Source organism: Maylandia zebra, linkage group LG4, assembly GCF_041146795.1.
Source record: "Maylandia zebra isolate NMK-2024a linkage group LG4, Mzebra_GT3a, whole genome shotgun sequence".
In the NCBI taxonomy this organism is placed as follows: domain Eukaryota; kingdom Metazoa; phylum Chordata; class Actinopteri; order Cichliformes; family Cichlidae; genus Maylandia; species Maylandia zebra.
This window is the reverse complement of record NC_135170.1, coordinates 9610127-9677532: the sequence shown is the minus strand read 5'-3', so window position 1 is coordinate 9677532 and position 67406 is coordinate 9610127. Positions and strand designations below refer to the sequence as shown.

Here is a 67406-nt window from a genome sequence, read left to right as displayed (position 1 = left end):
TCAGAGTGTGAGTGTGTATCTTCTGCTATAAAAAACTGCTATATTCATTCATTCTTTCATACATACAGTTTAAAGCACTTTAGGCCATCGGGAAGTCTAGAAAGGCATTAGTGGCTGTAAATGCAATCTTATTTGTATCACTGCTCCATTATTAAGATACAGGATTAGAAAAGGGTGTTCCATTAAACTAATGTTTTGCTTCAATGTATTCTCATGGTATTCAAATAGGTTTTAGCCTTCTTTCAGCTGCTGTCCCAATGTTGTTTACACAAGTAAACACCCTTAAATAAATAAAACAAAAAAACAAACAGAATTTAGACTGTTAAACAGGCTGACTTGCTTATTTTAGAAGCAGCAAAGAAAGGTCCCTGTATTGAGAAGACAGAGGGTTTAGGTGCTGGCTAATAACTCAAATCCCTCATGTGACCTTGCAGGAATGATTATGTCATTTAACGGTGAACTGATTGGTCAGTAGGTAATTGTTATGTGCATGTTGATGTCTTATCTCATGCACAACCTTTTTGGGAACAGGTTAGGTTTGCCACAGAAGTTACCACAGCGATTTAAGCAGATAAGATGAGAACTGCATTTGTAACACTCAAAATCCAGAGGTAAACCTCAATTCACCTTACCTAGCAAGGCCCCAAAACCTAATTTATAACACCAGTGTCTTTCCTGAGGAGGGTCAGCATGTCATCATCAGCATCCGGCCCCATTTGTTTGCAAGTTTTATTCAAAGAAATGCAACCCTGCAGCTAAAGGATGCTGTTGCTGTTAAGAATCAATAGAGGTGATGAAAAGAGAGGTCCATCAACTGTTTTTGTCATCCACCTGTATCCCAGCATTCCTTTCTTTTCTATGGTTTTGGTAAATTTGTGCATTTTTCTTTCTCCAAACTTCATTCAAATGTGTTTTATTGTTGCAGTTAAAATGCTTTATTCCTTAGATTTCCCTTAAGGGTCTGCATGCACAACACTAAATGCAAATATCTGAATGAAGAGTCAAACTATCGATAGAGCAAGCAAGTAGAAAGCTAATCAGATTCATATAAGATGTCAGTGTTACCAACATTATCATTCATTCATTATAAGAGACCTGGAGTTGAGTTTGTTTGCCTCCTGGTTGTCACAGGTTGAATAAACGTCCTTGAGAATCATCAACCAATGAATTATATTTCTTTCTTTTGATCTTACTGGAATTAATATTTAAATCAAAAATTGACATTGAATGGGACTTCCAGTATCCATCTCATCAGGTGGAAATGAAAAGCGCTTTCATACATCATAGTTTCACCACTGTGCTGCTATCCGTTTCCCCATTCTTGAACGTCAAAACTTTTAAAACCTGCTTCCCTGAATCTAAACCGTAACTGGTTGAAACACAGCCAGCTAGTTCGTGATTTATCTGTAGATCTAAGTTGTTGATAACTCTGGAATGACTTAATGAAGGGTTGCAGACTAAGACTAACAAAAAGTCTAAGATCCACTGAAAGTCAGACCCTTCTATTCCCATGCTGTCATTTGTCACCACAGCTCCAGATCAGCTGCTGGTGAACATAACTCATAGCCCAAGCACCACCACACTTCCCCCACTTAAGTCTGTGTGATTTTTGGCCATCTGAGACGAAAGTTGTCAGAGTTAAAAAGCGGAACAGTCAATGATTTAGAAGAGCGGCAGTCAAGGGTATGCAGCTGTCACAGAGATAAATGATACAGAGTACAGTACAGACGCTACAGGTAATTCTATACTTTGATGTGCCAGTGAGGATGTTCTGCTGAGCAAAGACAAACTCTGAGAGAGTTAGGTTTTTTCTCGAAGTTGCGTTCAGTAAGAATATAGAGAGTTTATTTAAGTTTCCTTTGCGCTTTTCTTTGAACCACATATAAGCTCAAGGTTCATTCTGATTACTACGTATCTGTAGCCCCATGGAAAAAGCCTAGCAAACTGCTAAGTGCATCTGGTGCTCTTAAATGACTTCTACTTGCCACTTAACAGCATATCATTTGGCTTTGAGTGTCTTTTGTATAATGCCTGTTGAGTTGGCGCTATTGTAGTACTTCCTGTTTAACATTCTACGTATCTTTCTGGGCCAAATTCCAGTCAGTCAACCATTCATGAAGAGACAACGTGAATATACTGTAGATCTGATTAATCAAAGTTGAGTCACACGGATGAGATTACCAAGAAGTATGTGGATTTTCAGGCTCCCTGACAATCACATTATCAGGCATGATGGGCATTAGCCAACCTGATGTTTGCACGTTGCATTTCTGTCAGAGTGTGATGAACACTTTCCAACAAAACAGGCCGAGGCCATGTTTGTTACATTCATACACGTATACTCATGGAAACAATAATGTTGGGGAAATGTTAGATTAGTAAAACGACAATGTTTTTTTTTTTTTTTTTGTCTTTTCAAATAAATACAAATGTTTGAGCAGTAGGCAGCACGGTGGCACGGTGGTTAGCACTGTTGCCGCACAGCAAGAAGGTCCTGAGTTCAATTCCTCCATCAGGCCGTAGTCTTTCTGTGTGGAGTTTGCATGTTCTCCCCGTGTTTGCGTGGGTTCCCTCCGGGTACTCCGGCTTCCTCCCACCGTCCAAAGACATGCAGCTTGTGGGGATAGGTTAATTGATTAATCTAAATTGTCACTAGGTGTGAATGTGCGAGTGAATGTGAGTGTGAATGGTTGTCTGTCCCTATGTGTTAGCCCTGCGACAGACTGGCGACCTGTCCAGGGTGTACCCCGCCTCTCGCCCTATGACAGCTGGGATAGGCTCCAGCGCCCCCCGCGACCCTGAAAAGGATAAGCGGAAGCGAATGGATGGATGGATGTTTGAGCAGTTAAGTCTTAAACTCAAACAAATACTCTTCTTTGACCTGACTGTTCATTTTGGACTGACATCAATGTGTCTGTGTGTTTCTATCACATACATTTCATTAGATATTAAAATGGTATGGTAAAAAGAAAATCTTACATGTAACTTGGTTATATCTCCAGATGTTCAATGCACTTAGTTAAAGTACTTATTTTAAAGTGAGGCAGTCGAAGCTTGGAGATAAAGAATACATTTTGAAAGCAGTGAGCCCAGGGTCATGTTGTTGGTGTGGGTACAGTGTATAGTAGAGCATGTGCGCTGTGCTGCGAGCTCCTGTTACACAAGCAGTCAGCCAGTCATTTGCTATGCGATACTTGTGGCTGATACAAGGATCGGATCTCTATTGAAGCAGACATACCTCCATTGTTATTTTAAACCGATGTTATTTGCAAGGACACTTTAATGGTAAGAGCAGCAGGTCACAGGTTTATGGCCCGAACTACTGATTGCTGATTAAACAGAAACGCTGTCAAACGGGAGGAGAGGAACACGGAGTGCCAGCATTGTGGATATCTTTTCTGCAGAGCTATCTGTCATGTTATGGATTCACCACAAGCATTGCTCTTGTCAAGACAGTTGCCTTTATACCGCACACAACAGTATCACAGCAAATTCATCAAGGTTAGACAGTCGAACTTAAATGACCTTTCAGTTTTAATCTGCTAAGAAATGCAAGAGGTGCAGTATTGCAGACTGTCGATCAGGGAAGCAAGACAACGTAACATATTTAACTCATAAACTGAAGCTTCTTCTTCCTGTTTTTTTTTTTCTTACTTTCTTTTTTTAAAATCAGGATCAGAAACTTTATTAATCCCTAAGGAAATTATGTGGTTACTGTTTCTCCAAGACACTGTAACAGACTGAGCTACATTTTAATAATACAATATATTACAAAGTTACAAAATATTAAAATGTCTCTAATATACAAGTAGTTTAATTATAAGTTATTTTGACTATACAGGATGTGCAAAACGGTGCAACTATTGCACTGTGTGCTGTGCATTAGGTGGAGGAGTTGTACAGGCAGATATCCACAGCCAGCAATGATTTCGTGTGTTGTTCAGTGGTGCATTTGGGTAATCTCAGTAATCTCAGTCTCTCACTGATTGAGCATTATGGCTTTGTGCCTTTACACTGTATCCTTTGCTTTTCCACAGGGGTGACCCCAGTCTCGTCAAACTAAATGTAGCCATAACCTGTGGTTACCTCCTATATGGTGAGGTTTAATTTTTTCTTCTGTCTTTGTTTCGTTTTTTTGCATATGTGGCTGCCATTACCCTTCGTGTGTGTGTGTGCAAGTAGAGCTTTGTATTGTAATCAAGTTACTGTAGAGTCGGATAGTTTTAATTAAATGTATATTACATGCTATGAAGGATACCTGTGATACGTGAATGCATAGGAGCATCGAAAAAGGACAAAATATTTGACATGTCCGACTTGGAAGAAAGTCATTATTTTGTCTTATCATGTGTCCTTGAATTGGAATTTAAAACACTTCTAATGTTTCCTTCAGAATTCAAACCAAAGGAAGACACACCTACACTTTCTTTTAATAAAAAACAAAAACCCTGTACATTAAATGAAAGAATAGTCAGGAGTCCTTCATTCCCTGGTTGGTGCACTCCAGGTCATTTGTGAACTTGCAACGTTAGTTTTTGTTCTCCTCTGCAGCCTTGGAGAGCTCAGCATTGACATTTTGTAGGTTCTTTACTTTACAATATAAAGTGCCTCGAGGCGATTGTTGTGATTTAGCGCTATATAAATAAAAATTCTAACTTGCATAGAATCTGCAGAACAGGACAAAAACTATTATGAAGTTAATAATAATAATAATGGTAACTTTATTTTTATAGCACTTTTTTAAATGCTTCAGTTTAAATAAAATAACACAAAAGATAAGCGCATGTCTAAAACATACAAGCGCATACTTCCATACATTCAAAGAACAAAGAACATGGGCTGAAGAAGAAGAAAAACTTTTCCTAAAGAAGGTTTAGGAGTTTTTGCCTCTGGTTTTAAAATAGATGTGGAAGTGTGAAACAGTTAGGAGACATTGATCAGTGATTGCAGGCTGAGTGCTCGATTAAGGTCTTAGCAGGTCTGCTAGAAAGGCAGAACCCGGCCATGTAGGGCTTTATATGTCATTAATAAAAAATGAAGAATGAATTTGAGAATATGAGATTACAAATTCAAATATTGGTAAAATACGGTTCTTAACAGGTGACTTGATATTGCTGGATAGCTGGACAATGTAATGACTGATCTTAGAGAAGCTGTAAGAGCCAAACACAAGAACCTCCGTTTTGCCAGTATTGAGATGGCAGAAATTTAAAGACATCCAACAAATAACAGCAGTGAAGCATTCCCCGAGATAGGAGAGGCTCTTCAGGTTGTTTGACTTAACAGAAAAATGTATCATCAGCATAACAGCGGTCGGAAATCCCTGTTAGAAGCTATTTAATAGATAACCCAGGGGTAACATATATACAGAAAACAGAACTGGACCCAGGATTGAGCTCTGTGGAACCCCTCATATGAGGGGCTCTGATAAGGACATACAGTTAATATGAATTCTGGAGTATCTGTCAGATAAGTATGATGAGACCATTTAGGAGCTAGGCCTGAGATACCAAACCAGTTCTGTAATAAGAATGGGATTATCAGTGGTGTCAAAGGCTACTATTACATACAATTCCACATTTTAGGAAACATAACGAAGATCTGTCGTGGAAAAAACTTAGATAACAGAACTCCATGACACAACTGAGCAGGTTGATAGCAACTAGGGTTTAATTGTGACCTGATATAATTGATCTTAACAGACAACAGAAGAGGAAAAAAAATGTTTTTCACATTCAGCCGAGGGCTGGGCAGGAAAACCAGACTGAGCAGGATTAAGGAGTCTGTTCGTGGTGTTAAACAAGAACCTTGGACTGTTTTTCATGCTAATTAAGCCAAAGAAGTAGACTGGTTAGTAACTGGTTCCGTCATGAAAAGGCAGTGATTTGTATTTTTCTATCTCAGCTTTATTACAAATATAATTGACACTTGGTAAGAGAGTTAAAAATGTAGCCACTGTGTTCTCATTAAAGATCCTAGGCTTTATGATTCTCCTCTTTGAAAACGATACTGGCTGCAAAACTGTGGCAAAAATATTACACTTATGGTGAAACAGTAAATATGACATACAGAGAGAGTCTAAAGATGAGCCAAGAGTAAAACAACCAACCAGGATGTGCCCACCATTGTGTGCGACCATTAACATGTTACACTAAATGAAATGCCTTGTGTAAAATTCAGTTAGAGGAATCAATGCGCAAGTTAAAGTCGCATACCAAAATGAGCTTGTCAAATTTAACAATAGATGAAGGTCGATTGGGGAACTCATTTAGGGAAGTTGGTAGCAGATTTAGGAGGTCAGTAGATAATAATATAGCAAACTAGATTTTCACAGTCAATTTTGAACAATAGTAATTTGAATGAATGAAAAGAAGTGGGAGGAAATGGAACACAATTCAAATTACCCTTGTAAACCGCAGCGATTACCCCACCACAGCCCGAGCGCCTCAGGGCATTCAAGAATTTGTAGTTTAGTCAGCAAAATTCCACAAGGGGGCAGTAGTCCTCTAGTTTGAGCCAAGTCTCAGTGGTACAGAAGATGGTAATAAACCATTAATAATAAATGATTCATTAGTAAAAGTTCAGTCGTTTCAAAAGAGCAATAACTGCTGACTTGGGAGGCTGGGCTTTGTCAGGCACGGTAATTAGACTGTTAGGCCTGGTTGCAGAAATTTGTGATGACTAATAAATGGTTTCCATCTGCGCCTTTATAATTACAGGGATTGATAAAACTGTGGCATCAGTCGAATATGAGATTGGGTAATTAGCAGGGGAATCTGTGGAATCTGCAGCCAAATAATGGCCACATGAGTGGGTTGGTCATCGTGATGGTAGGGAAATGTCCAGAGCAAGCTCATTATCAGCGACTGAACTTTTGAAAATACTAGGAAAGGAAATTGTCCACTAGTATACCAATTTGATTGTTCTCTCAAAAGAATAAGAAATAAAAACATATTTCATGGACTTTTTGCTTAAGTCCATGAAAATGCTGCATGAGTGCTGTTGAAAATGGAGGACCATAGATGTCTCCTTCAGTTTCTTCTGCAAATTTGTGTTCTTTGTTCTTTTGTTCTTGCTCTCCTTATCTTCAGTTGCTGTTTTATGACTTGATTCTAGTTTTGAATGTATTGTCAGCTCTCCAAGTTTTGTAACAAGTTTTAATTCATCTGTTGATGAATTGATTATGTCAAAGTCATTTTTAGAGTCAAAGTCCTGAGTATTCTGTGTTCGTGTTAGACTCAGTTCAGCCTGGGCTCTGTTCTTTTCTTCTAAAGTCAGCTGTGTAATGTTTTGCTAGCTTAATGACCAATGTCTCCACCTGCTCTCCAGACCTGGTGCTGCTAGCATGTAATTGGAGCACTATGGGGGACAGCTTTTTCGTTTGCCACCACTTGGCGGCGCTCTATGCTTACGGATATGTTTTGGTGAGTGGCTCATTTTTCTGAAACCCGATTCTTGTTGTTTTTGTGTCCTTCTGCTTCCTAAATTCCTCATCATCTGTGTTGTTTGCTCTTCGCAGACCCGTGGTGTCCTTCCCTACTTTGCCAATTTCCGTCTCATTTCTGAGCTATCCACACCATTTGTGAACCAAAGGTGAGTCATCCTCACTTGTGAATATGTACTTGTCAGGATCCCCTTCACACCATATGGCAGACATATCTTGTTCCCTGACATTTCCTAATGGCTCTTTCTCCTCCAGGTGGTTCTTCGAGTCATTAAAGTACCCACGCTCACACCGGTTGGTGGTATTAAATGGGGTTGCTATGGCTGTGGTGTTCTTCCTGGTGCGCATTGCAGTCATGCCATCCTACTGGGCCAGTGTATTCGCCACTTTTGGCACTCCGGAGTTTGAGCGGCTGGGCTTGGGTGCCCAGGTGGCATGGATCACCTCCTGCATTGCCCTGGATGTCTTGAACATTATTTGGATGTACAAAATCACTCGGGGCTGCTACAAGGTCCTGACTGGGAGAGGAGGGCGAAAGGTCAAGGTAGAAGCAGAGGCGTCATCTTCCTTAGATAAGAAGCACACAAACAACCATACAGACTGAGGAGGTGTAGAGCACAGCATTTGTAGACACAGACAATAAGCATGGAGGGAGGCTGGACAACCAGGAACCTTGCTCTTTTAATAAAGCCTCAGCTTCCCTCTCACCCTCAATCTCAGCCCCTGATCTTCTTGAAGTCAGCTAGTGGCCTGGGCTAAGAGTCCTCAGGTTCTCACCCTGGCACAGGACAAGCACCAGCGTTTGCAACCTTTTTCACTGACAGATTAGTATCCTGCTGGGTGATAGCTTTCAGACGACAAGGTAGAGCTCAAAAGAACACTTTTAACTCTGTCTGTTACTCCTGTCACTACCACCAATCCTCTGTCATCTCCCCCACAGCCTGCTCTCACACTCAACTTCAGCCAAAGCCCAATCCTCTGAAGTGCCTGTGGGAGGGGGCGTGAGGGGAAGGGAAAAAAACAGGAAAGCAATAACAGTAGAGGAGTATATCGCCCATTACATTACTGCTTAGCCCCCTTCAAAAACAACAAAAAAAACAATCGCACTCACTTTTGCTCCTGACAAACTCGAGGCTTCTTCATCATTCCACACTCGTGGCCTGCAGAGTGACTAATTCATCCGTCAGACCCGTACAGTGTTTGTGAATCTATAGGGCTCTTGTCTTAAACTCATCAAACCTCACAAAAAAAGAGACAGGAAAAAAAACACCATGAATGCCTCTTCTACAGTATCACCTGCTGTGGCCTCCTCGTAACAAGTGGCACCTACCTGTATCACCAGCCATGCCCCTCCAGCCTCGTTATCATTTGGAGTTTCTATGTAAAACACAGAATATGCATGCAGGAGAGACAGAGACTCACTCTCTTACACCTTTCGCTCCTAACAGGACAGTTTTGCCTTTTCAGTATTCTTCATGATGGCTTTTTTTTTTTAATTTAACACTTGTCATTAGCAATCAAAGGAATATCATTTTCATTGCAACCCTCTGCCTCACTGGGTAGGGCTCCACAATTGAGCTCCAGCATTTTCGTTCTACCTCTCCCCCTGCCTTACAAAAGAGTCTGTCGAGCCCGTCCTCATGAATTAATCAGCTGTTTATTTTTTTTTCCCTGTTAAAAAAGGAAAAAACTGTTTTTATCTTTCAAGACTTCATCTGTGTCAACATTAATGGCTCAGAGCGACTTCTCCCTCTGTCTTCAGAGCTTATCCCAGCCAGTGCAGTGCAGCAGAGCAGCTTTGCTAAACTGCTTCTAATTGTGTTGTTTATTGTTTGTTTGTTTGTTTGTTTGTTTTTGTAGTTAGATCCCCCCCCCCCCCCCCCCCCCACTTATCCACCCTGTTTTCAGTGACTCTAATAGTGGAAAGCAGACTCACCCACATGTACTTGTTCCACTTGTTTGCACATGCACTGCATAGCGTGCAATCTTACACACTGTATTCAGTGCCCTTTTTTTAAACACCATGGTGGTGCTTGTCCTTTTTGCAGAATCTGAGCAATAGGAATGGTAGCAATATGCCATTTTATTATTTACATTAGTTTTTTCAAAAATTGTCTGGCAGATAAGAACATGAATTTCGATGGACCGGTCTGCGACATCAGAAAGCACCGTGGCAATCTGCATGATTTACTTTACTGTATAAAATGTATCGTCACGATAGAGCATGGTACGATTGACATATTTCTGTGACGCCTTAGTGAATAGGGTAAATAGATGACTAACATCTAAATATTAAATGCATTAATCTAATGCTAAAGGGGTTGGGTGGGGCTGGGCTGGGTATCTTCCAAAATGTGTTGTCCTCTCAGAGCATACTCAAAGCATGTACTACTTGTATTTTTTGATTGTTTCCCCTCAACCTGCATGTCTGTACAGTGTATACGCATACAGTAGGTAAGTTGTGCGTACTGTATGGCTAAGATGTTACCACACTTTCCATAGGCCAGTTGGCATTACTCAGATTTACAGACTTCAGTTCTTACAGATTCATCAGTTCTTCTGTCAGCAAATTCTTAACAGCTGATTTCATGACAGACAGAAACACAGCAGATGTTTCAGGTTTGGGATTTTTTATTTTTTTTTATTTTTGCTATCAAATCTTGAAATAACAGGTTGCAGGTTTGTACTTTCTTCGCTTGAAAGGGTTTTATTTAAACTTGAGCTGCATTCACATCCAAAAATGAATGACAGTAACTACATATCCCTAAAAATCTGCAAGAAAATCTAATTTAATAAATTTTTCCATCCTTGCACAACTTAAACTAAACATTAATTATATAGCATTTAAATAAAACCCTTTCTCTTTTAGCCTCAGCCCCCCCCCCCCCCTCCTCCTCCCAGCAAATGTTACTTGCACAGACACACACACACTTGAAGTGTTAAACTGGTGGATTTCTCCTTCGAGTCTTTGTCTCGTTGGATCAATGTTTAAAATAGTCTGAGAATCTCTGCTGCTGTTTTCACTGTGGAAATATAAAGCACATTCCCCGTGGGGCTGTGACTCTCCTGTATTTCTGTCTGTCACCGCTAAGGAGGGGCTACAGTATCTTGTGCCTTTTTAGACAAACGGTGGATGTGATGCAGTCAGATTTGAATTAGCATGAACTTTCTAATGTAATATCCAGTGATTATTTCCTCTATATTCCTTATGTATACTCTGTGTATATATATTTTTATAACCTGCCTGCACAGTGATTAATCCGGCCAAGTATTATAATCCCAAAGCTGATCCCAGCAGGGGAGCCCGTTTTCTGGGCAGGGTATATATCTGAATGTTGCGAGAGGTTATTTAGTGGCATTGAAATGATCCTGCAGATGTCGAAAATGAAGTTCTTTTTGTTGTGTTTTGTTTTTTTTAAACACAAGTTCTTTAAGCTGTACACGTAGTGGACGGGAAGGCTAGTGTCTCATTTCTCCAGCCTCCTGAAATCAAAGCTGTGAATATTCAGTCTGAACTACCGAGCACGGGAGACTTTACTGAGACTCGGCCGAGCAGTGATGCTGATACGCTTCTTGTTGTAGCGTATTGCTCTTTTTGGATGAGTTTAGACTGAGACTGCTCTCTGGCACATGTCTCATGCACAATGTAAAAAGGACACAGTTGGGATGTTTGTTGTGTAGCTCTTTTGCGAACTGGACAAATAGAGTTTTTGTACCTGTCAGGGTTTTTCTACAGAATATATTTCAAGATCTCTGTCGCACACTTTGAGGCTTTTTGGAAAGAGAGTGAGTGGAATGATATAAGGCTGTGATCTGTATTCTGTACTAATTATTTTTATTTGTTTACAACAGCCAGATTGCCACTATTTGTTATGGCATTTCATAAAGAGAAATTGCTTAGCTATATGTGTATATATATCAAAAAGTTAGCAAAAATCATCCTGTGATCAAACTCTGATATATTTGGAACAAAATTGCAAGTTTGGATTTGAACCTCCACCAGTTTGCCTGGAATGCGGTTAGGTTGTTCTTCCACATGCTCAACAAGCATATGTTGAAATGAAATACGCTTTGGCCTTACAGCTGAGCTTTTCTATTGGGGTCTCAAAATAGACAGACATTTAGACAAAAAGACTGCTGATATTAAATGGGTTGCTTCTGAGCTGGTGGAAGTTGTATGCTATACTTCAGTTTCTCTCACGGGTATTCACGGTACAAGACGAAACATTCTTTCCTTTAGTTTTGTCGTTCTTTGTTTTCTGGTTGTGCAATGAAATGTAATCGGCTGAATCTGGAAGATTTCTATAATGATAAAGTTCAGTGATGATCACGTCTTTTCTTTTTTTTTTTTCCCCTTTTTCTCCTGTGAATGATTTGCCAGTGTGGCTTCTCCTTTTACATCCTCTGTCTGTTTTTGTGTTTTAATGCAATGATCTTGTTATGTTTTCTGGAGATTTTAATGTGAAACAGCCTACACTACACACACACGGAGACGCACGCAGCCTTCGGGGTCCTCGTCCGAGCATTACCTTGTGACTCAGGCTGTTGTTGTCTACAATGACCACTACTAATCATCACATAATTGTAGTGCTGAAAGCTGAGACTTACTTGAAGTGTTTTTTTTCTTCAATAAAGTTGAAAACATAGAAAACCAGTATGTTGGAGTTTTATTTTGACTCTAAATTTCTATTTTCATTATGCAAACTTTTATAATATGGCGGGCGGCTACAGGTGCAACTCCCCTCTAATTCAATGGCGCTTCAGTATAATTTAATTACAATGTAATTATACTGTATATACTTAAACCTGTGTACACTAGAATAAAGTAGTAACAATCAGTTTTTTTTAATTATACTTTACTTAAATTTACTTTAGTTTGTGTTTGAACAGGAAACAAAAGTAAGTTGGACTTACATATATATTAGTAAAATAAAAGGACAATTGAATAATAGAACACCCATCATGCACATCAGTATAATGAAGATTATTCCACTCCATAATAGGACCCGCACCCAACAAATACGGTGCATTTAACATGTAAGATGGAGAAATACGGTTTGTTTTTCTGCAAAATTACCATGAAATTGCACAGTAAAACATACTTATACATTTGTTACCCCATTATTCTAGTCCACCGACTTTTCAGTATTTATAGGTAAATATAATTAGATTGTAATTTCAAATACAACACACTGAAATTCCATTTAGTTACACTTTTAGTGACAGGTTGTATTATAAAGTGTTATCAAAAACACTGACGTCAGCATGACCTGTTGTTTGTGGTGTAACCTGTCCAGTCATTTGTCAGCAGTCAGTAGTATGACAGTTCTACTTAGGCAAGCCAAAACTAACTACTGGTAGCTGGCACCACTGCTCTGTGTTTTCTTTTAAAAAGTGTTTGTGAGGAAAGTGATGGAGATATTCAACAAAAAAGGAAAGGTGAAGCACGGACTGAGACGTTCGCTATGAGATAAAAGGGAGGAGAGCATTGCTCGAAATGGGGATGAAAGAGACCCGTGAAGGAGCACGGAAAGTGAAAAATTTGGAGGAGGGGTCTGAGCCACTGTAGAGGTCTGTGATTGAAACCATCTCCTGTGTGTGTGTGTACCAATCGGTCAAGGGGTTTGGTCAGAGTCCGTGCTTGAGAAGCTTTACCAAAAAAGGTCACATAACAGACTCAATGAACATTTCCTCTTGCTACTACAATGCACATTCACTGTTTAACTTCAGTCATGTATGGGCTGAATCTCATCACCTGTGTGTTTTGTACACAGAGAAACACACCTGCCTGTTACAAAAACACGTTATCCGTCAGCGCTTTTCTTTTTTTTTTTAACGTAGCATACATTTTGTACGGGCTCTCTGGTTTTCACAGCACAGCCGATTTCCCCGAGAAAATCACCGTCTCCTTACGTCGACTGTGTGTTTGTAAGACATTTTAACTTAATGAATTCATGTCTGTAAATGCCAAGTCTCCTCTCTCCCTGTCTTTACAAGGTCCAATATCTGAGCTTGCTCCTAGTATGCAGCACAAGCCAGACACAACATTGAGCAAGTAATAGTTATGTAAAAATAAATAGATTATAGGGATATGTCTATTTCAAGAGGAATTTATTCTGAAGACCTTTCCCAGACACGGAGAAACAAAAACAGACATTTAAAAAGAAAAAAGAAAAACTCAAATAAACATTCCAGACTTTGGAGGAGCTATAAACGGAGTCCACTTTTACAAGGTGCTTAAAAACCCCTGGCCTGGGCATCGTTTTATAACAAACACGCTAACAAGCAGCACCTCACTGACACCAGCAATTTTAGCCAAAGGTGTCACTGGCCTGTTCCAGCATGTGAGTGAGAGCCAAGATCTGGACATAGAGGAAAACAAGCGAAAATAAAGACAGGCTGCAAATGTTCACAACTGGAACTAAGGAGAAACCCAGATATTAGAGTGCTAGTGCAAGTGTATAGATGGAAAGGTGTCAGCTGATGTGAAAAGAATAAGTACTGACAGCAGGTGATCTGGTGCAGGTGATGCTTGGAGATCTGAATGTGCCATTCAGAGTGTAAACACTGAAAAGAGTTGACATGTTAGCTGAAAAGAGAGATGAAAGCAGTGCACATGTAAGTGTAAGAGTAAAAGCTGAATAAAGGTGAGAGTTATAACTGAAAGCTGTTAAGAAGTAAAGGAAATTAAAGGCCAGCTGATGTAAAAAGTCAATAATGTCAGCGTTAAATCTCTATGAAGAGGGAAAGTTAAACATACAGTCAGTTAAATGTGCTCACAAAACATACATTGATTAGTGTGTAAAATTACATGTTCCAAAGAATTAAGCATTCTCATAAAATTAGAAATAATCCATTAAATATTGATAGGAGTGGGCGCTGGTTTGTGGAAGATGTCAAGTTCACTTGACTGCAATCTGCAATCTACTGACATCTAGTGCCTAGGGGTGAGATTTTATACTCTGCATCTTTAAAGGCCTTGGAAGAGTTGAAGGAGTTTTTTTAATCTTTTGTTGAAATGTGAAGTCCTAAAGGCTGAAAAAGTTTGAGGCAACATTGAAAGGTATTCTTACAGTCATTGTAAGAATAAGTTACATCCTCTTATGCATCTACACCAATGACAGCTGGTGCAAAAACACAAAGACTGTAGACAGCCACTGTTCCCCGGATTTGGAATACTTGACTGTGAAGTGCAGACCCGTCTACATACCTCGCGAGTTTACTGTTGTCATGGTAACGGCCGTGTATGTACCACCCGATGCTAATGCTAACTCTGCCATGGAGGAGCTGCACAAGACAATAAGCAACCAGCAGAACTCCCATCCAAACGCAGTGCACATTATAGCTGGGGACTTCAACCATGCTGATTTAAGGTCAGTATTCCCCAGATTTGAACAGCATATTAAATGTGCAACGAGGGGGAAAAACACATTGGATAAAGCCTACAGCAACATCCAAAAAGGCTACAGAGCAACCCCTCTACCACATCTAGGTTTGTCAGACCACATGTCCATGCTGTTGATCCCTGCATACACTCCCATTAGGAGAAGAGCCCCCCCAGTCACAAAAACTGTGAAAACCTGGCCAGAAGGTGCATCACATCAGCTGCAGGACTGTTTTGAAAACACGGACTGGAGCGTGTTCGAACATCAGGACCTTGAAGAGCACACAACATCAGTGCTCTCATATATTAATTTCTGTGTCAACAGTGTCACTGTGGACAAACGTCTCCGGGTGTATTCCAACCAGAAACCCTGGATGACTAAAGAGGTCCAGGTCCTGCTGAAGCAACGTGACGCCGCTTTTAGATCCGGGGATGGTATGCAGTACAGTGCAGCCAGATCTCAGTTGAAAAGAGGCATCAGAGAGGCCAAGGCAGCGTACAAGAGAAGGATCGAAGACCACTTCACCACCAACAACTCACGACAGGTATGGCAGGGAGTTCAGCACTTAACCAACTACAAACCTGGCAATACCACGTTGACTGAGGGTAACGCGGAGCTTGCAGAGGAGCTGAACCACTTCTTCGCACGCTTTGAGGTGAAGGGACCAGAGGCAGCAGCAGCAAAAACATCGGACAGCAGCAGCCCAAGCCTCATAGTGCAGGAATATGAGGTGAGGCGCACACTGAGGGCAGTGAACCCCAGGAAGGCCACCGGACCAGATGGGGTAACCGCAAAGGTCCTAAAAGAGTGTGCAGACCAGCTGGCTGGGGTCTTCACTAAGATCTTCAACACTTCACTGTCCCAGTCCTGCATCCCGCCGTGCCTAAAGTCAGCCACAATTGTCCCACTGCCAAAGCGTACTAACATTAGCAGCCTCAACGACTACCGACCAGTTGCTCTAACACCTGTTATAATGAAGTGCTTTGAGAAACTGGTCCGACGTCACATCATGTCCTGCCTGCCACCCACACTCGACCCGCTCCAGTTTGCATACAGAGCTAACAGATCAACTGAAGATGCCATTGCTACAACGCTCCACACCACCATCTCTCACCTGGAAGTGCAGGGCCGTTACGCCAGGCTGCTCTTTGTTGACTTTAGCTCTGCTTTCAATACGATACTCCCGGACAGACTAATAGATAAACTGCTGGAAATTGGACTTCCTTCCACCACCTGCCGCTGGATCAGAGACTTCCTCTCAGACCGTGTACAGAGAGTTAGAGTGGGGCCTCATCTTTCCTCAGCCCTCAGCCTCAACACCGGCTCTCCACAAGGCTGTGTACTGAGTCCCCATACTGTACACTCTGTACACACATGACTGTGTTAGTTCCCACCCAGACAACACAGTCATCAAGTTTGCAGATGATACCACTGTGGTGGGGCTCATCTCAGGGGGAGATGAGACTGCATACAGAGCTGAAGTTCAGAGGCTGTCAGATTGGTGTGCAGACAACAACCTGGACCTCAATACCACCAAAACAAAAGAACTGGTAGTTGACTTCAGAAGGAGGAAGTCCGAGCTGCAGCCTGTCAGCATCAACGGGGAGTGCGTGGAAAGGGTCTCCAGTTTCAAGTTTCTGGGTGTGCACATAGACACAGACCTCCAATGGAGCTCTAACACCTCTGCGGTCTTAAAGAAGGCCCAACAGCGTCTCCACTTTCTGAGAATCCTCAGAAAAATGGACCTGAAGAAGGAGCTGCTGACCGTCTTCTACCGCTGCTCCATTGAAAGTGTGCTGACATATTGCATCGGTGTGTGGTTCTCCAGCTGCACCACAGCACACAGAAAGGCACTCCAGAGGGTCATCAACATGGCCCAAAAAATCATTGGACATCCTCTTCCCTCCCTGAAGGACCTGTACAGCACTCGCTGTCTCAAGAGGGCACGCAGCATCCTACGGGACTGCACACACCCAGGACACCGGGTGTTTAAGCTGCTGCCGTCTGGCAGGAGGTTCAGGCTGCTGAGGTCCCGAACAAATAGACTCAAGGACAGCTTTTACAACAGGGCAATAGCCCTGATCAATGTAAATAGCTGACCTGACTGGATACCTCCCTGGACTTTTTAGGGGGAGGTAACAATGTTTAAAACGATAACAATAATATTTATATTTATAACAAGGTGCAATAATAATTAATGTGCAATAATAACAGTGTGCAATACACATACACTTATTCTTCTTTTTTATACTAAGTTAATATACTGTGTTGTGTTGTTTGTTACGTTGTGATGTGTCATATCGTGTCGTGTTGTGTTATATGTAGTGCCGACGTAGGACAGTTTTTCCAATTTCATTGTACTACTGTACTATGTATGACTGTGCAATGACAATAAAGAGTTATCTTATCTTATCTTATCTTATCTTATCTTTCGAGGTTCTATATATATTTATATATATACACACACACACACACACACACATACACACACACACACACACACACAATATTAATGTAGTCCATACCAAGTCTTAAAGTATTTATTAAGTATTTATATACAACTTCAGATGAACAAATATTAGGCTGACTCATTATTTATTTAACAAAATCCAAAGTACACCTTATAAGTCAATAGATTGTAGAACCAGTTTTAGCAGCAAAAACTGAAAGTGTTGGATTTCTAGATGACTTTATAAGAGGAATCTTCGCTCGCTCTTCTTTACAACATTGCTTCAGTTCATTGAAGTCTGTGGGCATTTGTTAATGCACAGCTCTCTTAAGGTGTAACCACTAAAAGCAGCAGCAGTAGAACTGAGCACAGTCCAGGTTCTGCACTGTAAGTGTCAGGTACACCAGCATGGAAAAAGTAAAACCAGTGGAGGTGAATTGTGTATGAAATATGGAGATTGAAGACAGTTCCATTGAAAAACTGTTCATCTTTTTAGGTGTCAGTCAGAGCCTAAGTAATGAAAGGAGCAAAAGAATCGAGTACTGTGATGATCACTGCTATACTGGCTCGCTGTTGAAGTGGCAACAACTTTCACTGTCTAGTGCAAACATAAATAGAGTGCTGAAAGTCCCTGAGTCAGGTAAAACATTTTGTTCAACATTTTATTTTTAAAAGTACCAGAGACACATATGCAAGAATATGACCGGACTGATTGAATAGGTCTGAGCTGACGCCTGAGGGCTTGTTGACCAAATCCAGGTATGTTTAGAGCTTCCTCTCCTACTCTAGCAACAGGTTGGAATTATGATGCCATGAACTCAGCCTTCAGAAGTCCTCAGACAGGCTTCTACCATAAATAGCCAGACCCAAGAGGAGTTGGGAGAGGGGTCGGTGGGTGGAGGAACAAACAGCTTCCAGCAGAAATGCCCTTCTGAGTTTCAGAAACTGCACTAATCTCCTCTTTCCCTCCCATTCTGTATTTTTGCATCTTTCTTCCTTAATAGTTTTAAGCCCCTTTAAACTCTCTGTCTGCACCTCGTCAAGTTTTGTGACTCGGGACTTTTTCTCAACCTCGCGCCTTCAGAGCATATCTCTATAATCCACCCAGATCTCTTCAACCATCCAAGACACCCCACCCCCACCCCAAAGAAGTTTGTCCGATGATGTATCCACTGACTTTGAAATAGTTTCTCTGAACTGGGCCATGCATGTACAGTATGTTTCAGTCACCTTGGAAATTGTAAACTAACTCACCGGTCACTTAAAATTGCTCCTTTGTCAAGAGGACTGATTGCTTAAAGTGAAAAAATGTCCAGTCACAAAATATGACTGACTAAAATACTGTAAATACAAAAGCACATTACTGCAATACTTCTCCGCTGAGTTTATGAAATTGTGACACCATTATCCCTAAACCAAGACTCTTTAGTCATCCATCCACATGACACACAATAAATGTGCCCAGAAGTAGCCTATTAGCCTAGGTGTCAGATGAACTGGAGCCAGTATAAACAGTAAAGCCCACCGTACAGTAAATATCTGACTGTATTCTGTTATTTTTAGTGTGAGGGATTCCTCTTTCACGAGACATTACATTTCTATCCCTCTCCCAGTCAGCTCAGGCCCTTCCCTTCTCCCATCATGCCCAAATAAAGCGTCCAAATTCCATGTGTGTGCTTCTTCTTCTCCCTGTGAAATGTTTATAAGACCCTCGCTTAGTTTGTGTGTGCGTGTGCACATGAGGGAATGCGATTGTGCATAAATGAGCACATCTCCTGGCACGCAGAATTAATCCAGATTTCTATATTCTAACAGGCTGTTTATGGTAATCTACTGTGCTTTGATAATGTTTGATTTGCTTTCAGGTTAGGAGTGTCAGCTTTTACTATGTTGTGAGAGTTTAAGGTTGTGCTTTAACCAGTTCATGAGGTCCATTATGATGTTTCTCTACTCTTTTTATTGGACTTTCAGTAATCTCAGCATTAAGCCTGTTACTGATGCGCTGAACTCAACAGGTAGCATTTTCATAAACTACAATATTATTGTTATATGTTCTTCTCATTGTCCCTGTACTTTATTACATTTAGCATTTTACATTTTTACACTTCTACAGCATAATTCTGGTGGATAACAACTTGCATTAAAAGTGTAGAGCTAAAGACATTAATCTAATATTTAATCTAAAGTGTTTCTTTAATCACAGCTTTGGAGCTGATGCTTCACTTCCCGTCACTGTTACCCTACCAACTACATCAGCTGATTGCAATTCACACATTCATTCAAGGTTTCACCTCGATTCATCTTATAATTCAAGTGCTTTTATCTCTTACTCATAAGTGCTGTAAGCAACCAAACTGTCAGGTTAGGACACTCTGAGAGAGCAAGCAGCATCCGCAGTGCCCCATGGCTGCATTTATGTAGTGCTTTTACCCAAAGTGCTTTACAATTTGCCTCTTTTTCACCTGTTCTCTCCATCTCTCACACACACACATACGCTTAAAACAGATGGCAGTGAGCTACAACACTGAGTGCTACTTGTGACCTCTGGGACAAAATTGGGGGTTTAGTGCTTTGCAGAGGAATTCTTCCAGAGGAGGCTGAATAGCCATCCTTGCAACTGGATGCTATATTTTGCCTTTTGGCAGTATCTAATTGCTTTAGCTGGCATTTTAGCAAATTAGCTGACACCTTAACAAACTTTTAACAAATAATTTAAAGCCTTCTCCAAGTTTGTATTTCTTCCACAAATAAGTCTGCTCCAAAAAGACATGCATTCTAAGAAACAAACAAACAAACAAAAGTCTGTCTTAACTTACAACGTGGAAATTGAGTCTTTAACTCACCTACAGGTACTGAAATGTTTGCAGCCTCACTGCGAGCTACATCCTTATTAAATTTCCCTTTACTCTCTCAGTTTGCATTGATTTTGCCACAAAATTCCAAACTTTCTTTTTCAATAGAACATGGCCAAAATGCAACTGTTACACAATTCATTACAGAATATGCTTTATATGGTAAGTATGGGCAGCAGCAGTACTGGGTGACACACCTCTATCGCTGAATTCATTAATGGTATTTGGTTGTTTTTCCAGAGTTGGTTTGAGCCCCTAGTTCCAGCGAAGGGAAATCTTAATGCTTTAGATATTGTGTGAGTTTTTAAGGAAGGCACTTTTCTGTTAATGGCAATGTATTGTTGGATAAGTTTTATTTGTAAGAACTTTATAGGACTACACTGATCTCTGACATCAACCTTATAAAGTACCTTTGGGACAAACTAGAATGAAGACTGTGAGTCAGGCTCTCTCGTCTAACATCAAAGTCTGACCTTACAAATGCTCTTCAGGATGAATATGCAGAAGATTCCCACAGGAACACTCCAAAATCCAGTAGGAAAACTTCCCAAAAGAGTGGAAGCTGTTATAGCCACAAAGAGGAACCAATTCACAATGAATGTCATAAAAGTTCCTGTAGGTGTACTGTGTAGGTTCTCCTTCCGTCCTTATAGTGTATAAAACAAGTGCTATTTGAATTCAATTTCAGTCAACATACCGTTAAGATTCCTCCATCAGCTGACCCAGAGGTCATCCAAATGAGCATGGCTAACCATGCACATGAAGCTAAATGCTTTCAAGCTACTGAGATGTCATTGGAGCAACTTTGAGTTCATGGAACTCAAAACATAATGTCCCAGAGGTTTTCTGTTGGATTTAAGTCAGGCAGGTGTGGGGACTAGTCCATGGTATCAATTCCTTCATCTTACAGCAACTGCCTCTATGCTCTTCCCACAGGAAGCTGAGGATTGTCATGCACTAGTAGGAACCCAGGAACCACTGTACCTGTGTAGTGTTTGACACTGGATCCAAAGAATTTCATCTTGACACAGTTAGGGTGCAGTAGCCTAACCTGTAGAGGTCAGGCTACGGCACCCTATGTGTGTCCCTCCATGGATATGCCTGCCTAGACCATCGCTGACCCATCACCAAACTGGTCACACGAACCGATTTTACAGGTAGTACAAGGTTCTCCTCAACTTCTCGAGACCTTTTCACATCTGTCACATGTGCTCAGGGTGAACCTGCTCACATCTGTGAAAACCAAAGGGCGTCAGAGGTTGACCTGCCAATTCTGGTATTCTACAGCAAGCCAATCAGGCTCCACTGAGCACCGACTGTTTGGACTCCTCCATCAGCTGAATTATGAAAAACAACCACATGGCTCCTTTACCACATTCTTAATGATTCCTTTAAGCTAATGGAATTCAAACCTTGTCCAAGAATAACAGAAACAGTTATGCCTTCCTGTATATAATCATCATTATATGGAGGGAAAATTTTGCCATTAGACCCACTATTTTCCCTTGATCAACACTGGACCATCTGGGTGGATATCAATTGGGTTCTAAACTCCTGAAACTGAGAAGGAACTTTTAGGTCCTGCAATGTTTGCTTTCTGTCTTTGGATTACCATGACAGATTGTAGCTATGGCATGCTAGACTGTGAACATGCCAATCCCATTGTGGTCTCCAAAAGTCTCTCATGCAGACCAGTGCTCTGCACTAATTAATTTCAGCTGGGTCTGTATAAATCTGCCACTGTCTGACTTGAAGCCCTTGCATTGCTACGGTGTAACAGTGTATATCCAATAGTTATTTGCACTCTTTCATTGGGTATCCCAACCACCACAGCCACACATCCTGCTCTCTGTTCCTCTCTTTTTCATCCATCTCTGGCTTTTCCAGAATGTTCCTCTCTGAGTCTGGCATGCCAGCAATAATCTTAACGTTCAAATGCACTCAAAAGAGAGAAGAGGGAATGAATCATGCTACTTGGGAGTCGCTTTCCCTGTCCTCCCTAGCTCCCTGTTACACGGACCCCCCTGAATCTGCTGCATTCCTTTCCATGTCGTCTGCCCGCCTATGGGGGAAAGAAGAGTTAACGCTCTGGAGTAAAACAGGAAAACCACCTCATTGTTCCCAGGGTGACGTCAGGCACACTACAGTAGCTTTTACGCACAGTCAAACACACGTCAAACACACGGAAAAAAAAAGTCCCACAGCAGTGTACAGGGATGAGCACTCTATTCTTTGACATAACAAAGTATTTTGATAACTTCTCATCCATGTTTGGGGTTTGGGGCGACCGTGATTCAGGGGGTTGGGAAGCTCATCTTGTAACCCGAAGGTTGCCGGTTCAATCCCCAGCTCTGTCTGTCCTGGTCATTGGATCCTTGGGCAAGACACTTCACCCTACCGCCTACTGGTGTTGGCCAGAGGGGCCGATGGCCCGATATGGCAGCCTCGCTTCTGTCAGTCTGCCCCAGGGCAGCTGTGGCTACAACTGTAGCTGCCTCCACCAGTGTGTGAATGTGAGAGTGAATGAATAGAGGAATTGTAAAGCGCTTTGAGTGTCTAGAAAGCGCTATATAAATGCAATCCATTATTATTATGTTGGCTTGAAAACTAACATGGAAACACTCATTGGATCCTGTCAAATATTCCAGATCTGTTCTGGAATGTTGTCTTCAAAATCAATAGCAAAACTTTAAATTTCAGCCAGAACCAGTCCTTTAAGTGTTCTGATTACTTCAGTCAGCTGAGGACGATTGAGTCGATTAAGAAACTACAAACCTCATGGTTAGGTCACTTTGCCACATTTAAATTCCCACAACTTGGCGGGATTGTAAACTACATTGAACAAAATACTTAATTCTACAGATGGTAGATTGACTGGTGCTGTTCTACTCTACCTGAACACTCATTAGTACTTTCTGCCATAAGACTCATTCACCGGTTCTGTGACTTGTTTAACATCCACACTCTTCAACCCTGGAGAACCCATGGGGTCAGAGTCGACCCCATTGGTTTTCTAGGGAAACCATGGGGTCAAATTTGACCCCATGGGTTCTCCAGGGTTAAGGACACTTAAACATGCAGACTGGAGGAGTCAGGAATCAAACCACCAGCCATCAGATTGGTAGATATCCCGCTCTATCGCCTGAGCCAAGGCCAATGTCATCTACAGCCTAATAAGTTACTGGCTTTTTAAAAAATATATTATTTTCTTGGCATTTCTTGGATAGCAACAGTGATGATAGACAGGAAAGCTGAGAGAGAGAGAGGGTAAGACACGCATCAAGGACTTCTATATACTCTTTACGTTAATGGAGCTAATTCAATCAAACCTATGATAGCACTAGGTTCATACTGATTTTGGTCTATGGGGGGCGACCATGGCTCAGGGGGTTGGGAATCGCATCTGTAACCGGAAAGTCGCCGGTTCGGTCCCTGGGCTCTCTGTCCTGGTCGTTGTGTCCTTGGGCAAGGCACTTTACCCTACTTGCCTACTGGTGATGACCAGAGGGGCCGATGGCGCGATATGGCAGCCTCGCTTCTGTCAGTCTGCCCCAGGGCAGCTGTGGCTACAACTGTAGCTTGCCTCCACCAGTGTATGAATGTGAGAGTGAATGAATAGTGGTATTGTAAAGCGCTTTGGGGGCCTTGAAAAGCGCTATATAAATCCAATCCATTATTATTATTATGTATCGCCATGTGAAAGAGAAAATACACCTTTTTAACTGTAATAAATATAATAAACATTATCTGATCTTTAACAGGTTCTAAAGTGATTTAAAAACAACCTGACACGAACAACATCACCATGCATTACACACGGTTACAAAAACTGAGACAAAATGCATAAGCCATGTGTGAAAACTACACACAACCCACGATTCATCACCTTGTAGAGACACCTGATTCTTTTCTTTTTTTCAGTTATTCTGTTGTACATTTGCTCTTGTGCTTGGGATCATTGTCCTGTTGCATGACCTAATTTCATCCAAGCTTTAGCTGTCAGACAAATGGCCTTACATTTTACTGTGAAATACTTCGGTATACAGAGGAGCTGATGGCCAACTCAACAACAAACAGTTGGTATGAGGGGTTTGTATTAATATGCTATGTTTAGTTTTCTTCAAACATAGAGCTCCACATTTTGGCCAAATATCTCCACTTAGGTGTTTTTGTCCAAAGGACGTTGTTCCACAAGATTTGTTCAGATGAAACTTTGCAAACCAAAAACGTGCTGCCATTTTCTTTTTAGACTGAATAGGCTTTCTCTTGCCAACTCTTCGAAACAAGCCGTTTTTGTTCAGTCTTTTTCTAACTGAACTTTCACATTTAACATGCTAACAGAAGCCAGTAGAGTCTGAGACGTAGCTCGTTTATTTTCTGTATTGCACAATCTGACTTCGGGCTGAATTTGCTGGGATTTCCACTCCTAGAAAGATTGGCAATGGTGTTGCATGTTTTGAATAATCTTCTTCAGAGTAGATGGACTTCAAATTGTTTGGATTTGGTCTTAAAACCCTTCCTAGACTGACAGACATCAGCAGTTGCTTTTCTAAGATAATTGTCGATGTCTTTCCTCCTAGACATCGTGTAAACACACACCTGAACACTCCAGACCAGTAAGCAAACTGACACACACATGATAAATTTATTAAGTGCTTGATCAGTGCCTGACTGCTGTAGGGGAAGCTACTTGGGAGCACTTTTTCACATACTGTGTCTGCATTTTAGCTTAGCATTTGTTGAATAAAAAAATCAGTGTAATATATAATGTTTTACTGTTCATCTGAGGATCTGATGGGGTCACTGGAGGGTAGTGGTAAAATCCCTTCCCTCCCACACTCACCAACCTCCATTTTGCATTGTGTTGGGTACTAATTAGCAAATGCTAACATGCTAATTTAAGATACAGTACAGAGCAAACAGTGCCTGCAAAACATGTTAGTATTTTCATTGTGAGTATGTTAGTGTGCCGATTGTTAGCATTAATCTCAAAGGTTTGCTTAGCTGTAGGCTCGTACAGCTCTTTATCACCAACTATGGCAGCTGTGACTACTTTTTGACACTAGCACCGGTCATTTCATGACTGAGATGCAGTAAAGAAATGATTAGGGACCTGATCCTTTTCAGTAGAAAACCGCTACTAGCATTGTCGCTTATCATTGCTTGGTATATTACATACACAATATGGCCAAAAGTAGTCGTAGTCGTAGTTTCTTCAAGAACCACTTTTGTGAAGTCAGACACTAACTGATAAGAAGGCCTGGCTCACCGCCTCCACTCTAATTCATCCCAAAGGTGTTCTGTCAGGTTGGGGTCAGGACTCTTTGCAGGCCAAATAAGTTCTTCTACACCAAACTCACTCATCCATGTCTTTATGGGTCTTGCTTTGTGCACTAGTGCACACTTATATTAGAATGTGCACACTTATATTAGGGCCCATCCCCAAACTGTTCCTACTAAGTTGGGGGTATGAAATTGTCCAAAATGTTTTGGTATGCTGACGCATTAAGAGTTCCTTTCGTTGGAACAAAGGGGCCAAGCCGGAATCCTGAAAAACAGCCTCACACCACAATCCCCCTCCACCAAACTTTACACTTGGTACAATGACAATGTTAGACAAGTGCTGTTCTCCTGACAACTGCCAAACCCAAACTCATCTATCGGAATACCAGACTGAGAAGCACACGCACTCATGCTTTACACCACTGCAAACAACACTTAATGTTGTGCTTTGCAATATGCGGCTTGGATGCAGCTGCTCGGCCATGGAAACCAATTCCATGAAGCTCTGTATGCACTGTTCTTGAGTTAATCTGATGGCCAATTTGATTTTCTGATGAAATTTGGAGGTCCATGGAATATTTAATACAGAAGAAATTTCACAACTGGATATATAACACGGGTGGTATCCTATCACAGTTCCACACTGGAATTTAGTTAGCTCCTGAGAGCGACCCATGTTTGAAAAAGCACTCTGCTTGCCTAGGTGCTTGATTTAATACATTTGTGGCCATGAAAGTGATTGGAACACCTGAATTCAATGATGGGTGATTACTCAATTTTGGTAATAATGTGTTTTAGTAGTTCTATTAACATAGTAGACCAGTTTTAGACACATATTAGTATTTTTATATATCTAAGCGTGTATTTTTAAGATGTTTTAAGACTTCCTTTTCTAATATGTTACTGTATGACTTTATTGCAGTTATCTAGGCTATAGATCTCCTTAATATTTAATTATTCATATTACTGAATTAAATGTTACTGCTACGTGAATTTCCTTTTAAGACCTTGAGTAAAAACAGAAATTGATCTGAACATGGCAATGACATAACTCCTTCAAACTGCATATTAACACACGTGTGAATTATCCCGGACCGGTATGAAGGTGGAAAAAGTGACACTGATTAAATCCAATACCCGAGCGGTGACATCACTCCCCTCCGTGATGGGGCTGCGTCCGGATTGGACGGAGTTCGCGGCCAATCAGAGAGCACACACATGGGAAGAGTTTTAAAAAGATTCGGAAAAGTGTTGGAAAGTTGTCCAAAAACCTCCGCCAGCAGGTCCGAGCACGACTGGGGCGAATAATAATATTATTAATAAAAAGAAAAGAAAAGGGGGGTAAAAGATACCCGCGGATTTGTTGGGGACTTTCTCTGCGTGCTTTCCCTGCCTTGTTTGGACAGAGAGCTCTAACCTGCTTCTCCATTTTTAAAGCTCCCCCCTAGCTCCACTGTAAATAGCCAAAAAAGAAAAGAAAAGAAAAGAAAACCCGACAGAATGACAACACATTTCAGGAGCGGCCCAGCCTTCGGACTCTCCGCCGAGGTCAAGAGTAAGGTATGTTTTCTTTCTTTTTTTTAATATTAGTTATCCAGAGTGTGTTTGGATGCTGTAGGTGAAGCATGGGCTCCTCTGGTGGGGGTCAGAGGTCCACAAAGGGTCAGTAACAGGTTGATCTACCCAGTATAATAGCAAAGTAAACAACAAGCTCTCTGTGATTGCTGTAAATACGCAGTTTTTCCAACGAAACTGTGATACAAAGAAACAGAAGAGAGGGTTTGTGGTGGCTGCTTTTATAGTTAAGCATGTTGAAACAACTCGCAGCAAAAGACGTAGAGATACACCTGCTGTTGGCCTGTGGCTCTGCATCAAACAGTTGGAAAGGAACTCCTACATGTATCTTAACGTTACACCGAGAGGGTGGGGGGGGAAGATATCATCGGTGATGTGATCTCATTCCAGTTTAATTTCAGGTTGTGTGCTTGGGAAAACCGCTGCGGTGACACACTTCTGTCTTTTGGTAAGAGATCACACCGTGAAGGAGGTGATTGTTTTTCGAGCAGAAAACAGGCTTTAGTGGCCAAATGATTCGTGCGATTATGCAGGGTCAGGGCTTTATAGTGTGCTGGAGTGAAGCACGTGGTGGAGGGAGTGCTCTGTTATTGTTGTTTGGCTGATCTCCCCTCAGAGAAATCAAAAAGTGACTGAAACATGGAAGAAGGTGATCTTACAAAGGCTGAGCTTGAAGCTGCACTGTGCAGTGAGAAAGGGGATTGAACAGAAATTAGATGAATGGTAAATGGCCTGTATTTATATAGCGCTTTACTAGTCCCTAAGGACCCCAAAGCGCTTTACATATCCAGTCATCCACCCATTCATACACCCATTCACACACTGGTGATGGCAAGCTACATTGTAGCCACAGCCACCCTGGGGCGCACTGACAGAGGCGAGGCTGCCGGACACTGGCGCCACCGGGCCCTCTGACCACCACCAGTAGGCAACGGGTGAAGTGTCTTGCCCAAGGACACAACGACCGAGACTGAATGAAAACTACACACATGCCAACATTAAAAACTTAGTGTATCATTAGTGAGTGTGCACCCCTCACTAATTATACTACATTAAAATTCACATCCTCCACCTTTTATGAACCTTTTCCTAGACGTAAATGGATGTGCATGTGAGAGAGCAAACTGGAAAGCAGTTCCATATAATTACATATGACACAAGTTTAACAGGAAGTATTACATTCAGTAAGCTTTGAAAGATTGTAATGATTAGGTCAGTGAGAGTATTTATTTTGGGATGTGGAATATTGTTGCTAATATACCAAATACAATATAATATATATATCACTTTGAAAAATTAATTTCTCACTATTTTGGCAGGGTGGAACGTATCTGTGTTGTGCCATTGCACATTATATTACTGATTTTTTTTTATTTTTTAAACTGGCCGGATCACCTGACAAGTGTTGACTCACATTCCACCTTTAAATCAGTTTGTACCTGGGTAAGGATAAACATGCACAATCCTGATTTTCAAGCTTTTTTTTTTTTTTTGTGTTGTCACCGTTGTGGGGAAGCTAGGCCGTGTTCACTTTGTGAGTGTGAATAAAATTACTGGGATTTTCTGCCTGTGCGGTGACAGCAGTGACTCTGTATGTTTGGATGAGTCACAGCTGCTAACAGCCAGAATGACAAAGGTCAGCCTGTGACTGTTCCAATACCCAGATCATCATCATTATAATCATCATTGCCCTGGCCTCTTCCCTGAATGGTGCCATCTCTCAGCTGTGCTTTAGTCTCATGCAGAGGTGCAGCACACTCTATGAAGCCCGCATTCCTTTCAGCAGTCAGGCTGCTATTTTACCGACACCACAGTGCCATTTCCAAGCCGATCACGTACACGCAGTGAGTGGAAATTGAGAAGTAGGGTCGTGTGTGTGTGTGTGTGTGTGTGTTGGGGGGGATATAAAATTTTTATTTAAGCCTAAGGGCTTAAATGAGAGTAATGGCGGGATGCTGCGTTCCAGCAGCGTGACATCAGAGAGGGGCAGAGATGCAGCAGAAAGACTGACAGGTACATGATCATCATCTAATGGCCTTTTATGGAGTGACTGGGCTCTGACTTGGAACGTGAGAAAGTGTGCTCACTCTAAACAGTTTACATCCAAGTCAAGAATGACAAAACACTGTCCTGATAGAACACAGGTGGACAGGAGACAGATAGGCGATAGATAGCAAAGACAAGGCCATGCCAGTAGTTCACACAGTGAATCCAAGGAGACTCGATGCAAACAAATAAATGAGGGAGGGGCGGAAATCCACATATCAGGCACTAACAGCTCAACTCGCGTATTTACACCAGCGGTTACAGCAAATAGTCTGTGATAGTGTAGCAAAGCTCTGGAGCCATTCTTGTGAGCCTGTTTAATTTTCTCTGTCACAGTCCACTGCTCGGGTCAGTACACCCAGAGTTTAGCTGCAGCAGCCCTACTTGGTTCGAACTGACCGTTAGCTTATGGTGACAAATGCTGGCAGTTTTTCCTCCTGCAAACTCCTGTGTAGGTGACGTGTGTGGCATGGCTGCTTCAGCTTACTGGCACTTTGTAGCTCTTTCCTATTGTTCCACTGGTTTTTGAACTCACCACTATACAGTGCAGGGCAGTCCACATTTTTCTTTTTTTCTTTTTTTTCTTTTTTTTTTATATGTGTTTTCTTAATAAATCCATGCTGTAGCCGCACAGTATGACTCCTTAAATAAAATTGGCTATAAGCTCTAAGATTATTGAATATATATTTATTTGAAGTACAAAACATCTGAAGAAAACACCAAATTAGCAGAAAATTCACTCATAAAACGAAGTGATAAATCTCAAACATGCAATACATCAATGGAGATGAAGCCAGCAATTGCTAAACCTCTTGGTCTTATTGATCCCTGTGAAAATGTTGGGGTTACTGGGGGCTTTTTCTTATTTTCCCTTTTAAGTTTATTGTTCAAAAATCTAAATTATTATAACTATAAAAGAATTAGAGCTATTGCTTTATTTCTTCTCATTTATTAATCATCCTACAATGTCTTGTTAATCCTTTATTTCGATTTTCAGGAAAGGGCCAACCCATGGTTTTAGAATCAATATACTGTAGTATTTGCCTAACTGTATATAAAGCAGACAAACATGGGCTCCACCTCAGTTATCTGCAAAACTGACTTTATATATTGATTCTGGGTGTCCCCTCAGGGATGATGATTTATTATTAAGAGTTTTTTTTCAGAGTAATTCATTTGACTTTTCACGTGACATCCTGACACACTTTGCTGACAATCTTGTACTGGTTGTACTGGTTTTTTTAGCTTCACATGCCACTATTTAACCCTTTAAAAAGAGCCGACCACCATTAATCAAATAAAAAGTTCTATTCATAAGAAATGAAATGCACCAAACTGGAGTTCAGTGCAGTCAGAAGATTTACTGCCACAGCCTTACTTGGTCTGGTATGATCAGCCACACGTGGAGCTACTTTTAGCTAATGCTGGCTAAGCTAAGACAGCTAGCATAATGTTCTGATAGCTTTTGCTATGATCTTACAGTTACTGATTCTTTTTATTTATTTATTTATTTATTGTAATTACCACTCATGGTGGAATTACAAGTGTTACATGCTCTCGATAACATCCGTCAGTATACAGATCATTTTTTGTTCTGTTTGCCTTTTCTCTCTGTGTGTTTCATGCCTAAAATAGTTTTTATTGTGGCAGTGGAGTTCGGCAATCAAAAGACAAAGCACAATTAAATCAAACAACCCCCCCCCCCCCCCCCCCCCCGACTGGCAGGGGGACCTGTTGACTTGGTGTGCCTTTATCGGACATTGGGTGCCTGAATAGTCAACTCGCTGTAAAAGGGCAGATTCTGGAAAACCCAAAGGGAGAGAAGAAGGAGAGAGATTGTGAGGGAGAAATATGAGCGCAGCCAATCGAATACACAGAGCGAGACAGGCAGAGGGAGAGGGAGGAGTGTTTAGGAAAAGCTGTTTCTCCCAAGTTTGGTGTGATGGACTGGAGTCCACGCTATCCCCTGCTGCTTTGAAATACTTGTTTGTGTTGGCTGCTGATCCCAGACTGTGAAGACTTATCTGCAGAACATTCAGGAATTGTGTGTGTGTGTGTGTGTGTGTGTGTGTGTGTGTGTGTGTGTGTGTGTGTGGTGAAGGGGTGAGGTGGTGGGGGGGGGGGCAGCCTTAAACCCCCATGCCAGAATTCAAAGTATTAGGGCAGTGTGTTTATGCCAATAAGGAAATGCATGGAGAGAGAGGGAGAGGCCTGTGTGTTTCTGCATGCAGAAATGTCCACATTTCATTTTCCTTCCTGTTCTCTTTACACCTCAGCTTAGAGTATTTTTCAGTATATAGTAAGACTTTCAGATATGGAGCGTCATCCTCTGTGAGACTCTGAGGCATGAAAGAAGCTGCTATTCATGTATTTAAGGATTTGAATGTTGTATTTTAGATTACAGAGTCTGCTATTCTCATACCAATTTCTCACATACAGTATCCTTATACTTTCAACTATCAGTAAGAATGATAACACTTTATTATACATATGTGTAAATTATACATAGTTTCCTGATAAATCTTTAGGAAGGCACTCCACCTTGAAATAAAACGGAGAGGCCAGTTTTCAATTAGTGCACTTAAATAATCCATCTCATACAGTAATGTGCAAAACTCTTTAGCCACTCATCATTTCTTTATATTTTACCTCCCAGGAGGCTGACTTTGTTGCCATTTATTTATTTATTTATTTATTTATTTTTATTTTAAAAAAGAGGTCCTGAGGAATAATTTTTAAGTTCTTCAGAGTTTTTCTTTGCTTTGTTTTTTATACTTATTTTCAGTCCCATTCTTGTACCTGACTATTTTCAGAGGAATGTTTTTGTTTAAGTCACTTAACGCTGACCTCTGAATCATCAAGCATTAAAAAGTCTTGTGTCGACACATAACAGACAACTTCCAAAAGAACCAATTTTAAATTGTATCTTTTGGCGTTTTGTTACTAGCAGCCTGTCAAAGAAACATATAATTTGTTCATGTTTCTTTTGATAAATAATAAAATAAAATTTGCCAAATATAAGAGTTTGAGGGGAATAAAATTGTATTTTTGCACTAACAAGGTGATTCACAAAAAGCTATTAGCTGAAAATGTAGCAAGCTCAGCCTGTGTGTCCTTAAAAGGAGGGACAAGTAAACAAAAGAAAGTGCTGGGTCTTAAAAAGAAAAAAAAAAAAAAGTTTATCTGCTGAAGATATTATTATCTAAAAGTCATTAGGAACATCAAGAAACTGGGGAAGAAATCCAGCAAAGATCTAACTCAGAACCTGAGAGATGTATCTGGTCCTTTTGCTCCATCTCATCAGAAAAGGTGTCAGTGGAAGGATGAAGGAAGGAAGTAGCCATTCTTAAAGAACCAAAACGGGAAGAAAAGGCTGGGCTATGTCACATTATACATGAAAATCAGTGGAAGCCAGTCCCATATGGAAAAGAGAGATAGATAGATAGCTATCTATCAAAAAATTATATAATGAAACTTGTATGTTTTGGATACTTACTAAAACAATGTATGAAAGTAATGAGAAAGTGGCCACTTTCATGAGTAATCACATAAGTTTTTACTATTTCTTTTCCATATGGGGTCTGATGAAGCGATAAATCTGCATTTGAAACTTTTGGTTCAGATCATCTCAATATGTATGGAGAAGGTCAGGAGAGGGGTATAACAGTGGGCGGGGTAAGCCATCTGCAAAACATGGTGGAGGTTAGGGCTACATTTCAGCTAGTGGTGTGATCTTGTCAAAAATGATGGAATTATGAATACTGAAAAAATACTGTCAAGTTTGATCCTTTTAGTACCATAGGGCAAGTATCTGATTGGCAACAGCTTCATTTTTCAGCATGACAATGCTCCCAAAGACACTGTGAATGCAGTAAAAGCATACACACACACACACACACACTAGAGAACTTTATCACTTATGCACTCGCCTCCCAAGAGCCGGGATGTCAACATTATTGAAGCAATGTGGGATCAATTTGACAGAGAATGGAACAAAAGGCAGCTAACATCAAAAAAGAGCTTTAAATGTCCTTCAAGAAGCCTAGAGAACTATTCCTGAAGCCTACTTAAAGAAATTATAGAAAGCTGCCTAAGAGAGATCAGGCTATATTGAAGAATGGTGGTCATACCAAAAGTTGACTTTCAAGCTTGTTAGAATTGTACAAACGTTACCATACAATTCTAACATGCAAACATTTTTCTTTATGTTTGCATGCTTCAATAAATTGCAGCAGCCATTTTTCCAGAAAAATATAAAGACATGAGAGGTGACTTGAGATTTTTACACATATTTCTGTCTCTCCACACGTCTACATGGAGACACAAATATATGAATAGTTGAGTGGCACATGCAGTCTGCTGAAGATTTCTCAAATTTAAAGACTAGAAAATATCAAATAAAATGTATTAGAAGAACATCTAGAGTTGAGTGTACATAAAAGACAAACTTGTGCCGCTGTGACGTCAGCACTGGTTGAAGTCTCATCTTAAAGTCTGAGTATTTTGGTTCTGATTGTGCAGTAACTTTTAGCTTCTCAAACACACATCACAGCAACTTGTCAGTCACAAAGCAGGTCTGCCTTTAAGTGTGGCCTGTTTTATCACTCTTTCTGACAATATTTGGACTTCACTATATGTTCCATAAGACTTGGAAACAAGCAATTGGAACCATATTCTCATTGAAAAAGTGTTTATGGAGGTCATAAGTCAAGGAAACCCAGCCACCGTTTTCCCATAGATTTGTAGACATCAAGGCTTCTTTGTGTTAATGGAGGACTCGACCAGTGTCCGTTTTGATTTAGTTTTAGTCTTTTGACTGAACTGTTAAATTCTTTGAGTCATAATTTAGGCTTTTAAATTCTTTTAGTTTTGGTTGACTAAATATCATTAGATGTAGTCTACAATAATCTTAAGTTGAATCAGTTTACAAAACGTAAAAGTTTGTTGTGAATTGTATAACATTTTTCTGAACACTATGCAACAGTTGGCAGTCTCTTGAGGAGAGAAGTTTCCCAGCAGATGAAGTAGAAACCTGATGGGGGGGATAAAACTATGACCCTATGCAGTAACCCCAACGTGACCCCCTGAATGAGGAAATATAATTAAGCCCTTCTAGCACTGCATAATTTGAAATGGTATCACTTGCAAAGTGGCCTTTCTTTATTTTGCTCTGCTTTTTTTGTGTATTTTGTTTGGATGTTTTACAGTTTTGCTCCTGGGTGAGATTGAAACTGGACCTTGTTTTAACTAGGTCCCAAGACTAAACGGAGGCTTCTAATACCCATGTCCTTGCACTATCTCAGCGTGCCTGGAGAACATTGTCTTAGATGAATATTTACAGCTTGTACACAGTTACATTGTTCTGGTCAGAGCAGGCACAGTCTAATACGCACTAAATACAATATAAATGTTTAATGTATATATGATCCACTGGATATTATTTCACTGTAGACACACATTAATGCCTCTTTGTTCTTCTACAGGGCCCATAAAAGGGCAAGCTGTCTTATTTTTATTTATTTAATTATTTAGAATCAGAATCAGAATCAGAAACTTTATTGTCATTGTCATGAGAACAACGAAATTAAGAATGGTCCCCGATCATTGCATCATCCCTAGCAATATCAAAATATAAATAAAACAATAAAATTCAATAAATAAAATAGAATACTTAAAATACTAATAAGATATAACAGTAAAACATTCACATACATTCCCACACACATGCTTCAGACCGTGCATAGATTAACACAAGAGTGGCGTGATGGACATTTTTTGTAGTATTCAGATGTGTTATTGCAGTTGGATAACAGCTGTGTTTGAGTCTATTAGTCCTTGCTCTGATTGCCCTGTACCGTCTGCCTGAGGGCAACAGTTCGAACAGGGAGTGGCCAGGATGTGAGGTGTCTTTTATGATGTTTTGGGCCTTTTTAAAACAGTGGGCGTTGTGTAGAACTTCCAGTGTGGGGAGAGGGCAGCCAGTGATCTTTTGGGCGGTGTTAATGATCCCTTGGAGTGCTTTCCTCTGAGCCCCTGTGCAGCTAGTGTACCAGATGCATATGCAGTAAGTTAGAACACTCTCAATGGTGGCTCTGTAGAAGGACACCAGCAGTCTCTGTGTGATGTTATTCCTCCTGAGAATTCTCAGGAAGTACAGTCTCTGTTGGGCCTTTTTCAGCAGCTCGGAGGTGTTCACACTCCAGGAAAGGTTCTCCTCTATATTGACTCCCAGGAAGCGGAAGCTTGCCACCCTTTCTACACAGTCCCCATTTATGAATAGTGGTTGGATCTCTGCCTTTTTCCTTCTGAAGTCTATTATGAGTTCTTTGGTTTTTGAAGTGTTGAGGAGGAGGTTATTGGCCTTACACCATGACGTCAGCTGCTCCACCTCGTCTCTGTACGTAGACTCGTCTCCCTTGGAAATGAGCCCCACCACTGTGGTGTCATCTGCAAATTTCACAAAGATGTTGCTGTGGTGGCGAGGAGTGCAGTCGTGTGTGTAGAGAGAGTAGAGCAGTGGACTGAGCACACAGCCCTGGGGTGAGCCAGTGCTGAGACTCAGGGCTGAGGATGTGTGATGGCCAACTCTGACTCTCTGTCTACGGCCCGAGAGGAAGCTGTTGATCCACATGCAGGTGCTGTATGGAAGCCCCAGGTCTTGTAGCTTGGCCACCAGTTTGTGTGGAAGGATGGTGTTAAAAGCTGAGCAGTAATCCACGAAGAGCATCCGCACATAGCTACCATGCTCTTCCAGGTGAGTTAATGCAGCATGGAGTGCTGTGGCTACAGCGTCTTCCGTGGATCGGTTTGCTCTGTAGGCAAACTGGTGTGGATCCAGGCTGCGGGGCAGGGCTGCTGTGATGTGTCTGCGGACCAGCTTCTCAAAGCATTTCATTACCACTGGGGTGAGTGCCACCGGCCTGTAGTCATTCAGGCCAGTGATGTGGGGCTTCTTAGGCAAGGGGACTATGGTGGAGGACTTCAGGCAGAGTGGGACAGTCGCCTGTGCGAGGGATTTGTTGAAAATCCTGGTGAAGATCCCAGCCAGCTGTCCTGCACAATCCCTCAATATTCGACCTGGCACACCATCAGGACCCGCCGCCTTCCTCGGGTTAACAGCCTGCAGCATGCGCCTCACCTCGTGCTCTTCCAGGGTGAGGGTGGTGCTGCTATGGGTGGCGTGTTGCTGCTGTGGCTCCAATACCTCCGGTACCCTGGTCTCAAAGCGGGCAAAGAAGATATTCAGCTCCTCTGCCAGCTCCAGGTCACCGTCCGCAGCTCCAAGATTGATCTTATAGTTGGTTAGGTGCTGGATGCCTTGCCACACCTGCCGGCTGGTATTACTCTTCAAATGGTCCTCGATCCTCCTCCTATAGTCCCCCTTTGCCTCTCTGATGCCTCTCTTCAGGTTGGATCGGGCTGTGGTGTAGTAATCCCTGTTGCCAGACCTGAACGCAATGTTCCTCTCCTTCAGCAGCTGCCTGACCTCCCGGGTCATCCAGGGCTTTTGGTTGGGATAAGCCCGGATCCGTTTGACTGCTGTAACAGTGTCTATGCAGTGTTTTATATAGCAGAGGACAACGTCTGTGAACATTTCCAAGTCCTGATGTTCAAAGATATCCCAGTTAGTCCTGTCAAAACAGTCCTGCAGCTGCTGAGAGGCACCCTCTGGCCATATGGTAATATTCTTTGTGATGGTAAGAGCAGTTTTCTTGAGGGGGGCATATGCAGGGATTAGAAACAGTGACAAGTGGTCAGACTGACCCAGATGTGGCAAAGGTCTGGCCCTGTAGCCCATTTTGATGTTGGAATAAACTTTGTCCAGAATCTTGTCACCCCTAGTGGCACACTTGACGTGCTGGTGGAATTTGGGGATTGCTTTTTTTTAAGTCTGCGTGATTGAAGTCCCCTGCTACGATATGTACAGCGTCAGGGTAAGTGCTCTGTTTATTATTGATGTTTGTATGCAGGAGTGCGATCGCAGAGTTAGCATTAGCATCTGGTGGTATGTAAACAGCTGTTATTATGACAACGGTGAACTCCCTAGGTAGGTAGATGGGCCTGCATTTAACAGTCAGATATTCAATGTCCGGTGAACAGTAACGGTCTATTATCACTGTGTTGGTACACCAGCTGTTGTTCACATACATACAGAGCCCCCCTCCTTTGCGCTTACCGGAGTCCACTGTTCGGTCATGTCGCTGTGTGGTATAGCCTGCTAGCTCAATAGCAGAGTCTGGAATGGATTGATGTAGCCAGGATTCAGTGATATCATTAATGTCTTACTGTTTTGAATCAATAAAACCAGAAAAAATCTAAATTCATATCATGTTTGAGCGATCATCTCTGCTCTGTTCTGCTTCTCAGCTTGCAGGAAAATATGACCCACATAAGGAAGAGGAGCTGAGACTATGGATTGAAGATGTGACTGGCAAAAGGACTGGGGACAGCTTCATGGATAGCCTGAAAGATGGAGTACTATTGTGCGAGTGAGTGGATGGACGCCACCTTGTTTTTGTTTTTTTAAAGCAGGAACTTTCTTCAAATCTCTCTCTCGCTCTGTCTTTTTGTAGGCTCATAAATGCTCTCCAGCCGGGCTCTGTGAAAAAGATCAACCACTCCAGTCAAAACTGGCACCAGGTAATGCTCCAGCTCTCAAAACTCCTGTTTTCCACACCGAGTGGAACTCGTCTCCCGCACTGGCACTGACAACAAAGACTTTTATTTAACTTCCATAAAGTAGCTTCCATATCAAATGAGGCTCATCTTAGCACAGCTTTTATTAGCCTAGTATTGGACCAGGAAAAAGCAAACAGAGCTCTTAAGCGTTGATTAAAACGCCTTTCAGAAAGTTCTCGCTGTGATATTGACACTGCCGCACATGCACACAGACCGTCACACAGTCGCACTCTCCAAGGGCATGGGCGCAAATCGAGAGTCAATATTTAGCAAAAGTTATTGAGCTTGAATCTTAATACTTGGCCCTGGTGCCAAGGTAAGCTGACTGCCCACGAGCTGTAGCCTCAGTTCCGACATGAGATCACAAAAAAAGGCGAATAAGATCATTTCTGAAACTGCAGAGCTTCTTGTGTTACAAGATGGCAACCGTCACAGATTTTTTCTGTTGTTATGCAAGGTTTTATTCTAGGAAGAAAAACACAGGATCTACTCAGACATTTGTAAAAGGCATGCATTGCTTATGAAATTCTGGGCCGGTAACATAAGAGTTTAAAATAATAATAATTTGGTTGATATGCTGATAGATATTTTCATTGTTGATTTTGTTTGTATTGTTTGCATCCCATCATTTGTACCAGGGGAAACAAAGAAATCTAGTTTTAAAAAAAATTCAAGGACCTTTCAGATCTTTTATTACATTATTTTTGGACATTCTGAATTTTGCTGAATGTCACTATTTGCCGATAGCAAATGGGCTGACAGCTGTCAGCAGGGCCAGACTGGCCAGTACCATTGTTCTGCCAATATATCCAGGCATGTATAAATGCCCAAAAGATCTTATTCCAGCCTGTATTCTTGCTCTTTCTCTCAGCTGGAAAACATAGGGAATTTCGTCCGTGCCATCACGGAGTACGGCCTGAAGCCACACGACATCTTTGAGGCCAACGATCTGTTTGAGAATGTCAACCACACTCAGGTCCAGTGCACACTCATCGCTCTGGCTGGAATGGTGAGGGCAGCGGTGCACACACATTCACATACGTCGGCATCTCGCTGAAATCACCACTGGCTGCACATTATTATTTGATCTTGATACTTTTTTTTTTTGCTTAGATTTCCATGGCAACAGCATGGATCTAATAAAAGCAATGTGGGTATGAAAAGTGCATTCTTATTACCACCATTTTTCCTTTCTGTCACCACCACTTCTGTCTCTCAGGCCAAGTCCAAAGGTTTCCACTCGAAGTACGATATAGGCGTGAAGTACGCAGAGAAACAGCAGCGGCGCTTCGCTCCCGAGAAGCTCAGGGAGGGACGTAACATCATAGGCCTGCAGGTCAGAGTGGCAAAAGGGCTAAACGTGTAATGTACTGTGTTATGGCCAAGCTGTCATGGTGCAGTGTTGTTCTGCTGGCCAAGCCTGTTCTCAGTGTGTTGTTATTGTGCCCCCTGCTGGATTCTTGCTGAATGAATATTCCCCAAACAGTCTTCTCAACTTTTTAACAACAAACAAGGAACCGGAATGGACCGGTCAATAACCACACCTCATACGTGATCCTAAAGTGTGATGTTTTTGGAGACACTCCAAAGAATAACTGTGGCAACTACATTGCATGTCATGTAAATCCTGTCTTTTTCCTCTGTATTTAGATGGGCACTAACCAGTTTGCCAGTCAAAAGGGCATGACCTCTTACGGGACACGACGCCATTTGTATGATGCCAAAATAGGCATGGACACCCCTGACCAATCTACTATCAGCCTACAGATGGGCACCAACAAGGGAGCCAGCCAGGTGGGAAGAGATGTATAATTTTAGACTAAAGTAACACTTGTTCACTACACAGTTTCTTGGCGATATAGCTCTAGCATGGTTAGTATGTATTATCGTTTTTAAAATGTATCTTGAAATGAACAAAATCCCTTTTATTGTTGCATCAAAGAGATAAAATGTTTTTACACAAAATATATACACTTATTAAAAAGACACATTAGAAACATGTTAGGTGAAACTGCAACTTGAGTTGATCTGACAGGGTTTAGTCTAACCAATAGTTGCTGCACTCCTGCAAGCCACTTTGCAACCCACCTCCATCCTCAGTTCCTACATTTCATACTGTGTCCGATCTAAGTGATTGCACATCTGTTGCCAGTACTGCCCTCCCTCATTTGCCTTTTTGTGCATATACATGGAACTCCAAACAGTCATATCACAGATTTGATGACTGTTCTTTCTTTGACTAATGTGGTTCTGACTGGACTATCTTATTATAAGGACACTTAGTGAATCACATCCTCGTGCTTGTTGACTGTTTTTTAATAGCATTTGGAGGACTAAGACACGTCAGGCTGAGATATAGAGAAATTGATTGCTCAGATCACTTCATTAGTTTTGGTGGATTCTTTGGATTTGTTAACACATCTGTCATGAATGCAACGGTATAGTGTATTTACACCGCTGCGCCCTCCATCTTGCTTTTCTCTGCTACAGTCCGGCATGACGGCTCCAGGAACCAGGAGGCATATTTTTGACAAGAACCTGAAGCTGGAGGACTGTGACACCACCACAATCTCTCTGCAGATGGGCACCAACAAAGGGGCCTCTCAACAGGGCATGACCACTTATGGCCTGCCCCGCCAAGTCTACGACAACAAGTACTGCATCAACCCCACTGAGGCCAACTGCAACAACGGGAGCGAGGTGGAGTTTGATGGCTACAACCAGTACTCTGACTAAGGGGAAAAACCATGGACAGCAGCATCCTCCATCCCACCTCCCTCTCCCTCACCCCAACCCCAGCCCCCACCCCCCCACCTTTTTTTTTTTTTCGCTTTTACTTTAGACAGCCAGCCGCGACTGTCCTTGCGACGATCAGACCTTTCAGATCGATTGACGTCATTGTCTGCTTCATTTCCCGTCTTTTATAAACAAGTTTTTGACTCTTCAGCTTATTGTTTGGCTTTCCGTGAGTAAAAGAGAAGAAATGTGTTTACACTGACCTTCCGTCACAAAAAAAATGTGGTGGCCAAGTTCAGTCACTCTAGTTAATGATGTTATTGTTACAGCTAAAAATAACCACGCTCTGAAGTGGAGACTTTTTGATCTTTGATCTTTTGCAATTTATAGTTTGTTTGTTTTTGTTTTTTTTGTTTTTTTTTTTCCCTAAAGCTTTTTATACTTGCATCGTAATTTAGAAAAAAAAAAATTTTTTTACCCCTGTGTAACCAGTCCAGTTTGAACATAATGAAGCAAAATATGCAAAGTTCCTGGAGGGCAAACAAGTTGGTGCTATTGAACTTCGACCCAGTTGGAACACGTCCACATTAAGAGCTCTGCAGGCTCCAGGATACCACTCCTTTGGATGACACACAAGCTCTGGGTCCACAGACTGATCGCGATGCGCAGCTTTTGTGCGGACATTGCTTTTCTTTTTCTTTTTTTTTCACCGCGAGCACCTGCGCTAACCAATAGTCATGTTAAGTTTGCTAAATTACCCATTGTGCCATTTTTGCAGGGCTCATTTACATGGCTTGTTGTGGAGCATTTCAGAGTTTGTTTACTGAGAAAGTCTTTTTTTTTAAAAAGGTTCTGAGAGACACGGTGCACTGGTTTTTATAAAGGAGTACGTGCAGGTGTGGTGGTATCCAGATTGAAGTTTGGTACGTGGTCACCAGTTGTTTTTGCACTGCAAAAAATAGTCCTGGAATATTTCGACTTTTGGGAACTTTAGCTTTACTGTTGCACTTCTACCTGGCCACACGCCACCAGTGTTGGAATGATGCCCGAACAATTAGTTACACATTCGAGCACCTAAACTTAAATATTTTCCATTTGATGACACTCCTGCTGTACAGTCCAGATAGTGTTTTCCTTTTTACTTCATATATTTATTAGCTATACTTAAAGAATAAAACACAGATACAGTTTACCACACACAGGGGGATATTTTTCATAAGCAGGACCTATAATGAAGTATTATTTATTTTTTTTGTCCACCACTGGCTGTGAAAAGCAACAGCAAAGCAGACCCATGCGCTTGCAGATATATCCTTATGTGAGTCATGACAAATATGCAGAATTTTTAAAGCTTCTGCAACATACTGTCTAACCCACCGAATGTCTTGAATGTAACGTTATTTGTAAAGCTAGAGGTCCCACTGCCTATCACAGGGTTCATGATATGTGCACAGGGTGTCTGCTTGTATAAGCAAGTTAAATTTCTTGCTTACATTTTAAACTTAAAGATTTTTTTTTTTTTTAAATCCCAGTTTAAATAAAATCATACATGTGATGGAAAAGTGAGAATATGCTCTCTAGATAACCTCACTGACGTCAGTTTGGACAGAACTGTTGGCTAGGCCTGCTACCCTACTATTTTTATGTCAAAACGACTGCTGCAAACTAGGACTGCTGTCCAAAACGAAACAGTCTATACACACACACACACACACACGTGCGCACAGCACAGTTTGTATAAGCACCAAGACTGTTATTTTAAATAAATAGTTTAGCAGGTGGATAACACAGCTATCACCTCTTCATCACACGAAGAACCTACCCATCAAAGATGGGCGTGCCTTTAATAAGTTAAGTTAGCTATTGTATGTACTCTTCCCATTAACCATTAATGCACTCAAAAACAGCATAAAAGAGGAAGTGACCTTCAGGTTCAGTCGAATTGTTCGATCTGAGGGGGCAAATCTGGCAGCATTACGTGCTGGAGATTGTTGGGGCGGAATAACCCGAGAACATTTAAATCCCATTTGAGCTCAATTTCAAACTGTTCGCTACTTTCAGCTGTCTGGCTTTCAGACTGGCTTTGGATTACAGAAAGTGGTGCATGCTTTTTCTCCTCTCAGCTCCCCATCATTCAAAAGCTTCCATGATTTATAAGTTGTAGAGGTGTGCCATCTAGTGTTGTACAAGCTTTACAATCTAGCTAAGAATGTAGTGTTTTTTGTTTTATTTTTTTAAATGGCATATAAATTTTTCATCATCACTAACGCGCTGATACTGGCACTGACAAGTACAGATTCATTAACATTTCACCCTGACATGCTGGCTCCTGGTTTCTTTATCAATATGCTTTTCACTAAACATGAAACATTCATAAACATTTGTGCAATAAAAACACACAAAGCATTTTCGTGACTTTATTTTCTTACTACTGTCAGCAACTTGAAGTACACAAATACATCAAAGTAGTGTACGAGAGATACATAAAGTGATTTTGTTTTTGTCTGTTTGTTTGTTTGTTTGTTTTTTTTAAGGAAAATCTAGCAGTAAAAATATAAATTGGTCCAAAAGGAAAAAAATGTTTTCAGTGCAATAGTGACACAGTTGGGGAAAAATAAAGAAAATCTACATGTGACAAGTTATTCTGATTGTCACCAGAATCTAAATATGTCAACATCTAGATGCTAAATAAATCTTTGAAACGATCTAAGAGAAGATATAAAGAAATATTTCATAGGTTATATTTTAAACTATTATATAACAATTTGGTCCGAAAGAAGGGAAGGTTAAGTCCTACAATAGTTCACTAACATAAGATATGAAAACATTTACATTGATCTTTTTATAGCTACATGTTACTGTCAGAAGAACATGGCCACACTCTGGCCCAGCCAGAGTAATGTGTCATAATCAGCAAGAAAAAAAACAAACCTAAAAGGAACTAAGAACACCAGGTGACTCAAGAGAAAAACAAAATGTTTGCTACATTGTGCTAGCTCAACAGAAATTACTTCAAGAAGCAGAAATTGAGGTTAGAAGGTCAGTTAGGAATGCTACTGGTTGGCTGCTTCACAGGCATCGATCCAGTCACTGTAGACGTCCACCGGCTCGGACAGATCTATTGAGAAAAGGTTAAGGACCAAACCAAGTGCTCAAAAATTCAACATACACATGCTGCATCAAAGATCAACTTAAATGTATTACTTTAAATGAAAGTACTTTATGTGCATGTGCATCCAGAACTGTATTCAAGTGCAGAGTGTATTTAACCTTCCGAGGTCTAAGTCATCATCACAGACAAACCCAACCCTAACTCTATGCAATCACATGTCTGTGTCACAAGTCATGGCAGCCAGAGAACAAGGAAAGTAATCGCTCAAGTGATTAGTTTAAAAAAAAAAAAAAGTATGTTTTCCCTTTTCCCAAAATATAAAGTTGGGGTCGAGTAACCACTTCTGATAACTTAGACCTCGGAGAGTTAATACTTTTTGAAATATACTTCTAAATAAAAAGCAAAATCAAACATCCCTGGCAGCAAGCAGCATCTTTTGTTGATTAAAAGGATACATGTTATGGGAGTCTGAAACTCCTCCAAGCAAACGCTGCAGGATATAATTCCAGTGTTGCGGGTTCGTTCCCTAGGAGACAGTTACTTTAGGCAGGATGTCCCCGATGCATGAATGTTTCAAGAATTTGGAGCGATACTTACATTTTGACATCGCAGGATTTCTCGTGATTGCAAAAAGGGCAAGTGAACTGGGTGTCCAGGTTACCTGTCATTTTCTTCTTGGGAGGTGGCTTTCTTTTTGACTTTCTGCGGCCCATTATATCTCTGTAGACAAAAAAAACAAAAAAAAAAACACAGGTGTTTCCATTACGCTTTCACATTCCATTTCGTTTAGAAGATTTTCTTAGACATGTATCTGTGTGTCCTGCCTAACTTATGTGATCCATGTTATCTGACTAGTCACTGCAGTGGTGTCTTGCACTCACATGGACTTTGAAGTTGTGTTTATGCGCCTTTACATTGATCTCATACGATTTTATTGCTTGGTGTGTTTTTATATTCAACATAGTCACACAGTATATAAACACTTTATCTGCATTGTTGCAAGTATGGCTGTTATAAAACAACTTTTCTGACTAGTATAAGTAGACAGCAACTATTAGTTACTATCCTATATGAGCAGCTAAGATTAGCAAAAACCATAATACAAAACACGAACTTGAAATGTTGATTAAAATTGCAATCAATTATTTACTTTCATCTGCTATAGATTATTTTTTTTAGAGAAAGTCTTGGACTAAAATTTCTCCGAATTTCCAAGTTAGGCCTGAGTGTACATTCGTTTAAAATGTCCCCACAGGAAACTCGTTTTTCCGATTATTTCAACACCACATGAATCTTTCACATATTGTACTAAACAGAGACGGCTCTAACCCATCACTTACATAGCTTACTGTTAACACAGCAGACAGTGCAATCCCAGCACGCAGCTGCTTATCAGTAAAGGTTTATTTTCCAAAACAATGACTGCCGCGAGATGTGGGTTACTTAAAATATCTTAGAAACGATAACCAACGCTGTTGCCAATGTGTAAACAAAACCTGAAATGTGTTTTATTATAGTCATAGCTTCGAGGTGTGGACACTCCTCCAAAGAGCTAAAATAATAACAGAGGGGATGCGGAGATGCTCGCTCTATAAACGCCAAAAAGCTAGGGCTATATGTTAGCAGCTAACGCGCTAACATGCTGCTGTCATGTAGGAGGATTCTGACTGACGCAAAAAGTTGCTTTCCGAAACAACCTAGAAGGTAACCGGTAAACACAAAGTGTGCTTCTCTGCACTACAGCTTTTGACATTTGAGCGACGACGAGACGGTTGTCTTACCAACGAGATGTCTTTCGGCAGAGGATGCTCCGCTCTTCAACTTGGTACAGATGCAGCGTCTCACTGAGGACGCTTCTGATTGGTTAGGTGGGAGTTTGGTCAGGCTTTTGATTGGCTGTCTTCTGGGGGTCCAATAGTGGATCTGCCTCCAGATTGATAAACAAGCTGATACTGTAGATTAGGGACATCAAACCGCCCCGGACTCAACAACCGGGCCAACAAAGGACTGGACTGCTTTGTAAAATGTGAAGGAGGGCTGAAATTTTGGACTTGTACCTGTATTTTCGTAAATTTTACAGCTTTCCCTCCTGATAAACACACCCCACCGTGACCATTAAAACCACACCACCGTAATTAAATAATAGATAAATACTTAAATGGCAGAAAAGTTTTTTTGGGTTTTTTTTAATCTACTCTAGAAATGTGGGGTCCACAGTATAAAAACGACATTTTACATGAATTAGAACTACTTTCAGTTTTACAAAGGACCACCTAGCTTATAAGAAATCAGCAGATTTTCTGTAGTTTTACATATTTATTTGTTGCAGTTTAATCCCAACTGCAATCATGCTCGCAGATTTCTTTCAATCACTTTCAATCACTGCTGTTTATAGGGTTGAGGGAAACCTTCAGTCAGCTGAGGCTGAAGAAGTCACTTGGATGAGTTACGAAACGTTTTTCCCACTTAAAGCGCTACGTACAGATGAGCAGAATCAACCACAGCAATTTCTCCGTCATGTAGAAAAATGTCTAAATTGCACTTCTTTTTCTGATAGGATATCCCCGTGATTAAAGCTTTTGTAATAGAAAGAGGTGTTTCATTGGTCGAGATGATGGTAAAATCATGTGGTAAAATGACTTTGACATCACATATGTAGACTACTGTAGATCATATAGTTCTGTATATGAATCAGTAAAGTAACTTTTCACTTACGTAGAACATGATATTAACTGTGTGGCGCTGCTGGGATTTGCACCCAGCATCTCCTCTTTGCATTTTAACCCCCTATGACACAGCACCTTCTACAGATTACTTTGCAGTGCTCTCCTGGTGCTGAAAAGTGTCCTTAAATAAAAGTAGGGGTTTTTTTTATTTAAAAAGCACTCCAGTACTCATGAAAGCACTCCAATCAAAATGTACTCTGAGAAAACATTACACATTACATCCTCCAAAGGGTGTTGAACACTACTGCAAAGAAAATGTGAAAGTATGTAAGAAGGTTTAATAATGCCTGACCATATGACTAATAAATTAGAGGTAAGTGGTTACTAAAGAGTGCATAATCGTCAAATTCTGTATGAGCCACAGCAAGGCTTGTGTCTAAACTGACAGTAAATAATTTCCCTGTATGAAATCACTTTTCTTCTGTGGAAATAACTGATTATGATTATTAAATATTTGACTTCCTGTCTCAAATTCGTTTAAAAATTATTTAAGGTGCAACATTTTCAAAAATGTTGCACCTGCATTGGGTTGCAAGGACAAACTCTCAGATCAAACTGCTTCACAAATTGTCCAACATAATATCCCTAATAGTGTTACACAGAAAACTGGGGAACACCCACTCAATCAAGCTGCATAAATTGCTATTCAATTTTACAGAAAAAACAAAACAGAAAGTCAACATCTTCTCTGTTATCATAAGCTACGTATCATACTGATCCATACACCAGTGGCTAAAGTATATTACGTCCACTATAATTTTAATATGTGAACTGTAAAAGGAAGATTCTGTTATTTCTTGCTTCCAAAGTTGCAAAAGAATGATTATACACGCACTGTGCACAGATTAGATAGTAAATCTTCAATCCACTGTGGCCTTTAATAATTATTCTATGAATAAATAAATAAATCAGTTAATTAAAAATATATAAAAAAAACAACTGATTGATCTATATTGTAGTGCAAGTTCAGTAACTGCTAAATTTATTTTTAAACTGACGTTTTTTGAGCTAACCAAAAACCTGCAGATTACGCTGGTCTAATCATCCTCCCAACATCTGCAGGGCACACTTGTGTAGCGGGTAAGTACAGGGGAGGGGCCCTGAATGTAAACATCACAGGGGAACCAATGATTAACACGCATATCATAAAATGTTCATTTTCATAGACTACCATTGGCTCGTCTTCGGTGGAGGGGCGGGACCTGCAGGCAAGATAAGTAGACAGAGGAAGCGCCTGATGACCCGCTGGAACTTGGAGTCCATTGACATTATTAGTTGGTCCTTTTCATTCGGAATAACGCAGAGGAAAGGAAAACAGCTAAGTGCAGGTTTGTGTAACAAGTAGTAAGCGCTTGTACCTGTCACAATGAGGTCCAAAACAAAGCCAGCACCGCCGCTAATATAAAACTTAAGCAACTGTTTGTCAGCTCTGAGGCTAAACCTGGCTAGCTTGACATAACGTTAGACTTTTGCCTGCTGTTATCAGAGGACATGCTGCGTGCTTCTCTGCCGTGTTGTGTTCTTTATCGATGTCTTTTAAGGAACTTTTGCATTCGGGCTGCTCGTTTGTCAGTATACTCTGATATGTATTGTTCCTGCTCTGCCTCTCCTGCCATATCGTAATCTGTGGACTTTATCAGGTCTGCTGCGTATGTGGAGAACCACCCTCAAATGACACGTTTATCTCTCTGGCGCAATTTCATTATCACGGATGAATGTTTGGACTCCTCCAGAGCCTTGGACTTTATAGCTCAAAAAAAGAAAACCTAACAATATATTATAAAATGAATGCGATGCCCAGTTGTATGTTTATACATTTGCTTTCAATGAGTCATACTTTCTTAGAATATTTATTTATTTATTTTAAGTGGTCTTGAGCAATAGTTCTCCAGAAACTGTTGCTCAGCATTATTAAAGCAGTAAGGGATCATCTTGACAAATAACAGTACAAAAGACAGCCAATATCCACAGAGGAGCTGTGAATGTCCTTGGAGAAGTCTGGAGAACTATTTTGGAAGACTACTTAAAGAAATGACAAGAGAATTCAGACTGTTTTGAAGAATAAAATATTGACTTTCAAGCTTGTTAGAGTTGTACAGATCTGTTTTTGCGTTATTTCTATAATTTCCCCAAAACAACCTAGAAGGTAACCTTTAAACACATTTCCCATTTTCCAAGCAACACTGTAAAGAAAGGAGGGGTGATGCAACATTTTTGCACAGTACTGCAAGAGGTTTGCCTGTAAAACACTGACTGTAGAACACTGTATATTGATTTCCAGAAGCTGCATCTACATTTGTGATCATATATGGGACATGTATGATCATATGAGCATGCGTCTGTGACTGCTTTTATACAGCAGAAATCCTAAATAAGACTGTTTAGATTTTTGTTATTGGAATTGTTGTCTTTTCTGTTTTATTATCTCAGTCAAATGCAAACTTGGTTTGTAGCACAGCGAAGGGCTCGAATACCATCCATCCATCCATCCACTTCCGCTTATCCTTTTCAGGGTCGCGGGGGGCGCTGGAGCCTATCCCAGCTGTCATGGGCTCGAATACATTTTTTAAATATAAATTTTAACAAAATCAGAAGGGAAAAAAATTAAGTCTTTGCAATTTGCCCAACTCTCTATTAGTTTTTTTGTAGCCAGGACCTCATTTGAACAAGGGTGGAGTGTTATGTTATCTTTAGCATGGAGTAGCAGATGGTTAAAATACTAGAATTTCACTCATAAAACCTGAAAAACAAACACCTTGGCTGGACTGTCCCACACAGCATGTCTTGTCTCTTTTGAAAGGTGACACCATGGTGACAGAGGGGGAGCCAACAGATTTTGTTAAAGTGTTGCACCTCATGGTTCTCTCTTTCACCTGGGGCATGCAGCTTTGGGTTTCCTTCATTGCAGGTAAGTGGGCCACAGAGCAACAAGGCATGGCTTCAACAAAATGCATGCGTTCCTGTTTTGACACCGTGTTAAACGTCTGTGCCTGCAGGCTTTGTGTTGATTCGGCAGGTAACTCGGCACACCTTCGGCCTGGTGCAGAGTAAGCTTTTCCCAGTGTACTTCTACTGCGTGCTTGGAAGTAACTTTGTCAGCCTGGCTGTGTATGCTGTGTACCATCCCAGAGAGTTGCTGGACTGGCATGAAAGTGTACAGGTGAAATATCACACGCTGCTAGGAATGAAAAAACTGAGCACTTTTGATTGGGGGAAAAAAGAAAAAATTAAACATTTTGTGAGTGAATCGTCATCGAGTTGCAAGCTTTCCCTTTTCATCTTCCAGATGCTTCTGTTCTTCGTGGCGCTGATCACTGCAGGTCTGAACGCCCAGTGGTTTGGCCCAGAGACCACTGAGTTGATGTTCTTGATGAGGGAGGTAGAGAAGGAGCACAACCTCGGGGAAGAGATCGGCCTGGGCAGCCAGAAAGAGGCTTACACCAAGCTCAAAGAACAGGATCCCAAGTACAAAGCCTACAGGAGCAAGTTTGGCAGTTACCATGGGTTGTCCAGCCTCTGCAACCTGATAGGATTCCTCTGCACCACAACTAATTTGGTCTACACAGCTTTGAATTTAGCCACCATTTAAAGACAATGTTTTAGTTATTAAAGAACCAAAATGCCGTGCACACTTTTGTACTTTGTTATCTAACAGTGTTTCTGGTTCAGAACACTGATAAATGTGCAGGATTTGTTGGTTCTTTTATCACTTTATGATACAGTAGGATTAGGACACACACTCATACGACTTGGATTGGAAGTACTTTACTTTACAAAAATCATTTCGCCAACTCTTTCTCTATCATATCAGTGTTGAATATGAAGTGTGAATCATAAATAGCAGCATATGTGACATTTTGCAAATGTAATTACAGAGAATTCTGCATCACTTTATCTGCCCCAAGTGTCCTTATGTGCAAGAACTATCTCCAGTGAGCATGCAGAACTCATCATGTGCTGTTCACTGCTGTCAGTTAAGCACTCTTAACCTTTTTGATTACAAAATGGTTTTTTTTATCTTGTATAATTTTATTTTATTTTTTGTCTTTTTTTTTTTTAATGTAGTTGGTTTTTATTTCTCAGAAAGCAAAGAAAAGTACCAAGCGACATGGAAGCAATGCACGTCCCTCCCCAGTAGGGGGCGATATTTGGACAAAGCTTTCAGATCCATCGTAGCACACAACATAATGCTATTTCATGTGCACCATGACTTTCTTGATTTTGTAGTGCATTTTAAACTTGTCACCACTGTTTAATGAAAACTATGACTGGATGATTAAAGTGTTGTTTTGATTCTTCCATTTGGATCAACCGAGTGATGTCAAAGTCTTTCTGGTGTTTGGCCTAGTGACACGAGCTTTAAAAGCAAACACTTATTTCAAAGAATTGGTTTAGGAAGAAGTGGTCCTGTGATTCTTGTGGATGAATAAAGCCAGGCCAAACAGACAGTGCCTGCTTTCAGAATAAGCAGGTTTTAATTAAATTCTCGGTGATGCACGTCAGGTTGTGAGGAGAGCAGCCTTGGATGCGGGGAACAGAGCTTTGCCGGCCAACTACAGGATAAGCGAGGCACCATTGCTATTAGAATATGAGCACTAATGGACTGTAGTGAAATCATTTCAATATAAAAAGCATAGGCTAGAGGCTGAAAGTAAATGAATTACCTTGTCCCCAATGCAATTAATGTTGGTCCTTTAAAGGCTGTGATCAGGTTTTTAATGTTTTCTTCCAACCCAATGAAAACAGCATTGTATAAACTGGCAGAATTGCTGTTGAGCATACAGTTTTATCTTACTAAAACACTGATGTGCCATGCAGTCATGTCACAAAATAAACAAGGAAGTTAGTCAAAGAGTCTTGAGGAAACAGCACAGCTACACATGCCAACCTTTTGAGGAGTGTAAGAGCTTTACCTGCCTATCAGGTTATCTGCTGCAGTGGAATCAGGAAATAAACCTTTTTCAACCAGGGAAGAGGTTTATTCACTGATCTCTTCAATATTTCTCATGCATTTACAGAGCTGTTAGTGATTATCTCAAAAAGTGAATAATGGTACAAGAATTCTTTGTATGAGGAAAAAAGCTGGACACAGAGAATATGGATGAACACACGATGTTAAAAACAGCTAAAATTCCTCAACTCTGGGTGTGCAAAATAAAACAAAAGAAAGCTAAGAACAAAAGGAATTGTTGGGGCCTCCTCGCAGACAGGTCCAACCATTCCTCCCTCATTCCTGAGTCACACAAGGAAATGAGTCTGTATTTGTTTCCGAGAACGTAATACTACTGCAGTCGGTATTCTGAAAACGCCTGCTAGTTTGTGGAGTCGTGATGGTATTGCAGTGCAGCCCTGCAGTAATATAGTGTGTTAAATTAATTATGAGTCTAGAAGTCTCAAGCTGCTTTATTCCATCATGTCTTGTGGAGAAATTGGTCCAATTTGCAATTGTCTGATTTCAGTGATGGATAATGCACCTATGCATCATAAAACACCGAGCTCCTAATAGAACCATCTGTCAAAGGATTCTGCTGCTCACTTTGATACAAGCATTAAGGGCCAGGTCTCACACAGCTTCACCTTAGACATGATCAAGTTTTCTGCAGTGTGCACCAGAGAAAAAAAATGAGCAAAGCTCCACGTCTTAACTGAGATTTTGTGATAATAGCTGCTGGACATTTTTCCTGATGCCAGTGTTTGCACCATTTAGGCTCTCTTCTAATGTTGAGTATCTATTCTTATCTATCCTTATACTTAACAGGTTCATTTGTATCTCTCATGTTATCGCTTATCTTATCTTATCTTATCTTGTATATAAGCTTAAAGGGTCAATCACAGGACAAAAAAGGGGATGGGGGAGCGGGGGGGGGGGGGGTTACAAAAATCTGCAAGCACAGGTTAGATCCCTGTATATTTAATGTGTATATCTGTCTGTCTCCCCCCCCCCCCCCCCAGATGTAGTTCCTTCTGAAAGCAGAGAGCTGGTCACTTCTCTTACACTCAGCTGTACTTCACACCACCGAGCTTGCAATCCAAATGCACTTAGCTGTGGAGCCCATTACTGGTAGTTTATTTTAAAATGACACAGAAAGGCTGTGATTGTTTGGAAGGATGAATCTTGGTTACAGTGAATACTACATGGTGAACCTTTGGCTCCCCCACCCCCACTATACCTTGACAAGTCAGTCTGGCACTCAGCATAGAACCACAAAGTATCATTTTACTGGCACCAATTGAACAAAATACAACAGTAAGCTTTAAGCCTGACCACAAATAAAGCAAATAAAGATTTGCTTGTTATCCATTCATAGTAGGCTCTTGCTGTACTCCTTTAAAGGTGCTTGTACAGGGATTTATTATTCATTAAACAAAGAGGAGTTAGCTGTTTCCACCCCCAGTTCTAATCTCCATACGTGCAACAGCTGCTGGGGCAGAGTGATATTATCATCAAACTCTCTGGGGGAAAGAAAAATAACCTAAGTATCACATCTTTCACAAAAAAGGAAACAATTAATGTAAATATCACAGGGTTACACAGCGAACTGGGGGGTGTCGCCATGCTAATGCAGGGCTGCATTAGCATAGTGAAAACATAGGAGTTTTCACTGCATAGTGAAAAACATAGTGAAAACATAGGAGTAAATATAATATAATATAATATAATATAATATTCTGAACTAACTACTGAGTCGTTCACGTCTGCGTAAGGATATTAGAAATTGCTTGTGTTGTTTATTCAGGGTGTGTGGCTCTCGCGCGTGCACTTGCGCACGCACGCTGGACAGCCCGCTCCTCCTCGCGCTGGTGGCAGACCTACACAGTGTCGTGGCGTTTAGGGTGCTTGAGTGTCCGCACCAACTCTGTCACAGCGAGAGCCGCGGCTTCAGCCCCAGCTGTCCACAAACCGAGAGCAGGTTGTAGTACGCGAACAGCGAAGCGAAGGAAAAGAAAAGTAGTTGTTGAGGAAGGGAAACAGGTCGGAGGGATATTTCAGGTGCACTTTATTAGCAGACTTTGATAGGTCGTTTGCTCCGCGTATTACCGGACGGGAGATACCAGAAGTAGAAAGGAAAACGAGTTGGACGTTTCCTTTCTTCCGCAAAAAAAGAGGTACGTTTCTCCCTTTCCCAGCTGTTTTCCTGCACAGTGCTTCCTTCATGTCCGACTACTAACTGGGAACCTTTACTAAAACTTCAATGTTTCCTGCTTTATCCCTAGGCTTTATCCTTTATCTGTGTAGGCTTATCCCTACAGAGTAATAATACACACTCTCGTTTTGCAGGAAATATGTTGACATAAACTAAGCTGTTATTTGTTTTGTTTTGTTTTCACCCAGTATCGAGATAGTACTGAAGCCTAAGCCTGAATTTTCCATCTGTGTTTGTGTCTCGGTCCTGCTCCTAATGAGAGAACAGATGTGCTGCTGCCAACTAATCGATAATGGTCATTTCCTGTTGGTTCAGGCAGACTGCTGCCTCTGGCTCAGCAAACAATGCCAGCTGAGGGATCTGGCCGCACTGCCATCAGGCTCTATATACCATAATGGCCTCTATTTGTTTTACTGGGGATAATGACGCTCCTTTGTGCAATAAAGGAGCTCCCATTCTCATCCACTCAGCAGCTCCCTGAATGGCCAGTTTCACTTCATGGAGGATGGCTGGTCTGTGGTATGAGAGCAGGTGCTTGTCTTAGTCTTCCCAGCTGCTCACTGAGACCTGGTCCTGTGGTGATGTTTGAATAAGCTGCTTTTATTTCCTCATATTGTTCTACTTATTTCAGAGACACCATTGGGTACTTTGACCATAGAAAGAAATCTTTATAACTGTCCTGCTTTGCAATTGTCTTTTTTTTTTTAAATATCATTTGCATACCCAGAAGTAACTTGACTCTGCAGAACTGAGCAACACCACAACAGGAAAAGCACTTTAAATTCTTGTAATCTCTACAACATGTAATGAACAAGTTTTAAAGTTTTAGTTTCTTAAAAATTTATGAAACGTCAGCAAGCTTATGTGAGTCTGCTTCTGCCTGCAGGCGTTCTACACTGCACAGTAAACACAAAGGACAAGTGACACGGTGTACTGCAGCCTTAAGCCGAGCTCAGTAGAGTGGAAGTTAAGACAGTTAAGAAACATCACTTTAAAATGAGTGAATCAATGTTATGTGATTTCTGAGCAGAAAAATGTACCTCAAGTTGCACAGGCATCATGTGATTCAGGGTTTCAGAGCCAGTATCCTGAGAGATTAGAAAGAATTGGGAGACGTGGTGTGGGGCCCAGGACCTTTAATACCCAGAAACACATTTTTCCATTTAAAAGGATCGTGAGAGGGTATAGCAGGTGTGCCTAGGGCTCACATTCAGCAGGAAAGAAAACTTGTTTTACTTTCACACAGTTTTACAATACAAAACCCACAGAGGCAATTTAAAATGCTCAACTGAAGTGAGGCTTAAAGTCTGGATTAACCCTCCAGCTAAACTGCAGCTACTTTTAAAAAGGTGGTCTTACACTTATATACAGACAGAGTTCTTAACAAGTGAAACACACAGACTTGTCCTCTTATGCCCTGTATGGCAATTATTCTGACAGTACAGAGTGAAGACACTCTTTCCTCCTTATTTTGTTTTCTTTAGCTCTCATGGTAGTGAGATAGATATCTGTGTTGAGCTCTGGAGACCTCCATCTGGCCAGTTAAAAGCTGAGCGTACTGACTGCCTTGACCGCTAATGGGTCTTGCGGGCAGCTGAGTCAAAGTCTGGTCTCCACGGAGACGGGTCTGACCAGAGAGAGGCACAGCTGAGCTGCAACGATTGATCGGCTGTGTGTGCGTGCGTGCGTGCGTGTGTGTGTGTCTGTTTGAATGGACGCACATGGCCAGCTCTCTGCCCTCCTCCTCCCTGTGTTTGGTTGACTGACAATAAAAGGTTTGATGGCAGGTAATCTCACACTTGCCCCAGAAGAGATTACACTGAGATTAATGGCTGTAATGAAACGATTGGACAGATGGCAGGACGTCCTGTACTTTCATTTAAAGGAAATTTTCAGGTTTTTAGTGTGTGTATAAATGGCACATCGAATGAAAATATATACAATCAGCAATTTTGTTTAGTTAAGTCACAACATCATCAAGTCAACTTCTAGTTGAAGTAGTCATTCAGCGTGCGTACATGCCAATCACTTCCTCCTCTCTGCTTCTTTAAATTAATGATGATTTCTGCTTTTCCTCAGTAGAAATCTGCAAACGAAACATTTTTCTATGTGTGTGAGAGCTGTGAACAGAGGTGTTATGTTTGTGCGTTGATTGTCTGTCCATGCAGCTGCTGCTTTGCTAGTTGTAACCACTAACCAGTGTGAGGGATGTGATAATGCAGTTGTGATGCCGTTAGTTGATTTTGGTAGGATGTTTCAAGCAAGTGCTTTAGTTTATCCTGATTTTTCACATAGACTTTGCCCTCTCGTAAATGCTCCAGATGGCATCAACTGAGTCGCGGCTCCAGCAGCAGCCCTCGCAGAAGGATGCAGCCGACCAGAACTTTGACTACATGTTCAAGCTGCTGATCATTGGCAACAGCAGCGTGGGGAAAACTTCCTTCTTGTTCCGCTATGCCGACGACTCCTTCACCTCCGCTTTCGTCAGCACCGTGGGCATTGACTTCAAGGTCAAGACTGTCTTCCGCAATGACAAGAGGATCAAGTTGCAGATCTGGGTGGGTAGATTTGAGATAAATGAGAAGTTCTCTCTGCCAAGCTACAGCATCAGTTCATTCTGCCGTTTTGTTTGCCAGAATGAAGAGGAGCTTCATGTGTACTCTGTGATAAGCTGTTGTAAATCAGAGTGGATGCTCCATACTTCTAAAGGTGTTATTGGTTTAGAACATGTTAAGTCTTTCACCTCTTACTGAACAAAAGTCTTAAAAATACATTTTTCTCAAACTGTGGTTTGGCAGTTGTGCAAGTGTACCCTGTGAATTGTGTAAATGTAAAAAGCATGACTTCCTCATGTTTTATACGCATTTATACTTCCTACCCATTATCACGCATCTGCTAAGTGTCAACATTTGTTTAAAGGAGATGGATGGTGGTGCTTACTACAGTTTTAGTTGTAGTTTTAAGCCAGGGTTTGCCTGTTTTACCTTAGATCTAGTGGTACCGTGCCTTTAAGAAAAGTTATGGTATGAATGTTTTTTGACACTTTTTTGACCACCTTTTGTATCGGTATGGTGAACGTGTTAGCCTAGAACAGGGACATCGGACTCATTTTACATCAGATTAATTTTACATCGTGGGCCATATTTTGATCTTACGTGGGCTGGACAAGTGGATCTGCCTTTTCTGTCAGTTTAACTACACATTTACATACATGCAGTTTCAACAGTATTTCTTAAGTTTTCTACAAGCTAAAGAAATGCTCCTGTGGTAAATGAAAGAAATCTGTCCATACGATTTGGACTTAAGCTGTAAGAGGTAAATGTGTAAAATTACAGAAAAAGTTCTGGTAGCTCAATCTCCAGACTGTGCTGTATTTATAAAACAGAAGGTTTCTGTCAATTAATAGAAAATTTTTTCCAAAGCCGTTTAGTGGGCCGGATTATCTTTCCCGGGTCAATTCTGGCCCAGGCCTTATGTTTGACATCACTGTCCAAGCAGATACAATTTCTACTAAATCTTAAGATAAATTTCTGGATACTTAGCTACTGTTCACATGACTGTTCACTAGCTTTAACTAACTTTATCTGCTGATTACAGTGTCACCTGGATGCCAAGGTGGAAAAGTGTTCTCTATCGTGGGTTATGATGTCCTCTTCATTTAAATATAAAATGTGTTTTGACAAATTGGGCACAAATTCCTTCCTCTTTTGCTTCCAAGGTTGAGAAAGTAAGATGTATTCATTGTTTAGTTGCTGTACATTTCATGTAGACACTGATGCAATACGTTGTGTGCAGCATTTATAGCAGGCAAGGTGTTTTGATGGTGTTGTTTGTAAGTTAAACACCATCTGAAACAGTACAGTAGCTCCACAGTCACATTAGCACATAATGCTTCCTTGTTGTTGGAGTCTTCAGGTGTTGATTCAGCTGTTTTTCTGAGCTACAGTTTGTAGTATTGTTGCGTGTTGCATTCGACAGTTGATGTTGTTGCTGTAATTCACACCACTATTCCTCTTTGCTAACTCATTTTGTCATGCATGTTTATCACACAAGATCATGATTTTGGAGAATTTGCTATCGATGCTTTTCATGAATTTGTCATTTCTTTGACGGGCAAGCAGACATTACTTCCCCTAATAGTCATACAGTTAAGATAAAAATATCAAAACACACATAATTAGATTGTGAACAGTTTGATTATTATGAATAAAACTGTTAAGCCTTACATTAATTGTATAATGTCTACTGTGGGTCAGCACTGTAGACTATAACTAAAAGATGATGTACTGTAGAGCGGATGCAAACTCCGGGAAGGTCTGAAAAGTGAAGTTGGTGAGATGGTCTTCTGAATAGAGCTGCTCGATTGTGGGAAAAAAATCACAATTATTTTGTTCAGCATTAAGGTCTCGAATCTTTAACACAATAACTCTACATTTGAAAACTTTTTGTCAACTAAAGTCTCTCTTTCTGTCATCTTGGCCATAATCATTAGAAGTTCTAATTGTAATTTAATTTAAATGTAGTTGCACAACCCTGGCTTTCAGGAACTACTGCCGTAGTTGCAAAAAGAAGTCAAACTGAGTTGAAGTCTCTGAAAGAATAACCCTGCTTCTCGCTTGATTTATGACCTCAGTAAACACTTTCCCAATGAGTTTTCCGCCTCAGTTATTAACGTCAACACAACATTATGCTTGTTTTTTAAATTTTAGTTTATTTAGAGTAAATTACATGAAAGAGCATTTTGACAGGTCACTATTATATGAGGATCCACCCCACACTGTAACAACAGCCAAAATAGAGTTGGGGCTTCAAAAGGAACTTCAGTGGCTGACCCCACTTTTTAAACTATATGGTAACATCTGGTTAAGTCACTCAAATTTATCTGCAACATGGTGACAGGATGGCATGGGTGGATTACTAGTTTTTAAAAAATCGATGGGTAGTTGCATTATGGGAAATCTAGGATTCAGTATTGGACCAGGGCTGGGGCAAAAAAAAAAGTCAAACTCTGTTGTTTCACCCCAGTTTCTTTTTGTTCTTCTTTTAAACTTCCACCTTCAGAGAACTATAATGGGTACCTTTAAATGCCTGTGCCAGTTTTTGAGATGATACTTTTCCACCTTTTTACAGTTAGCAGTTGAGAAACAGCAGGAATCAGCTTCTATGATTGATCAGCCCCACTGACAGCTTTACTAACAAAGTTAACTTTGGAATGGGCTTTCATATTGTACTATAAGGTGTATCCTGGCAGCTCACCTTCCCTCACACTATGCTACAAATCCTGTCTATATACATTGTTTAGGCTGATCAAACAGATGATTCATTCAAACCAGCAATCTGTGAGCCACTGTATGATCCACAAACAGTGACCCGAATGAATCAGCAGCCGAGAGGAGCCCACACCAAAACACACAGTCACCTAGTGTGTGAATGTGTGTGTGTGAATGGGTGGATGACTGGTTGTGTAAAGCGCTTTGGGGTCCTTAGGGACTAGTAAAGCGCTATACAAATACAGGCCATTTTTACCATTTACTAAAACTGTGTCTCTTATAAATGACATGCAGCGTTAGTGGTGTTAGTCTAACAGCTGATCAGGAGGGAGAAAAAAAACAGCAGTAACTAACTTGACTGTGCACTTTGTATTCAATAATTAGAGGACATTGTTATGGGGTTCTACAGAAGCAGCAGTACTGATGGTGCTGTTGGATGACAAAGAAACCTGGTATTTCCTAAACTCAGGAAGCAGAGGAAGTTCCTTATCAGCGTCTCACTGAGCCATAGCGAAGATCGACTGCGAACTCAGTAGTGTATTTAAAGGGTGTGGGAGCAGCAGGCATGTCTTAAAACAAGCACTCTCTTACATCGTGTTAATATTTAACTCTGTAATAATTCAGGAATGCTAAATTAAAGTTGGCTACCTAACATAAGAGAATTCACCAGAGCCTTTGACAAAGAGAGTTGCAGATTAAGCCATTGTGCCAGCTGCCAGCCTCACTGTGTGTATCATGGAAAGTAGTCTGATAACGCACCACGTGGCCCTTGCACAGTGCATGAACATACAGGAACTCATGTACAATATGAACACACTGTGCACACACACTGTGTACATCCCTGCTCTCATGTCATGGAAATAAATTTCCTTTCTTTAAGCAAACACACACACCTTTTGCACATTTAGCACTACACAGCCGCACATATGCCCGGGCGTGCTATCCCTGGGGATGATGTCCTGTGTGTGCCACTGCTTCATGCCGGTCGCTTATATAAACGCAGGTGACGCATGTTTAAAGATCAGGGTCCCAGAGACGTCAGAGCTTCTGATTGTGCACAAGCCTAATTTAAACTCCTCCCTATCTGTCATCGCATATATGCACACGAGGGAGCAGCTTTTGTTTGGGGTTTATTGTAGCAACCTTGGAGACTGACTGTTTGGTTAGTAATGCTATTATGCTGCCAAATATTTGATCATCCCTTCGTGGATGAGATAAAGATGGACCTGGGATATATCACACGTTACTGAAACAAAAATAAACTCTGACAGAGCAGGCTCTGGAAAGATTAAAGAATAAAGCTTGAGCACTCTGCTCGAGGGATTTTACCAGCAGACTGCCCTCTGTGTTGGTTGTTTTCGTAAAGTGAGAAGGATCGCTCTGGTTGTCCACCTAGAGCAGTCCTAGCTGTAATGGAACATTCATAACCTTCAATGCCCTCTGGTTACCTGGACAACCCACTCTTCCTCCTCATCAAAATGAGGAAAACATCAGACACACACAGGCCCCTGATGCAAATTAAGGACTTTAGAAAGGTTACCAGGTAACCACGAGAGTGGCGGCGAGATAATCAACCAACTCACTCTACCTTTTTGATATTTTATGCTTTAATTGTCCAATAAATAAACTGAGCCGTTGGCTGTGATATTACACAGCCTCCAGGTGGTTAGTAATCCAAGCCACAAGTCCCGGTGTGATGAGAAATGATTGTGGCAGGAGCTCGTATCTAAATGCCATCTTCCCCTGGACTGTGTGGTGCAGAGAAATGGCATTTTGAAGCAATGCAGCCAGTTGGTTTGGAAGAAAAAAACTACATGAAGGTCTCACAGAGTGCAGCAGAGCCTTGACCTACCCTGATATTTACCAGTACATGTCTAATAAAACCAAATACAAATCTGACTTGAATTTAACTTAAAAACAATTGAAAAGAACTTACCTAACCAGTACTAACAAGAATCATCAAAGCTGGTGAAACTAGGAGTACTAGTAGCATCATTACATGAAAAATAACCCTATCCCCACCTTCTGCTTAAAATAGCCATCCCTGCAAGATATTTCTAAATTATAGGATGTAAATGCAATTATAGGGCATTAATGCTGTAATGGATGACTGTCAAACTTGCTCTACTTGGACTGTGTAGTGTCAAGTCAAAGCTGACACCTTAGATAACTGTTACTTGGAAAGAGTCCAGGGTTAGTGTTGGCAATACTGCCCCCTTGTGGTTTAAAATCATATACTGGAGATTTTTAACCTTAAAAATGTAAAGTGAATGAAGCAGATAGAATGAAGTATTTCATGGACTGTGTATTTTTGTATAATTGCAGGACACGGCAGGGCAAGAACGCTATCGCACCATCACCACAGCCTACTACAGAGGAGCCATGGGCTTCCTGCTCATGTATGATATCACTAACCAGGACTCCTTCAACGCAGTTCAGGACTGGTAAGTGTGGAATGAGTGAAAAGCTTTACTATTAATACTGTCTACATTAGATTATGTATTTGTAATTTTGTTTTATCTAAAAAAAACAATTAAAAAAATACATTCTCGAGTATTTTATCTAAAGTGTGAAGTTGATGCCAGTTGATGGAACATGAAGGGGTTTTTGGTATGTTAGTGCCATCATGTGGTCAGTTGTGAACTGAGACGTAAACGTGACATCCCTGTTCTTCTTTGTCCTTTTTATATACAGTTAGAGCAATAATATATTGTACAAAGTTAAGTAGTTTTATCTCTGTACACAGCCACAGTGGAAACAATCAAGATATGACTGAAGTGCAGATTTTCAGCTTTAATTGAAAGAAATGAACAAACAAAATCTTTAATGGTTTAATAGTAACGTGACTTATAATGAGGCCCAAAGATGGTGCCATTGATGTCAGTGCAAGTGAGGGAGGCCATCAAAAGGCAGAAAAATAAAAGTAAACCTATCGCTGAGACAGCACTATTTTAGGAGGAGCCATTCTTCAAAATAATGAATGCAGTGGCCGCCTCAGCAATACCAAAAAGCCTGAAAGACAACAGAAGACAAAATACATGATTGGAGAGTTCTTTTCACAATTAAGAAAAACAGCCTCTCAACATCTAACCAAGTTAAAAACACTCTTGAGAAGGTATCATTGTCAAGGTCTACAATCAATCCTTTGTGAATGTACATATAGAAGGTATCTAACAAGTCCTTTTATATTTACATTCACGAAGGGTGAATGTGAATATAGAACTTCCTGTTCGTCTCAAGAAGAGGAAGTTCAAAAGAACATCTAAAAAATCTAAAAAAAGTCTGTGCAGTTCTGAAAATAATTCTCTGAACAGATGAAACCAAGATGAACGTACCAGAATAATGGAAAGAGAAAAGTGTGGAGAAGGAGAAAACTGCTCATGATCTGAAGCATACCACAAAGAAATTGGAGATACTTCAAATGCCAAGTCAGTCACATGATCTCAACCTAGCAGAGCGCTTCCCAGTTATTAACTTAAAATTTGAATGCAGAATGATCCACAAAGAGCAGCTGAAGGTGGCCGCAGTAAAGGCAGCATCTGGTGACATCCATGGGTTCTAGACTTCAGGTGTCACTGTCTGAAAAGGATTTTCAACAAAGTTTAAAAAAGTCTTTATATTTAAATTCATGTTAGTTTGTCCCATTCATTTTGAACATCTGAAAACAATGTATTGTGTATAAAAATAGCTGAGTTATAGGTGGAAGTCTGCAGTTCAATCATATCTTGATCATTTAACACCCACTGCAATGGTGTATGTGGGCAAACTTCAAATTTGTGTCACTGTCTAACAAGGTATGGACCTCAATGTATTTTTTTTGCCAGATTTCCCAAAGAGTTTAGTGAATCTACAGCAAATATGCTACTTATCATATTTGGATGATTCTAAATAAAAATGTTTATTTAAAAACACTCAACAGCACTGGATAGCTGGTTTTTACCCCTCAGCCGTAATGTCGTCACCCTGACGTAGACACTGAAGTTTGTGAACTTTAGAACAAAGGGATGTAGGAGTTTCAAATTGATACCGTAGGTATATCTACTAAAAATCTCAAAACAGTTCAAAATCAGTGATCCCAGCGTCAAGATCAGTGGGCAGAGGACAAGTTTTCTGAAAATGTTGTGAATGCGATAATTTGAGAAGGACGTCACCCAGGATTTAGAAATTGATTCCATAAATGTATCTAGTAGGAGCCTGAGGGGTGAACCCCCTGCAGGGGGTTTAGATTCTTGTGGTTTGGAGTTGCAGCCCAAATTAGATGAGAAATGCATTGCCGTGCTATATTAATGCAAGAATTTGTAAATAATGTACAATAAAGTCTATATTTAACTGAAAGTAGTACAAAGTACAGTAGACAATACAAAAAGTACAAAGACAACATATAAACTGTTGAAACTGAGAAATCATATAGCTTTTAGAAAAAAAATGCTCATTGGAGATGAGATGAGATGAGAGACCAGTAATGCATTTGAAATGTATTTGAAATGCATTTCAAATACATTTCAAATGCATTTTAAAAAACATCATTAACAACAGGCATAATTAGGAGTTTAACTCTATGATCTCAGGAACAATTCTGAATACTATTCTCTGTGAACACAATTCTTCACTGCGTCCTTATATGCAGTTTAATCTCTGTCATGCGGCTGGCAGGTGATTGGCCTAAACCTCTTCAGGGCAGTCTGAGGTCAAGTGGAAAACTGTTCTGTGACTGATGATTCAAAATGTGGGAATCATGGATGCCACGTCCTCAGACTAAAGAGGGTTGGGACTGTGTGGGTTGGTATCAGGGACATGTCACATAATCAATACATTTGGTGCATTATAAAATGAAAACTTTTGTGCAGTTGGAATCCTTTACCAAGAAAGAAGAGAAAACATTTAGCTTTCAAAACAACAGTTTTATTGACACTAGGAAAAACTCGCCCTATATATCTTTTTTCTTCTTTATTCAAAACAAGAATGATTAGCAAAAAGCACAAAATATTTAAAATGAAAAATTTTAGATAAAATGTAGTATTACTTGCTGAAGGGTTCATTCAGTCGTGATGGTTGCTAAAATGTCTTTGGCTTTGGGCGCTGGCGACCCAACACTGCATTGGCAAGGAGATAACAGAATGAAAAGGATGTATATGAAGATGTAAAACAGTGGGGTTTATAATAAATCGGTTTTTTTAACATATAGATATTAATAGTTGTTGTATATGTAACAATGTTTTGCGTATACAATGGTCCCTCGGTAAAACGCGGTTCACCTCGCTGTTTCGCAGATTTTATTTTTGTGTGTGTGTGCAATTTTGCATACCTTTTTACAGCGCATTGTGTTCTGCATCCTGATTGGCTGTTGACTATTTTCAGTTGATCTCGTGCCGTGTCTCCTGCACAGTACAGAATGCGTTCAGCTTGTCAAATTTACATAAATCTTCGATCGCTAGCAACATGACTCTGAAGTGCTGTACTGTGTGTTTGTAAGTTTTCTCCCCAACAAACACAACAATGTCGACGAGACGTCATCACCTGCGGGTGCCTTTGGTTTCATTCTATAATACTGGACTTATTTGTCTGCAAGGTTTGAACTTCGAGTGTTTAAACAAGAAAGAAAAGTGAAAATGTTCATGCCTGTCTGAGAAAACTGTCTAAAGTGTGTAGTGAGGGGTTTTACAGCCTTAAAACATCTATAATAATTGTAAAAAATAAAGTTGGCTACTTCGTGGATTTCACCTATCACGGGTTATTTTTAGAACGTAACTCCCGCGATAAACGAGGGACCACTGTATGTTATTCTGATTGGCTTACCCGTTAAGAGATACAGTTCATGCACACATATGTATATACATATGCTTTGATCATTATAGTAAGAATAGTTTAATCAGAGTGTCCTATATATATGCATTTTTTTTCTGCTGTTAATCATGTAGACTTTGCAACTCTGGTTTTGTCTTTCAGGGCAACACAAATCAAGACATACTCGTGGGACAATGCTCAGGTGATCCTGGTTGGTAACAAGTGTGACCTGGAGGATGACAGGCTTATACCCACAGAGGATGGCCAGCGACTGGCTGAGGAGCTAGGTAAAAGCCGTTAGTGTCACAGTGTTATTTCTTTTTAGCTTAGAGTCTGCAGACACGTTTGACTTGTCTTTTTTGTAGATTCTGACATTAGTACATCTATTTTTCATAGCAGATGAATTGAAATACCATTTAGCTTTTTGACTTTGCTTCATGTCAGGTTTTCAGTTCTTTGAGGCCAGTGCCAAGGACAACATCAACGTCAAGCAGGTGTTTGAACATCTAGTGGATGTTATCTGTGAGAAGATGAACGAGAGCATGGAAGGAGACGCCAACCTCATAGCCAACCACAGCAACCAGGGCCTTAAAGACTCACCTTCAGAGAGCCACGGGGGCTGTGCTTGCTAAACCATCTGCCTTCTTAGTCTCCCAACACACACACACACACACACACACACACACACACACACACACACACTGAAGAATAACTTGTCTGTGCCTCAACCATGAAAAGTGCCGCACCTCCCCTTTCACTTGAGCCATACCGAGCTCTGCCCCATCCACACAGCACAGATAATCTTCAGCACATCCTCCTCCTCCTCAGACCTGTCTTTCCTTCGAAGAGACCCACTCTGTCACTTTCTTTCTCTTAAGGGAGACTTTAAGCCTGCAGACTTTAAGCCGCCACATACACCTCTTTGACTGCTGTAGCCCCATTAACTACCACGTGAAATCTAGTGAAACATTTATTCAGTGCATTCAGTTTTCTTAGACAAATATTTTTATAGACAGCAACAAGCTAGCTATCAGTTTATCTTGAAATTTTTGATTTGATCGATGAACTGTTTAAATGTGTTATACTGTAGAAACCAGTAATGTCAAGTTCCAATAGGACTTGTCTTCGGTCTAATATTTATTAAGGTATTGATTTCTGATGGATTTTAGCAGCTCCGAGACGTTTTGTGCTTAATGAGTCTTGTCCAGGATGCTCCCCTCTAGGGACTGATTAAAGGAAGGAAACATGAAGGAGTCTTGCACAGCGTGCTGAAAGTTTTCAGCATTGCCAACCCTCAAGGGCAAGTTTGACAAGAACTTTGCTTTCTTGTCAGGAGTAAAAAAAAAAAAAAAAAAAAGTACCACTGCTGCATATGGTAAGTAAAACTACTGCCTAGAGCTGGTTAACTTAGCCAAGCATAAAGACATCGATATACTAAACTTCATATTCAAAACATACTTAGACTCACTTAGAATATAGTAAGTCAGTAGAAGCGTAATAACTACTGTACAAACACGTGTGACCAGTCTACTCCAGTCTAGAGCTTCCCTTCACCTCTTCTTCTTGCTGTTTACTAAATGTCAGGTCTGCCACACAGTGTGATGTACTAGTGTCAGCAAGCCCCTCATGTGACATGTCCTCTGTCCGCCTTCTGTCTCACACACACAAACACACACATACTGCTCCCTTAACTGTAGCATGGTACTGTGTTTAGTAGGTGAGCAGTTACAATGTGGTGAATTATCTTTTTTTCCCTTTGTTTGTTACTGACACGACTGTTTTCAAGAAGTGCAGCACATTATGTGTGTTTGTGCCCAGAAAGGGGGACAACCACTGATCTGTGAGGACGATAAGTCCGGACACCAACCGTGCTGTTGCAACTATCAGGAGGAACAGTGAGCCGGTGCAGAGCATCACTTTATTCCCCATTACTGTTATAAATCAATGTGAATAAAATGCAGTTTTAGAATGACTCCACATAATTGTATTTTATACATCTTGTTTTGTTCCTGCTGTTTGGACAAGATTTCAGTGTTGAAAGGTCAGTTTGACCCTCCTGAAAACGTCATCCTGATGGGAAAGATTGAAATTTGGAGTGTCTTTTGGATTTCACCACAAATCAGGGATGGGAATACAAGAATTGTGTGTTGTTGTTTTGCAGACTGTTGACTGTCAGTTAGTATTAACCATAGCCTCTGTACAGCGATAGCAGCCTCACACTGCTAACTGCTGGTCAGCCCACTCCCTGCTACTGTACGAGCCTGCGGCCACTTATCGCTCGTGTCAGCATGTGCTGCTGAATAGTGATATAGTTTGACAGGTATTAGATGTTATCATATCACGTGTCTGTGGCATGCTGCGCTTTGATGCAGGGGTCTAAAATAGGGAAGTTGTGTGCAAGATCAGTAATTCATAACACTATTTGTATTATATCATGCAGTTTTGCAGTGTATTAAAATGGCATGCAAAAACCATGTTTCTCTTACTGAGCTTCTGATGGGGACTGCTGCTTGAAACATGCTGTTCTGCTCTGTCCACTGATATCACATTTTAGTTCAGCAGGTATCTGCCATTGTGCTCAGACGCTCTTGTGCAAACAGGTTTGAACCTCAGCTTTTAGTCCTAGAGATGTTCTTTCTTTCTTATGCTTATGGCATATATATTTTAATGTCTTACATTCCTGATTGATAGCTTTCTAAAAGATGGGAGATTAGACCCTTTGTGCTGTTTACTATATATTCTGAATGTGCAGGGTGAACCCATTGTTTGGAAAGAAAAAAGTGCATCTTGTAAACAAGGACAAATGTAGAAATCTGTTTATGAAAATAAAGAATATATTCACTACAAAAAAGACGGGGGGAGCACAATAGTCTCTTCAGCTCATAAATGAGTTCTGAAACCTGCACACGTGTCTTTGCGG

The 67406-nt window shown here is 40.8% G+C and overlaps 5 protein-coding genes across 6 annotated transcripts in view; 4 read left to right on the top strand and 1 right to left on the bottom strand.

Moving 5' to 3' along the window:
- Positions 1–9503, top strand: part of tlcd4b (TLC domain containing 4b) — a 20824-nt gene extending 11321 nt beyond the window's left edge. For both annotated transcript variants that reach the window (XM_004562892.4, XM_004562893.4), the window contains 4 exons: positions 4038–4096; positions 7330–7424; positions 7520–7593; positions 7700–9503. In XM_004562892.4, coding sequence (XP_004562949.1) covers positions 4038–4096; positions 7330–7424; positions 7520–7593; positions 7700–8048 — 577 coding nt within the window. In that variant the 3' untranslated portion in view covers positions 8049–9503. The remainder of the gene's footprint in view (positions 1–4037; positions 4097–7329; positions 7425–7519; positions 7594–7699) is intronic.
- Positions 9504–26619: 17116 nt separating this feature from the next.
- cnn1b (calponin 1, basic, smooth muscle, b) lies at positions 26620–42857 on the top strand. The gene is made up of 7 exons (XM_004562890.4): positions 26620–26973; positions 37402–37523; positions 37608–37674; positions 38585–38722; positions 38933–39049; positions 39364–39507; positions 40204–42857. The coding sequence occupies exons 1-7, from the start codon at positions 26914–26916 to the stop codon at positions 40447–40449; spliced, it is 894 nt and encodes a 297-aa protein (XP_004562947.1). The 5' UTR covers positions 26620–26913; the 3' UTR covers positions 40450–42857.
- On the bottom strand, positions 42854–45479 carry elof1 (elongation factor 1). The gene is made up of 4 exons (XM_004562891.4): positions 45343–45479; positions 44159–44281; positions 44017–44087; positions 42854–43567 (listed from the first exon to the last, which is right to left on the bottom strand). Exons 2-4 carry the CDS (start codon positions 44272–44274, stop codon positions 43503–43505), a joined length of 252 nt encoding a protein of 83 aa, XP_004562948.1. The 5' UTR covers positions 44275–44281; positions 45343–45479; the 3' UTR covers positions 42854–43502.
- Positions 45480–47459: 1980 nt separating this feature from the next.
- Positions 47460–50594, top strand: tmem205 (transmembrane protein 205). The gene is made up of 4 exons (XM_004562889.5): positions 47460–47615; positions 49088–49195; positions 49284–49447; positions 49574–50594. The coding sequence occupies exons 1-4, from the start codon at positions 47525–47527 to the stop codon at positions 49874–49876; spliced, it is 666 nt and encodes a 221-aa protein (XP_004562946.1). The 5' UTR covers positions 47460–47524; the 3' UTR covers positions 49877–50594.
- A 2451-nt stretch (positions 50595–53045) lies between these two features.
- rab3db (RAB3D, member RAS oncogene family, b) lies at positions 53046–66459 on the top strand. Its single transcript, XM_004562888.4, has 5 exons — positions 53046–53394; positions 55754–55990; positions 61028–61146; positions 64649–64773; positions 64931–66459. The coding sequence occupies exons 2-5, from the start codon at positions 55754–55756 to the stop codon at positions 65116–65118; spliced, it is 669 nt and encodes a 222-aa protein (XP_004562945.1). The 5' UTR covers positions 53046–53394; the 3' UTR covers positions 65119–66459.
- Positions 66460–67406: the final 947 nt, after the last annotated feature.

What these genes read in the sequence shown, in the direction of transcription:
- cnn1b (XM_004562890.4), top strand. Translation starts at nt 26,914, where the DNA reads ATGACAACACATTTCAGGAGCGGCCCAGCCTTCGGACTCTCCGCCGAG. An exon ending in GATGGAGTACTATTGTGCGA is followed by an intron (nt 37,524 to 37,607) that starts GTGAGTGGATGG and finishes GTCTTTTTGTAG; the next exon opens with GCTCATAAATGCTCTCCAGC. An exon ending in TCATCGCTCTGGCTGGAATG is followed by an intron (nt 38,723 to 38,932) that starts GTGAGGGCAGCG and finishes TCTGTCTCTCAG; the next exon opens with GCCAAGTCCAAAGGTTTCCA.
- elof1 (XM_004562891.4), bottom strand. Translation starts at nt 44,274, where the DNA reads ATGGGCCGCAGAAAGTCAAAAAGAAAGCCACCTCCCAAGAAGAAAATG. An exon ending in AAATCCTGCGATGTCAAAAT is followed by an intron (nt 44,088 to 44,158) that starts GTAAGTATCGCT and finishes ACTGTCTCCTAG; the next exon opens with GGAACGAACCCGCAACACTG. An exon ending in GTTTCAGACTCCCATAACAT is followed by an intron (nt 43,568 to 44,016) that starts GTATCCTTTTAA and finishes TTTTCTCAATAG; the next exon opens with ATCTGTCCGAGCCGGTGGAC.
- tmem205 (XM_004562889.5), top strand. Translation starts at nt 47,525, where the DNA reads ATGACCCGCTGGAACTTGGAGTCCATTGACATTATTAGTTGGTCCTTT. An exon ending in TTGGGTTTCCTTCATTGCAG is followed by an intron (nt 49,196 to 49,283) that starts GTAAGTGGGCCA and finishes CTGTGCCTGCAG; the next exon opens with GCTTTGTGTTGATTCGGCAG. An exon ending in ACTGGCATGAAAGTGTACAG is followed by an intron (nt 49,448 to 49,573) that starts GTGAAATATCAC and finishes TTCATCTTCCAG; the next exon opens with ATGCTTCTGTTCTTCGTGGC.
- rab3db (XM_004562888.4), top strand. Translation starts at nt 55,754, where the DNA reads ATGGCATCAACTGAGTCGCGGCTCCAGCAGCAGCCCTCGCAGAAGGAT. An exon ending in GGATCAAGTTGCAGATCTGG is followed by an intron (nt 55,991 to 61,027) that starts GTGGGTAGATTT and finishes GTATAATTGCAG; the next exon opens with GACACGGCAGGGCAAGAACG. An exon ending in GCGACTGGCTGAGGAGCTAG is followed by an intron (nt 64,774 to 64,930) that starts GTAAAAGCCGTT and finishes GCTTCATGTCAG; the next exon opens with GTTTTCAGTTCTTTGAGGCC.